The sequence below is a fragment of the Agelaius tricolor genome, unplaced genomic scaffold (genome assembly GCF_023055355.1).
Source record: "Agelaius tricolor isolate 1412-34295 unplaced genomic scaffold, bAgeTri1.0.p SCAF_2, whole genome shotgun sequence".
In the NCBI taxonomy this organism is placed as follows: Eukaryota; Metazoa; Chordata; class Aves; order Passeriformes; family Icteridae; genus Agelaius; species Agelaius tricolor.
Window position 1 is genome coordinate 38,420,889 of NW_027269262.1, and position 72,089 is coordinate 38,492,977.

A 72,089-nucleotide genomic window follows, 5' to 3' on the forward strand; every position below is an offset into this window, starting at 1 on the left:
AGGGGAGACCTCAGCCTGAGGATCTAATTTCTGAGCTCTGGGAAAAATTTTCAAGGAAGTAAGATGAAAAGTAACCATATGCATGATTGTCAGGAGCATATGATGGAAGGATATGTTGGGGTAGAAGGTGAAGTCTCAGATTATTATGGGAATGGAGAAGTAAAGGAGAAGTGTATTAATCTGCATTTCAGATGGAATGCTAAGGAAACTGTGGGAAGCACTTGAAACAGCAGCCATCTAGATGGAGGAGGTAGAAAGTGAATAAACTGACAGACAAATAAAGTCCCAAAGTATACAGCTCTTAATTGAAGACTTTTTGGAGGAAAGCTTTAGAAATACTAAACCGGTGCGAAATGACTACCTGAAAAAAGCAACTTTTGTGTACTCAGGCACTGAGTCTGGAAAAGCAGCTTAATCCCTGTAGACTATTTACAGTGCTTAGAGTCTTAAAAGAGGAACACATGTTAAGACAATCAGTATTAGTGTGATATAATCCTGCTAGCCATTCTCTAGGTAGCCTTGTGAGGATTGTCATGTTTTATTCAGAGTATAACAAGTCAATGTGTATAAAACCTGATGCTTAAAAATACATGTTGGAACAGTTTTGATACCTTGAACAAGAATTTGTGGATTATGATAGATTAGGCAGAAGAAATGCAACAAAATGCTGTGAACCTTCAGGAACAATGGATTTGCTCTAATAGGAAAATACCTTAGCTGCCTGCAAGACAAATTCAGTGTGTCCAAAGAAAGGTCTTTTATCCACCTTTCAGCTATGATTTGCAATAAGGCCAAATTACATCATTTGATCAAGTGAACTGTTTAACTCTCCTTCAACATATGCAGCTGTTTTCAGTAATCACAACACGGAGTGAAGCTAAAAGTACAGCAGGTATTACTTGGATGTTCACTTAGGTCTGAAGAATAAGAGCTGAGTCAGTGAAAAGCTACTGAAAACCACACAACCCACACTACCTCTAATAAGGTTGGATGTTTATTGTTTTCACTATAGGAAAAGGGTAATTTAAAATAATAAAGAAACTATTATTAGATTCTAGGAAGAAAAAGACGGTATTAATGAAAATAGTGAGTTAAGTCACTGGTAATTAAATCAGAAAAGGGTTTTGCAGTCAAAGCAAACAAGATGTTGGAGAGTATAGAGAAGCAACTCAATAACAGATATAAATTCTCTAAAAGTGCTATGTTGAACACTCACCCCTACTGCCAAACTAATTCTACTACTTGCTACTCCTAGGAATACACACTAGGGATTGAAGATCTGCTTTTCATTTCTGCTGGCAAGTGATATACTTTTCCTGTTAAGAGTGAATGGATAATACTGAAATCTCTAGAATACACTCATTCTGGGTGGCTGGTTTGGTTTGGGTTTTTTTTTCCCTCTTCCTTTATTTTCAATTTTATTCACTGTTCTTTTAAAGGCAGAAGTGACTTGTCAGATGGATCTCTTGGTGAAAGGAGAAGTCAGCCTCAGAGCTGATGAAAAGAGCTCTCTGAGGGACAGCAGTGGATACAGAATCGTTCAGTTCAGCTCAGAAGGTAACACATGTATGTAAAACCAAACTGACAAGCAAGGATCTGCCTTGTAAGGACAGAGGGGGAGGTGTAAGCTTTCTGTACCTCTATTCCGGCAGACTTCTAATTAAAACTTATCTAGGGTGATTTTTTTGACATTTTTTTCCCTTTGTTTATATAGTTATTTGTCTGTTTTGGGGTTTTTTGTTTGTTAGGTTGGTTCTTCTGATTTTTTTTATGTTGTTGTTGTTGTTGTTGTTGTGGGTGTTTGGTGTTTTTTTTTAGAAGCATTTCAACATTATTTAAAGAATACAGAATTAAGAAAGTCTAGACAGATTTAGCTTAAAGTTTTAGCTGACTCAGGATCCCATTCACTTGGGTTAATAGCCTCTGATTAACACAATTTTCCTGGCAGCCAGCTCTGCTCAGCATGAATATCAGTCTCCACTGAAATGCTGGTGGGCGATTGATGTGGGCACTTCAGCCCAGGAACAAAAGTGCACAGCACCAAGGGCCTTCACAGCAGGAGACTGACACTGCAGGGGGACTGATTAAAATATTACCCTGATAAGACTGAATTAGTGACAAATTAGACCAATGGCATCAAAAAAATACATAAGAAGTTTGTAAGTGACTTCCAGCTTCCACAACTTGCCATGTGTGGGTTTGTATGGGGTAGAGTCAAGGAGTTTGATTTTGAAGAAGCAGATTTCTTTCTCAGATGTGGTATCTGCAAGATCCTGTGAATAAAGGTGACTTCATATACAGAATTTATGATTATATTAAAAAAACCCTCTAATCTTTTAATAGGCCCCAGCCTAATTTCCTGCTTTGCCACAAACTTCCTTCCTTTTATTAAGGGACATCAAGCAAATGTATTGAAAGATATCTGGATGCATGCCTGTTATCAAATTCATTAAGGATGTACTCAACTAATTTTGCATTTCAACCTTTTCTTCTAAGTGCTTAGGATTTATGTCTTGTCTTTGAAAGCTAATGATTCTTTTTCTGGATTATTTCTAAAAGTTACAGTCTGTTTTCAAATGAGTATTCAAAACTCAAAAGCATCCATTCAAACAAAACAACACAGAGTATCATAGAAATTTGTAGTTGCTTTTCATTTTGTACAGTCATTTGACCAATGATTATTTGTACAGACTGAGCATAGGATTAGAAGGAATTCTATAGCTGCCTTTTGTTATTCCCAGGTGGAAAAAAATATTCAAAATTATCCAGGCTTTTAAAAACAAATAAGTAGACCTGCAAATTTATATATATTTGCATATAATTGGAAAGCAGAATATTACCAAAATATTGCAAGCCCACTGACTCTATAAAAGACCTTGGGAAAAGCAAAAATTTTATTTGATGCATTTTTTTTCCAAAATTTTTATGAGTTTTGTCTCTTTCCATTTTAAAATTTATTTTCAAAATAAACCATTAAACTTCACCCTTTTTTCTTAAAAAAAAAAAAATCTTCATCTGGTAAATTTTGTTGTGCAATTGAACATCTATTTTTGATGCACTCATACTGAAGTATTTTTTCTCCATTGGATTCACTGTTTGGTAATAATTTAGAATTATCTTGATTTTTTTCACTGCAGCTGATTCTCAACAATAAAAATAAGATAAACTGAGAGATTATTATTCATAAAATTTTAATAGTCATAATTTTGACAACTTTTTTGCGTGTGTTATTAAGCCATTTTTTTGACACGACTGATATAGCATTACTTATCTCTTTCAGCATTAAAAAAGTATGTTATCTTGAAATTATGTCTGCAGGAGGGAGAAGACTGCAACTCAAGGTGATTAGAAGCTTATTTTATTTTACCATTGAGTCTCAGTTATACTGAAAGACAAAAATATTGTCTTTCCCTTTGTATTCCTGTGCTTTAAACTGAAGTAGGAGCTTGATTTATTTTTTCCACTGTGTTGTACTGTCACCTTTAGGTGAATAGTTTAGGATTTTGTTTATCTGAAGGAACTTTTAATTTCTTAGACAAGTACACCAGCTACATATGTTTGAAGGGGAAAGGTTTTGAGATATATTTTTATAAAGGACACAGCATTATATTTATTAGAAATTACATTTTCTACTTTTAAATAGTAACAGAACATTTTGAAGCTAGCATTGCTCTTCTTAAATTTTAATAATTGGGCTTTGAAATCTTTGGATTTTTTTTTGGATTGTCAATGAGTGAGATTGTAACACACTGAAGTACTACATTATGATCCAGAATTATATAGAGTTACTCTATACAAAATTATATAGAGTAAAAGATATTACTAATAGTGGGCACTGAAGCATAGGCCAAAGAGACAATATTGCTGTTATGGTCAGCAATTTCTCATAACATTTTCCACATTTTGTATCTATTCATTTCTCTCCTTTCTGGTAACAGCAAGTCAATGTTTCTTGCTTTTGTGATCTTTGTCTAACTCTAGAAGAAGCGATGATACTCAGGAGACAGCTAGTTTAGTACCTGAACAACTAGGGCTAAAAGCCTAGTCCAACTATCAAAACATTAATCTGATACAAATCCTCAACACTCTATGGATAGCAATATATAGCTACTATTGTAAAGAATAAACTGAGTTCTAAGGTGTATATATGTGTATGGTTTTTTCTAAAAAATCTCAAATAAGATAATGGAGTGAGTATTATTGCCTTGAGTAGACTGTCATTTTCATATCATAAAATTTCTTGACCGGGTTAGATTACGTCCATGTTGTGGCCTAGAACTAAGATATTTTAAATAATTTAACCTATTTTTTCTTCCTTTTTTTTTTCTGTAAAATGTCTACTGCAGAGTCCATTCAGGAATAATATATTTTTTTCTGTGTTCTTCATCTTGTAACTTTCTTTTAAATATCCTCAATAAATATTATCCCCACCTTCTTCTGTTCCTGACTGCTATTTTTCATTTTACTTGATCTTTAAAGCTGCCTTGACATTATTGTCCTTTATGAAAAAACTCATGCTAGTTGATTCCTTCTTGAACATGTCTAATTTAATACATGAATGACATTATCCCAGTAAATTCAATGCCTTATGTTAACAAATTTAAATTATAGAACAATGCCATCTCTAAAAACTGTAGGTAGAATTTCATCACCTTCTGGGAAACCACTGAGACAGGTCAGCCTAAAAGTGATACTGCTATTTCATGCACAACATTGAAAAGAGTTCTTGAGTAGATATTCTTACAATCATCATGACCAAGCTGAGTAGAATGATTAATTTTGTAGACACTTCATTTAGATTTTAATTTGCAAAATAAATAAATAGGCTTTTTTATTTTTTTTTTAATGTTACCTAATGCATATTCTTCAGGTTACTGTTAACACTTATGATTCCAGAGGTAATTACTGTGCAGTTTTTATAGACTTTAGGTTTTAATTTTTTGCTCTTCTTTCCCATTTCTGAAAAGCCAACATTTGTTTCTTCTGTGTTTGTCTGTGATGTATTTTTTGATATGGTACTTCATTTTGCCAGCCAACAATATATGTACCTCGAGCACAAGATTTTTTGCACTAACCAACAAGTCTCAAAAATATAGATGCTTTATTCACCCAAGAATGTGTAACACTGAACCTATATTGTAAGCAATAACTGTAGTGTTGACATCCGTGCTTCAATTTGTCATCATTTGTCCACTGTCATTTTGAGCTCTTGGGGTGACTAAAGTAACAAATGAGTTGTCTCTTCTCAACCTGATTTGACCCCTTAGGGACGAACTTGTCCTTTAGCCCCATTTAAAACATCCTGATCTGGTGCCAAGCTAAGGCTTATGTACCCAGTTTTGCTCTTGCCAGATTCATTTTGCTCTTTTGTTCAATGGCTAACACAGATATATATAACTAAATTTTAACTGATGTGCCTGAGATGCATTTTTCACTGAATCCCATAAATTCGTCCCATTGATGTTCTGTTGGACGCTTCATTCCGAATGAAAGAAATTATTCCCACAGCAGAAGAAAAACTTAAAATGAAGAGCAAAACCATGAAACAGTTTTGTCAGATAGTCAGTAAAACTGCTCATCTGTAAGAAAGGATGACCCCTCTTTTGCTGCTTTTGGAAAGGCATGGCTTTTGGCAGAACTGCATAACACCAAGTCTGGCTGGTACTCTTTGGTTCTAAGAAAAATTGGTTGTCTAGTTCATGCTGCATCCAGCTTGGAGATGAAAGAACAGGCTCATATCCTTTCAAGACTATCATGCTTGGAAGGTTCAGGAGACCAGGAGATGTCTGCAATGCCTGAAGACAGGTCAATGAATTATGCATCTTCAGAAGCAGAAAAAGAATGCAGGTTGGAAAGATTTAGTTTGGATCCTGGAAAAACCATGGTGTGAGTTCTGAAACATTTCTAGGCATGTGGAAGAGAAGGCAGCTGCTGGAAATAACCAGCATGTGTTTACAAAGAGCAAGTCATATTTGACAAACCTGTCTTCTAAATGTTCTTGTATCCATCCTAGAACATCATGGTCTGGAGGGATGGGCAATTGGTAAAAAGTTGAATGGGACATGGTTAATGGGTGCTGTTCTACCTAGAGGTCCATGCAATGGGAGGACCGTAAGGGTCTATCCTGGGACTGTCTTTTTAATGCTTTTATCCTTTAACACATGACCTGGAAGGGTAATGGAGAACACACTTATCATGTGTGCTGATGAAACTAAAGTGAGGAGACAGCTCCATGACAGGGGAGTGGGACCTGGATGGGCTAGAAAAATGGACCAACAGGAACATTGTGAAACTGAGCAAGGGCAAATGCCTGCTGCTCCTGGGACAGAGAAGCTCCTAAAGTGGCACTGGCTAAGGACTGGGACAAGCCCTGTGGTTTGCTGGGCACTGAGATAAGCCTCAGTCATCACAGGTAGCCAACAGATTTGGCTTGAAAAAGAGCATGGCCAGGTGACAAAGGCAGTGATTCTCTCCCTCCCCTCAGCACACATTAGACCACACCTGCAGTATTGTCTGCACCACAGGGAGAGGCTGAGGGACAGAGGCAGCTGCAGCCTGGAAGAGGGGACGTCTTTCAACAGCCCAACAGTGCCTGTGGGGAAGTTACCAAGGGGGCAGAGACAGGCTCTGCACAGGTCAGAGTGATGACAAAATGTGAGGCAACTTGAAAGAAGTTGAAATGAGGGGTTCAGGCTGCATTATGAGGAAAAATTTGCACTGCAAGGGCAGCCCAACAGTGAGACAAGTTGACTAGAGAGACTGTGCAGTCCCTCTCCTTAGAGATCTGAGTGGATTAAATTCTGGGTAACCAGGGTCAGAAATGGGGCTGCTGGTCTTCAGTTGTGTTCTTGTACCCCAGCTGCCCATGGTTATATGTAAGTACACCAGCAACATATGTAATTCATTGCTATTGATTATCTTAGTCACAAACAAGAACAGATCCCTATTACCATGTTTGTAGATCATTTTGTCTTGACTACTTACAAATATTTAACTTCTGAATAGCATGACCATTTCAGCAGTCTGAAGCACTTGGGGAGACTGCTCACTCCATCCAGAATGTCAGTCAATACATTTAAGCTGACAAATCAGATGAGACAGAGTGGGACCTGCCTTGAGGAATTTCAAGAACTGTACAAAATTCCCATCTGGAGGGATCCTGTCAAATATCAGTCAAATACTTGATACTGAAGGTTCAATCAATCACCTTGCTTCCAACAGATCTCAAACCTGCTCCATGTTTCATCTGTGCAGTTCTCAGATTGTCTGAGTGACTTGAGTGACTCTACTGGAGTGAAAACACTGGGTGTGTTAACTAGCCCAGCTCTGATACCCAGCACAAAGCTGTAGCTAAACAACAAATATGATTGGTATACTTATAATTTAAACCTGATTACTGTTGCCACACCTACCATATAAAGATATAAGATGGATGAGATACTGAGGATACAGTGCCACGGGAAAGAGGACTGTTTTGCCTTGAAAATTTGTTGCCTATTACATTATGGAGTCTGCAGATTTTGAAGTGAGGTGAGTGGGTTGTCTTTCCACTCCTCTCCTTTCTGATGCCAGGATATAAATAAGAGATGCTGTCCCAGCTTCGCCGTTACATTTGCATGCTTTGCTAAATGAGTTTGTAACAATTTCTATTTTATGGTACAAAAGTACTTAGCATCCTTTTTGAAAGAATGAATGTTCTTTCAACTGATTTCAAAGATGTACCACATCATTTCTCAAACCCCCACATTTCCTTCTGAAAAAAGATAGAGATTATCATTTTAAAAGATCTAATTAGACAGAAAGACTGCAGCATAAATAATGATCGTTTGCTTTTGAGATCATAAACTTTCCCCATATTTTGATGTTATACCTCTTTAGCTGTAATATACCAAGTGATGGTCTACTCTAGCTTTTGATTACTGTAATTCCATAGAAACACCCATCTGGACATATTTCTTTAGGTTTTTTAATCTTATATATTCCATGTGGCAGATACATACTAATTTTCCCAGAAGTAGGATTACTTTAATGTTATAAAATTTGTATAAAGTTTAATTTAAAGCTGTACAGGTAAATATTTAATTAGAATTTTATAATACTTTTAGGATTTGCTCTAATATCTTTATCTATGAAACACCAACTTAACTCAAAAGCCCTCTCCTAACTGTAACTGGCTCTGCATCTTTAGAAATGCAGCTATGTCCCTAGAACTATTTTCCATTTTCCTTTCATGCAATATGTGCATTCTGCTTTTGGTAGCTTTTAGATGTTCAGCACTAAGCATACGTTTGAAGAAAAGTTGTACAAGACTAAAAGGAAAAGAAGCCTACACTACAGTTTTGTGAATCCTTTCTGGTTCCCTTTCTTTTTGATCTGCACCATCACTCCAATACCACAGACTGCATGTTCAAATTCTTCACAGACCACAAGGGTATAGCTAATTTCTGCTGCTTAATTTGCATTTTAAAAATTTTCCTTTCTTTTCCTCTTTTTGAAATGTAGGTCAGGAATTCATCATATTTTGTCATTTTTGTTAACTGTTTTACCTCTAAATTCAGGTTTTTATATGTATATAATACATATGCTGCTTTTGTTGCTTTTCTGCCATATTTTCTAACCTGTCATTGTGGCAGGTTGTTTGATTCACTAACATTACATATAATACCTGAAAAATCTTAGGATATCTAGAACCTAGATAGCCAATGACTGAGGAATTTGAAGTAGAATTACAGGTTGAAGAGGTATTTATTAGTCATGACTGCTCCCTCTCCGGGTGCACAAAACTTTTACACAACTGATTTCTATTGTACTGTGTTTTTTTCTCCTTGTTTGCAATTTTGGTGCAATCACAGTGGTTCTACTATTTTATATTTTCCTAAAAGCTTTGTCACAAATGTTACTGTTTTTATGTATATTTGGGAGGCTCGTTTAATTATTGTGGGCCAAATTCTGTAACTTGTGTGGAAGAACATTTACTACTTAGGTAATTTTGCTGACTCAGAAAAAGGTGATGTCAATAAATAAGGAAGATGCAGAACTTAAATCCCCTAGCCCTTATTGCACAGATGAGCATATATGCTTTATTTTCAGTGCTCACAGATGATCTGGGATGCTTGATGAAATAGTTTTACTATGGTCTTAATCTCTAGAGGTAAAATATGAAATAATAAATCAACTTTTTAGAATGGATTTAGGGGATGGTGGGTGTTCTTCTGTTCCCATTCCCATGATGAATGTATGGAGCACAGAAGAGAGCAAGTTCTGGCATATTGTGGATTTCAGGGACTGCTTCTGTCAGAGTATCTCTTGTGAGACAGTTCCTCAGGACTGTACTAATATTAGTTCAAAGAAACTAGCTTTATTGTCTTGACTTAATGGGATGATGGGAAAATGTTTGAAAAGAAGAAAGCAGTAATAGAACAAAGGCAAACTGGCAGTGAGAGGGAGTCTATGAAAACAATGAGCACTCCAAACCTAAATATAATTAGCTAAATGCTCTCTTTGTGAAAATGCACACTTTCAGTCCCACATATTTCTTTTTATTTTTTTACAGGTGAGTCAGAGTATGCAGTCTATGCATAATTCATGAAGAAGAATATCCACATTCCTTTTTTTGTATCTGATTATTCAAGGTGTTTCATTGCCCTCTGGACATGGAGGTACCAGCTGCCATAAACTATGTGAGCTCATAATCAAAAGAGCCTGAGAAATTACCAGGTTGAGTGAGATGCAAGCCACAGTGCTGTGAGGCAAATACTTCCCTTCTGTTACTCTAAGCATGCCTGAATTCTTGTAGTGTCAGGAATATTGTTATGATGAAAGGTGAACACAGTTTCAATCCATGCCACTTACAATTTTTTTTCACTACAACAATTTTATTTTTTTTTAATTTTAACGTGTCAGAAAGAATCTAATAATTATAAAACAGCACTCCTCTAGCCAATCACTCACTACAAAAATGTATGAAACTAAGTTTAAAAATTATTTTTGAAATCAAAAAAAACGAACATACCATTATGGCCAGTTCCTTTCAAGATACCACACAGTATGGTGGTGCTCATTTCCTACTATGAGTAGTTCATTCTGGCTGCCTTTTGTTGGAAGGAAATAACCTGAATTTCAGACACCTTGGTAGAAAATCTTAACTCATGAAACCAGCTGGCTTGCAGCCACACAGATTCATTCCTGCTCAATCAGGGCAGGGCAAAGGAAGCTGAGGAAGGAGGTCCTGTGAGAGCTAGGAAAATCTGCTGAGGCCTATTTTTGGCTTAGGTTTGCACTTGGGAAGTGGAGCAATCTTTGCATCAGGTTTTCCCTCAGTGAAGCTGGAGGTGTTGAATGCTATGAGGACCACAGTGGAGATGAAAAGTGATGAATTCAGGTAATTGAAGCCAAACTAATAGCAGACAGATAGATGAACCCAGTGCTGGGGAGTAATTGACAATGCAAGATCTTCTCTGTTGCTTATGTTTTTCCCTGCTTTAATACGATCTTTCAGAATTGCTATACTGATTACTGTTCCCTTTCACTGTCTCTGGAGATAAGTTTATTTCTGGCATATCTTTACAGGAAAATTATTTCCTCAGGTCCAATAGATAGATTTCAACTTTGATATTCCATTAGCATTAGATTCCCTGTGGTGAAAGGGAGGAGGGTTTAGCTTTTATCTCTTCTGCTGTTAGAATTCCTTTCTTTCCCAAAAGAATATGTCCAGCACATGAAAAAATTAAAAATGAATGTCATAGAAGATATTCTATGTTATTGAGATACCTCTTAGTTGTTATATAAACTTTCAAGTCCTAAAGTATCATAATAAATCCATCAATATATGTTTATATTATTTTAACAGAACTGTTTTGACACTTCTACTTTAGTCTAATTCTTGCTAAATTTATTTGCCACATTTATATATTCAAAAATACTTACCACCCGGATTTTATACACCTGCAGGCAGATGAAAAAGATTCTTGAGTTTTTATCTCTTGGGGTTTTTTTCTCAGTTTAAGCATAGGATTGGAAATCCTCTAAAGCAGCTATTTCTGTTCTACTCCTTGCATACTTTAACTAATTTAATTTAACAGTAAAAAATCCTGACCATCAGCCTCTAATTAAATTGTGACAGTCCTGTGGAACCAAGAATAACTTAAAATTATTGGTTTTGGAATTTGACTAAACTTGCAAGTAATCCTTGTTCTTTTTGTTCAATTTTACAGTTAGAAAAGTCAGGAAAGATAGGGGCTTGCCAAAATAAATGTGTCAGAAGATAAAGGCTAGTCTCAAGCTTGAGCTAGCAAGGTATAGTAACTTATTCAATTAAATTATGCTGTAGGAGTACTCATGGTCTGCAAAAAAAGCTGTAATTTTGAGTCGTTCTGCAGTTTTAGACGTCCAGTGTGAAAATGATGCTCCTCCGATGGAAGAATGCAATGTATTCACAGCACACAAAGCCTTATAATGAGTTAATAAGAACCCAGGATTGCATGCCCAGTATTGTGTCAAATAATTGCTTTATTATTGGTACACTATATTTTCCTTGGACTTCATGGAGCTGAAAGACTTAATAACTGTAACAAACCTTAACAGCTACATAAAAAATGTTATTGCTACTACTGTTTGTATTTCAAAGAAGCTGTTTTCCTTGTTCAAAGTTACTGGAATGTTCCTTGGGGAATGAGATTAGTGTGGTCCAATCTGCCATAGCTCTATACCTTCTTCCAGACATGCACTTCAGGTCTCTGGAGGTTTGGGGTTTGCATGCACTTGACTTCTTTCTTTGTGTATGTCTCAAAAACCTGACTGGATTCTAACACTGCACAGTGGACATAAGCCCTGTCTGTATGTAAGCATGTACAATGTTATCAGCAATCTGACATAGCACCAGTGAATAACTAGAGTTTTCAAAGCAAGAAGAAATATATTCCTTTAATCTCTTTAATTAATTCCTTTAATCATGAGTTTAGTCTCATGATAGTAACTTTCTCATTATTGTAAAAACAGTAGTCTTTTAGTTGCACACTTCAGTGATTCTGAGAATAGAAAACAATTCATGGCCAAGCTAGAGGTGAGCAAAGTAAAACTCATAAAGAGTCTATGTGAGAGTACTTGAAAAATTGTGCATCTAGCTATTTCTACTCTGCCAGTTAGATCACTACTTAGATGATAATAATCACTGTGGTAATCAGTATTAATTATCCCAAGTACTGCCAAGTTAGGAAACTCTTGGTGTTATTGCAAAGAAAGATGAAACATGAAAACAAATTTGAAAAGAAAAAAGTCCTTAGAACCCAACTTTTTTTTCTTCCTTCCGCTCCTTTTTTACTTCTCACATGTACAAGTCACTAATTAGAATATCTCATTAATGGAAGACTCCTGCTCAGTAAATCTTTAAGTATTGCATAGAGGCTTGAAAAACATCCATATCAGATAAAAGCTTGCCTGCTTTTGCAAAAGGTGTTAATCTGTTCAATCTGCTTTATTTAAAGTCCTTCTCGCAGGTAGCAAAAATTACTTCAACTTCTAAGATTGAAACTACATGTATATTTAAGAATTGTTTAGAAAAAGTATAGCCATAAAAAACCTTTAGGCAAAGCTACCTGCAAAATCTTTAAAAATAGGAAGATAGGTGGCCTATGACAAGAAGGTTGTTCTGCTGCTCTATTTAGAGGTAGAATTTGATGGAAAACTCTGGGTGCTCTTGGATTCTCCAAAAATGTTCTTGCCCAGCACAGTTTTTTCCCCCATGTTTAGCCACTGTTTAGGGAATAGATTGTCCCTTTACAAGTTAGTTAAAAATAATCAAAAAGGACAACATTGAAAACTAGTTACAACTTCCTGTTTGCGAACTGATTACCATTTTGCAGATTTTTGGTACATACCTACTTTAATGTCATATTTTAGGTCACCATTTGTGACCTCAACACTCACAGGTTGATGCCACTCAGGACTTCAGATCATTTTTCAGCAGATTCTGTGCAGCTGATACAGGACTTTTCCCCAGTCCAAAGCTGGCAACTCATATGATGGTTGTAGAAAATTTTTTCAAAACAAGTCAACAGAGAAAGGATGTGGGATGGGATGAAAAAGACACATTTGTGAAAATGTCTCCTCTGGCAGCATTTGCCTCTCAGTCTCTCTGCTCTCCAGCTCAGGGTTCCCCATTACTCCTGCTATGGATGTTGATGTCTTATTTTAGGGAGCAGATGCCCTGCACAGACCTCTGCTCCCAAGCCCAGCACACATGCCTGGGAAAGGTGCCAGCACATCACAGCAGATACAGCAGCTCAGCATCTGTGGAGGACAGGAGCATGGTGAAAGCAAGAGTAATTGCTACAAAGGGGATATTATACATGTCTGTAAGAGGTCATATGCCCAGATTTTGGGCAAGATCCACACCAAATTTGCCACTAAAATCTCTTAATTTTTAACTCTATCCACTAAGGTTGTACTTATTACTTAAAAAAAAGCAAACAAAAAAAAAAAAAAAAAAACCAAAAAAACAAAACAAAAAAAATAAAACCCCAAACCAAAACACCCAGGCCCCAAACTTTCATATTTAAAAACCCAGGGAAATTATGAGCAGCAGACAGTGTAGGACACTGGAGGGAATATTTTGTTATAGATGGAGTTGCTCTTCCATTTGACTGCTAGACTAAATCTCTTTCATCTGGGACAAGGGTTCCTGCAGTGACAAAAACTGAAGTCCAGATATTGCATTTTGATCCTAGTGGTCTGAAAATCAAAAGAAGGTAGTATATAAATTATTTTTAGCATCCTCTTTCATTCTTTAGAGAGGTAATACATTTAGCTTTTTTTTTAATGTGAGGGTGGGATACATTTTCAGTTTTTTTCTTATTTTCTTGCTACTTTTGTGTATTATAAAAGCTGTTCCACAGCTCATATTCCTCAAATAAGTATCAAAAACAAATTATGAAAGAGAAACAGCCATTGAAGTGACCTAATGTGCTGCAGTCACATAAATAGATGGCAGGTTTTAAATCTGAAAAATGCAGTCTGTTATTTTTCTTTCTAGTCCAGTATTTTGTTGTCTGACTTAGTTCTAAGTGTTTATTTCTGAAACATAATTATTGTTCTGAAGGGTTTTTTCTGCTCTGTGTTTTGTTCTGAAACAGTAATTATCACTTCAGGGACGATGGTGAGAAATGCACCACTCCTTCTCAAGAATAATTCTCACCCACTGTAAACCGCACTAAGCAGTTTCTATCAACTATTAAAAATTTAAAAGAGACACATTTCTAGCTCAGTGGTTTATATTTTGGAAACTTTTTACCTTTGTACTCTAATAATGCTCCTCTTGATTCATTTTACAAGATTAGCTTCATTTTATGACCTTTGACTTCCAGCTAATAAAGCAAGAAGTCTTTTAGGGGTCCCTTTGACTCCAAGTTAATTTGATTTCATGTCATCTGAGAATTTTAAAGCATACTAGTTTTTAGAATATATTTCAGAATTCAGAAGTTATATGATCTGTGGTCTGGTGTCTGTGCTCATAGATTTTCAGAAAAACTTCTCTGGAATAATGCATGGAGGAAGGGTTCTCTGCTAATCTGAAAATTCTCCACTAAAGTACCCTGCTCTGCAATAAACTGTTGAACTAATTGAAGGATAAAATCCATAATTAATCCTTTTTATTTTATTAAGTTTTTTTATAATCCCTTTCACAGCCAAGTACTAGTTAGCTCTAAGCTTATGTTACACTGAGTACAGAGGCAAATCCTATCCTAGGATAATGGTTCTGCATTAATAAGAAACTACTTACTCCACATAAGAATCAATTCTATAATTGCATTAAAATGCAGTTAAAGAGAAACCAGAAAAATACCAAGCAAAACAATTTGCCTGTGCTTGTTAAGTTTCCCTTATGTTATGCTGATGTGTCATCCTACTGGTCAACACAGAGCTGGATGCTTGTGAGCATGTTTTACACATTGGGAGATAAGGGATTAATTCTGGAATTGCACCTATTCACTATTAATGAATTTTTCAATTTTTATTTTTGTTTGATTATATTCCTGAAAAATTCTTTGTTGTGGATGTAGAACCCCGAGGATAATATTTATTTCCTGAAAATTAACACAAGATAACAGGCAAATGTCCCAGGTATTTCCCCATTTGGTTGACAGCTATCAAGGAACAATACAAGTGTGTAACCACACACAAAGATGAGCTGGATTTCCCTTGGGAGGTTCTTCAATGCAATATGCTAGCTATGAAAACCCCACAGATGCATGGTTCTCTCTTCTTCTTATATTAATCTTTTAGTCATCTCTGTGAATCCTTACAATGGAGTTTTGCATTATAGAGTTAAGCACTAGGACACCAAAGCATTCAGTATGAAGCTGTACCACTGAGGCTTCTAAGTAAAAGCATTTGATTCTAACTTTTCTTTAAGTCTGTGTTATTAAATATGTACTCTTTGCTCAATACTTTTTAGTGCTTTAACTCCTCTAGGCTTCTGTGTTCCTCCCTGCACTTAATTACCAACGCCTGAGTTTCTCAAAGAAACCTGTCTCCATGTAAATAATTCACCAAAACATTTATGAGCCAAATTTTCTATGCTACATCTTAAATAATCACTGAAATAGGGTAGTGCTTTATATAGCTGGCTGAATAATTTGGCTTTTTAGCTATCATTTTATTGATTTCTTTTTTAAAAAGTAATGTAGATAGACATAACTTGATATGTTAGAGCAATTTTGGCTAAAAAAGGGAAGCAGAAGTAGTTTGAAATGAAGTGGTAATTCAATGCACAAGTTCTATACATATTTAAGTAATTTTAATATGATTAGAAATTTCAGCTTTATTATAAAAAATAATATAACTGCTTACCCCACAAGCATTTTCTTTTTAATTATTCATGCATCCTCTCTCTTTACTCTTTTCTATTTGTGTGGGAAGTTGGGGGCGCTTTTTGGATTATCTTAGAATAGCTTTCTGGATTCCTGTAGCATATATTATGCATTAGCTGAAAATGTAGCTTCTGTGGCTAGTCACGGTCTCTTAAGAATAAGTTAAACCACTCCTAAGACTCAAGATAAGCAGTCTGGATATGTATTGTCAGAAATTCTTGGGATGCTTTGATTTTGGTTAGATCCATCCCCATTTTGAAACTCTGAGTACTGAAGGTGTTGATACAGTAAAGTTTGGCTTGTGCCAGTTTTATCATTGCTTTATGCTACATTGCCATCTCTTAGATGGGGAGAAGCTCCTCTTAACATTCTGTCCAATGTGACTGAAGGAGTATTCTGAATACTCCAAGGTGTTCATCAGTTTCTTTACTGTGATAAATAACCTGTTGTGTTCTAAAAACACTTGCAAGTGAAATCACTTTCAGCTCTTTCATGTGCCATGTTATATCAAAAGATTTCAAATAAATAAGATCAACATTTATAGATGTTTTAAAGATTTAAATTGATATCTAATTTTGTTCCCTAGTAAGTCCTACTAGTATATTTTTCCCTTTTATTTTTAATCTTATCCATAACAGGCAAGTTTCTATTCCTTCAGAGAAAGGAAACGTATACCTGAGAGGTAAAATTATGCTTGAAGGTAACATAATTTTTCAAGTTCTGTGGAGTGTCAAGGTTCCATTTTGGTCCATTCAAATCAGCAAACAAAAGCTCTGAAGTCTGTGGTTAGTGCAGTATAAATAAGAAGCTAAAAAAAAAAAAAAGAAAAAGAGTATTTAAATTGTGTATCTTAAAAAACTGGAGACTGGAGACACTGTGATGCAGTTTTTGGTTGTAAGGTAAGGACTAAGAAATCCATAGCTCTCATTCCAGGCTTAATCTAGCACTATGCCAGTGTACTTCATTTATTTAAGGGCAGAAAATCAGTGCTTCTAGCAAAGCATAGATGCTTGTACACCTGCACCTTCCTGGCTAAACTTGAAGGCATTTTTGATTGTCGAAGGAGAGAAGGGAAGGCATAAGGAAAATGCTTTTATTGGGATCTTTCAATGCTTAGAAACTAAATACAGATGAAGCTTAGATTTTACTACATTTCCTGTAAATCATCCAGCATAGTAAAATTAGTGTTTGAATATAAATGTATGTCTGTATATGTGTGGGTCTAAATAATTTTTCCATGCAGCATAAATAAGACGTAATTATCAGAAAAGATGATAGTTGCAATTTGATCTTTCATGTATGAAAATCTTTATAATAACTTCATATTCCAAATTTTTTCATTATAGAAAAAAGAAGAAATTGAATATCTGCCTCAGCATTTCATTATTTCATAATTGTTTTTGCTTACCTAGTAACTAATAGTATTAGAAATTTCTAGTGTTAGAGAAATCCTCTTTTGAGAACAGATTTTTTTTTGTATAAACAAGTTATTTAGTTTCATCCCCTTAAATATTTCAGCAAATCAAATGTCACTATAAATATATGTTCTATATGTCACTTCCCATTTTAAGATTTATTTGAGTTTGAGTACAAGGGCTTTATCCTCAATGGGGGGCTGCTCACAAAAACTTCTGCATGGATTATTGGTTCCTGAAGAAGGCTGAAACAAAAGTGGCCCTTGGCTAATCTGGACCAAATACATCACGTAAAAACAGCATCACATTCTCATGTCTGAACACACAGCAGATATTCTAGATGGCCTATGGAAACCATTCTGAAGGGGTAGGAAAAACATGACAGGCACTGATGCAGATCCATGTTATTCAGTTGCATAAAACATGAATATGACATGATTTTGCTGATTGGTACAAAAGACAGGAGCAGAGGAGACTTTAATTTATTTTTCAAATACTGCTTTCTTGATATATTGGACAATTGGATCTGTAAACTCTCCACTTTGTCCACTGTGGCATTCACATTTTCTGAAAATCCCTCCCTTTGCCCAGGATTTTCTCCTGGGAAGCTGAGAAGCCTCAGAGAAAAAAGAAAACAATTTTTATCTCATTTGCTCCTCCTGTGTTTTGCTCATCTGGAATGTGCTTGGAGATTGTTTACCCACAGATGATTCATTGGATTCTGGTGAGTTGTTTTCACCCACTGGCCAATCAGTGCCAAGCTGTGTTGAGACTCTGGAAAGAGTCACGAGTTTTCATTATTATCCTTTTAGCATTGTGTAAGTATCTTTTCTGTATTCTTTAGTATAGTATAGTGTAGTATTCTTTAATATAAAATAGTATCATAAAATAATAAATTAGCCTTCTGAGAACATGGAGTCAGATGCATCATTCCTTCCTTCGTCAGGGCACCTCGCAAATACAATAGTCTACCAAGACATCCTTGCCTTTATTTCCCCAAAGATATGTGCCAATGTCTCTTTAGAGTGCCGTAAAATGGCTCCAAGCTCCAGGCAGGGTCCAGGGAGTTCCCAAGGTGTCCTGCAATGGCTGGGGTTCATGCCGCCATGGGACTTGAAAATCCTCAAAGACAAACTCACTTTTGATTTCCTAGTTCTTTGTGCAATTCTTTGGGGTTTTATGATACTGAAAGAGGTAGACTCTTTCTCCTTTTTTAAAGGAGAGAAAGAGAGGATTGTAAAGGAGCAAAGACAACACTTTTTTCCGCATGGAAAATGGCAAGTTTTTTATGATTTTAGCTAGTGTAACTGAATAGGAAGTTGCAGAGAAATTTGGACCTTTTTTGAGACTCCAAAATATATTCTGGACAAGCCTAAAAATGAATAACTATGTAAAACAGAGATATGTACTTCTTTTATTTTTTCCGAGTAATGAATTACTGAGAGAGAGAAATCCAAGGCCTGAACTATTCTAAAGCTGAGCATCATTGAGAACTCACTCATGGTTTGCAATAATGTCACTAGGCAAGAGGATTTTCTCTGCAGAAGATCTGTGATTTCCTTTCTTTATAAGATACAGGACTTGCGTGAATTCACTATAGCTCTGCTGAAGCCATATGCTGAGTTCTTGGCAAATTAATAGATTATATTAGCTTTTATAAAGATTATCCACAGTAGTGGTGGGAGCCTGCCAAGATACCTCTCTGACACGATGGTCTTTGTCTACCAGCTTCTTACTATGACTTAAGTCATGGTTGTTGAGCTTCTGGAAACAATATTTTCTATTTTTAAAAATTTCAGAAAAAAGGATATTAAACTCCAGTCACTATTCACTGAGTGCTATATGGTTGTTGCTGCATGTTACCCCATAATGATTAAGGGAATGAATAGAGTGTCATTCCCAAATCCATATCAACTTTTTCAATCAACTTTTATATGTTGACTGTACTTGATTCATTACAGCAATGCAATGATTAATGTTCTTACAGCAAAAGGGAAAAAAAAAACCCCCAAACATGCTGGTGACCACAGCTGCCATGTATCAAGTGACACACCATCTGGTAAACAGGTCATTGAAAGATTTTATATGCCCAGTGTATCCATGATACAAGCTAACTTGACAACATTGACTGAATAATTTAATCTTGCCACTTTATAAAGTAGTTTCTAAAATAATAAATTGCTAGAGCTTAGCAAGTTACTGAGTTCTCTTTCCCTAAGATATCTGTGCATTTGAAACAACATCCTATTTTCCTATCCCTCAGCAGTGACAGATGCTAGTGTGTTCATTAAAGCCTGCCACTCTGTGTAGACGTGCACAATTTTCTGCTTTACCCATTATACATAGAGGCTATTAATATAATCCTACCTTTCAAAATCCATAAGCATATAGCAAAAAGAATTATTCTTTTATAGAGTCTATTAACACCACATTACCTAGTTGCTCTTAGGGCTCTTTGTGACATTTCTTAAATACTTGTAAGTAGTCTGACTTTGGCTTTGAGCAAAAAGATTTGGTGCTGTAAATGATGATACTTGTGGAAACTGCTCAAGGAAAATTGCAAGGACAGCTCAGCTGTGGGAAGGAACAAGACTGTGTTCTTAACAGGCAAGGATTTTCCAACACATACTTGAAGCTGTTGTGTTCTGCTTGGTATTGACTTCCACTGTGTTGCTGTGCTGCTCTTGGTGAAAACAGCCCTGCTCTTGGTTATAAGTGATTATGTAAAAAATATGAGCAACAGTTAGCTAAAGGCAACAGGCTAACTCCTTCTGGAAGTCTATTTCTTCCAATTTGAAAGAGGCAACAAAAGGGATAAGTGTTGCATTAATTATTTTCATAATTCAGACATTCCATAAATATTCATTTTGAACATTGATTGAGGAAAAATGGCAACATTTCATCCAGCATGCAGAATTGGAAGCAGGCTGAAACAGAGGTTCTCACTAAGTCTTCCTTTCAGCATATCCTCCTGCCTGCAGTTGTGGGCTGTGGCAGTAACCAACGTGCCTAAAGCATTCTCTGTGCACTGTTGGAACAACTAAGGCAGTATAACCTCCTTGGCATGGAGCTTGAAAGGACTGCCACATTAAATTGAATCTGACGTGACCCAGTCCATTTTAGCTGGAGAAACTGAAGTCCTCCTTCTTCCCTTCCTGTTCCCAAACAGTGAAAAATCCCAAAATTCAAAGGGAACACGTTATATTAGTGAAAGCTTATTATAGTTTTTGTTTTGCTTAAAGATGCTGTGGTAGTTTGGCAAGGTCTATAGTCAGGTTTAGAAAAAATTGTTAGAGAATATGATTAGCAGAATACAGGAAATGTCTCATACAATGGCAATTTTCCAAGTAAGGTAAATGAGTCAATGCTGTTTTCTAGCTATTTATTTTATTTTAAATTTTTTCCTTGGAAACAGGAAAGCTGCAGCTTAACTAAGGAAGAATTTCCTAAGTGGTCAGGAGAGATGGTGTGGTTTTTTGGTTTTTTTTGTCCACAAGGAAAAGTCTGCTAGAAAATAGATCAACACAACCTGATAGGTTTTATTTTCTCATTTGAATAGTCTTTTCTAGATTCTTTATAGACTATCAGAGATTCCTGGGAGATGTTTTAGTTATTCAAGCTTGAAGCTGTGTTAGTAAGACATGACTATAAAGGACCAAGAAGATTAACAAAAGAAATCTGGGTAGTAAAGTTTGACTGCAAGAAAATCTTTACCATGAAGACTTGGATTTGACTAGACTGGCCTAGGGTCACTGTCAGCAGGAGCTCTAATAAGCAAGTTTGCTCCAGAAGAAGCCAGAAAACTATGGATTAATATCTATTCTTGCCCAGAACCAGCCATTAAAAGAAATGAACCTTACACTCTGCAAACATGGTGAGCCTTCACCACAAATTGAAATGGATGCTAAATGGAGTTTGCAGAGCTTATTATTTATTTAGTGCTGGAGGTGTTCACAGTACATTACAGACATGTAAGAAGACAAGGTCCTTGCCCTAAGGAACTTGCAATCTAAGTTAGATAGCAACAGATAATAAATATAGACTCTGTAGTGAATGAGAGAAAAGAAAAGACAGGATCACAGATAAAAAATAAAAAAAGGGTAGTGTCCTCAGGAGAACACTTTTTATGGAAGAATTTTTTTTTTTTTTTGGTCAGGGCTATGTGTGTGTGTTGGAGTCTTTCACATATATCTTGCCAGTTTATTTGGTGATTTTTTTACCTTATTATTTTAGGCTTTTAAAATATCCATATCTGAGTAACAAATAGATAATAATGCCAGTATGAAGTAGAGCAAAATCATTTTAGTGGTATGTACATATTCAGGGCCAGAAATATAAGACAAAATTTGAAGACGCTTAGGAGGAAAACAAAATCTTTTAATCATATACCTAAATCCCTTTTCTCCCCTTGAAAATACAGAAATATCAGATTATTTTTCCATTTCAGTTATTCCATAAATTCTTTAAGCTACAGAGTATTTGGGGTCTTACTTGTAATGAGATTCCTCTCCCTAATCCCATTTTGGTTATCTGGCATTTTTTGTGTGCAGCTTTTAAAAAAGTAGAAAATAAAATGAAATGCAAATTTTTATTAGCTTGTGGAACAACAGGCTAGATCACTTATAATCAAATTTGTTGCTAAAATTAAGATAGGCTGTTAAGGGAAAGAATGTGAAGATAATGTCTAACACCAGGTGGTCAAAGGTATGGACGGGTGAAGAGCATGCTGAGCCCTGGGTCAGAGGGAGGGTCTGGCACTGCTGTCTCTACCTGATGAAGAGTTTTTGTTCCCTTCAGTAGCTCTGCATGGTCACAGAGCACATTTGCATTAATCTGCTTGATATTACTGGCTGAGGCAATGCAGACCTTTTCAGGAAAAAAAACCATCACTATTTTGCAGGTTTCAAAGTTATTATTGCAAGAATCCATTATGCATTTTCGTTATTATTCCTATTTTTTATTATACCGTAGCAGGTCATTAACCAATATTTTTCTATGTAATTTTTCTGATGACTATCCTCCACTCTGCAGGCCCAGGAGACAGCCACACCTTGTTAAATATTAGGAAAGCTGTATTTGTCGGCATAGAATTAAAGAATTTAGGCCAAAGACATATGGTTTGACTTCTGGAATTATTCAAGCTCTAGAATTAATCTTTGCCTGAAGTAAATTGTAGTACTTAAAAAAAAAAATCTCCCCCACCTTCCACTCTTAATTTTCAAATTTTCAGAGATAGAAAGAGTCCAACAGTAGCTTTAATGATTCTTTGTGATGGTGAATTTCCCACAATTTTGGTTAAATTACTTCTTGCTTTAAATTCCAACTAATTTCAAATATAAATTTATTTAGTTTCAACTTCCAGTGTAAATGAACCACTGAATGAATCACACACTCTTCAACAAAAAATTTGTCTGATGCATTTAGCAAATACATTTCAAGACATATACAGGAATTTTCTCTACTGAACAGATTCAGAGTCATGAAATAGGTAAGTTGGAAAAGTTGCTATATTCTGTGATATTGACTAATAGCAGTAAATACTAAAACTGACTGGTAAACCTTACAGTCAAGGCTCAGTCTCTGGAATCATCAAACAAAGAGAATGCAAAACAATGTACATGAGACAGCAGGGGGGGGAAAGTACCAACCCTTCACACATAAATACAGACTTGAAAGAGATCTTGAAGTGACCAGGAAAATCCTCAGAAAATATTTATTTAGTTTGGCAAATAAAAATCTAATGTCAAATTTTCCTAAGAGATTGGAACAAAATGTAATTATTATGCCACTATATCTATAGTGTTTCACATCTTGAAACTGCACAATTTCTGTCACCATTCTCAAAAGGATATAGCAGCAAGAGGAAAGGGAAAAGAGTGATTCATTTCATAAAAACAGCAACTGGCTTTCTTAAAAGCAGAGGTTACAAAGCTCAGCACTCTTTATTCTGTAAAAAGGTGATAAAGGTCTTTAAAACATGGCCATCACACCAAACCTGGAAAAAGTAACAGACACTACTTCTCAGAGCAAGTGAACTATCAGCAGCCAATAGTTTGAAGCATTAAGTTTAGAACAAGCTGTACTGTTCAACTTTCCCAAAGGCTGGTGAACTACAGGGAATATGATATAGCCACTCAATATCCTGCTCTCTGGCCCAGCTGTCATAAGGCTGTTTTTGAGATTGTACCCTTGTCTCACTCAATTCTTTCTGCCGTGTCACCACAGGACCAGGGGTGCAGTGTCCATTGTTTAGTCCAACCCTCAAGCATGAGTCCATCTATATGTTTCATCTCTTCCCTGGTGACCTGAGGTATCATGGGCCCACTGAGACAGAAACAGTTCACCCTTGTGCAGCCAGTCTTTAATTTCCTCTTGTCATTTCTGGAGATCCTTGGTCAGTCTTTTCACAGACAAGAGGCAGGCCCATATCAGGGTGGAAGTAATTTCTTCACAAAATAGCTGGAGTTTGGTCCCTACAAACATTTGTCCCAACTCTAAAAGAGTGGTAGGCTGCACAGGGGAGAGATAGCAAGCACATCAACCAGGGCATGCTTTCTTTAACATCCAAAGGGAATTCAAAATTGTCAAACGCTGTTGCAGCAGACCTGAAGAAGGAGCAGGAGGTGAAAGGCTAGCAGAAGTTATCCTGTCATGTTCCCCCCACAGCTTGGGCATGAATGAATCCCCAGATTAAGTGACCAAGGCCAGGAAAGGGGAGCAACACTGAATACACATTGCAAACAGCCCTCATTTGTTGGAATTTGAAACGTAAGGAACTCTCAGAACTTTAGGCTTGTAAGCTAAAGCTTAGAATGAAACATAAAATTTGATCTGAGACTTTGGAAAAGGTTTCTAAATTTAGGTGTTAGAAGTGCGAATGCGGATTTATAGTTTAAAGCAGAGACATGTTAAGTAAAGGAAATTTTAAAGTTTTAGAGTTTAAGATATAAAAATAAAAGTAGTTATAAGAAGTAAACAAGGACCTTAGAATGCAATGCTATAGGTTTATATTTCATTACATGATTGGCTAAGAAAGCTTACACTGTAGCATGAGTCCATAAGACAAAATATTTAAAGATTAGGTCAAAAACATAAATATCCTTGTTAGCAGTGTTTTATTAATCAATAACTCCTTAAAAGGTCTTGTAACTAATGGTCTTGTGACCTTCTGAACCATTGTTGTAACAATGTGAGCCAAACTCACCCTTCCTGCCTATGTAGAAAATAAGAAAATAAACTTCATCATAAAAAAATCAGAGTCCCCTCTCTAAATCATTCAGAATTCCTTCCAAAATTCCCCAGAAGTGAATTATCACACTCATTGTCCTTGATGTTATCATGTCATAAACTGATGTCACACAGTACATCAACAAAGCGATTGTGATCCCTCTCCCTATTTTCCTGAACATTACCACAAGAAGAATACACAGGAATATGTACCACATCCACATGAACAGATTGAGTCTAGTCTTTGGCAGAGGGGGAAGCAGAGAGGGAAAGGGAGTTTATTTTTTCATGGCATCTGGGGAGTGAGGCATCTGCAATCACTGCAGAATGATTTGGGCTGACTGCAGCTCAGAGGGACCTAGCAGGAGGAAGGGGAAGAAAGAGTTTTCTGCTGTAACAGGAATAAACTCAATCTAGTTCTGCTTTACCTGAGGTCATATCACCTGCTGCTGAATGTTCCACCCATACTGGATAATGAGAGTGAAAATAATATATTTACTGTGGAAGAGTGCCACAGTCTGTTTTGAATGCTCATATATATACAAATATATATAGATAAACATACACATGCATGCAATCTATACACACACACATAAATATATGCATATAATTTATTTTTTGTTTCTGTGAGGCACGCTTTCATCTCACAGTTTTCCTGTGAGTGGAAGCTGGATCTGGATTTTTTTCCCAAGGTAGAAAATATAGAAACCCAACTTTAGAAGTGATACCTCCTCAGTCTGATGTTGTTAAACTACACAAAAGTGATTTGATGATGTCTTCAAGCTGCCTACGTGGACAAAGTGACACACAAGGTAAAATCAATTGGTTTTATATTCAAAGGCGTGGTTTTGGAAATCAAGGTCAAGGTCAAAAGTTCCTCCTTTTTTTTGGGAGAGAGAAGAGAATAAGTGGATTTGGAAAGTGTTGCAGAAGGGATTACCAGCAGGATTTACACAGTGTCAAAATGAAGGGATAAGAAGAGAAGAAAAAAAAAAGACTCATGCTTACCCTCTTATCTGACATACCCTGCAATCTCAGTCTGCTCTAAGGGGTGTGCACTTCCTCCTGATAAATTCTCTTTCAAAGGACAAATCCTAACATCTGATTATAGGTTAGGTCTAAAGTAATTAACTTAATTGAACCAACCTACAGGCAGAAAAACAGAGCTGATGTTCATGGGATTCTTTCACATCTCTGATATGATTTGGGATGAGAATTGTTCCCTGTAGCAGGAAGGATGTGTGACAATACATAGGACTCTCTAAGGTAATATAAATCCAAACAATCCCAGATGTTTTCATAAAAAATACTTAAATTATGGAATCAGTTTTTAAGGGTAGTTATTGGTACACTTGCACTACACAAGATTATACAAAATTATTTTCTTATATTTATCAATTCACTGTTGACGTAGGAGAATTCACTTAGGAGAATTACTTAATTACTTAATTACTAAATTAATAGGAGAATTAATTTTGAGAGAAAAATCAAGAAACTATTATATTAAAATACCAGTTCTTCATTTTATTATTATTTTTTGTTATTCTTACATGTTTATATCACCTGATAAATAGAGAGAGATTGGATCCTTAGGCTTGCCATTCTGACAAAACTTATTGTTCCAAGTGTTCTGGTATTTCTTAATCATTGATACAGACTAAAAGGAAAAGATTTTTACAGCGCAAACTTAGGAATTAAATATTATGGAAAATCTTTTGACATTTTCATTTGGTTTTGGGTATTTTTGTTTGGTTTTGGTTATTTTTTTCTCTATTTTAAGTATTCTTTTGGGGGTGGTGGAAGGGTTTTCTTTGTTTTGTTTAGTATATTCTTTGAAACATTAATACTCCTCTAAATTGCATACATTCACTATTTGCTGCACTGTGATGTGGAAGAGGGCAGCTCTTGCTAGGCTGTTCTTTGATGAATCATGGGACCAGGACAAGAACCTCAGCAGCTTTATTTCAGTTTATGGATAAAGTTGCAGAGATCTTGTTTGGTTGGTAGTTTTTATTTGTTTGTTTATGGGGCTTTTTTGTTTGCTTGAGTTTTTTGGATTTTTTTTTTGTTTAAATTAGGATATTCATTATGTTGAGCAATTATTTTTTGAAAAAAAAATTGCGATGGGTGAGAGTTTTTCCTTTAAGCTTATCAATATTATTGCTTTTATTAACCTTGTCACTTGGCTTCTTATAATTAACCTCACTCATATCAGTACAAAGGAAGAACAGTGATCTGGAGGACATTTTTACTCCATATATTCCTCTTTTCATTGCTGTTCCCAGTTTAATTTTTAAAGGCAATTTTATTCTAAGGAAGTCCACTTCTCTACTAAAGCACTGCTGTATTTCTTGGAACAGAAAAAAGGAGCCACTGATATTTTTTCCTGTACATGCCCCTCATTATACCTGCTCTGTGAATACTTTTGAGACATTGTTTGGTACTGTGTAATTTCTACTATGCAGTTAAAATTGTTAATGCTGAAATTATTATCCCTAAAAAATCACTATGGGCTAACAGGTCCAGACATTATTGCACTATTGTGTATGCAAATTTAGGCTTAGTTTTATAGCTGGCATTATGTCTAGTGTCTGCAAAAAAAAACCCCACCAAAAGAAGATGCCACCAAAAAAACCCAAAAAATTCATCCCAAAAAACTATTAAAAATAAGGCTTGCAATAAGCATCTGAGGTTATTTCAATAAGAGAAGATTTGTAAGAAATTATATCTTACAATATCTTTCTGCTGCTTAAGGTATGTTGTTGCTCAGCAACAGCATCTATTTGGACTATGGAATTAAACAGTAAATTAAAGGATTCAAAGGTATTAAACTGCTTTTTTCATGCCAATAACTGACTAATCTTTAAGATTATTCCAAAGAATGCTGTCTGCAAGTGCTCCTTCAAAAGCCGATTGAACCACAGCAACAAACTTTGCAGTAAAAAATAAGAGAAAGATAATTCCAGTGATTAGTCTATAAATCTTGTCTTATTGTGGCAGACCTGACTGACAGAAGACACAAGTATAGAGCTCCATACTGTCTTGTAAAACTCTTTTGAAATATTCCTCTAAATAAGGGTTACTATGTCTCATCTTAATACTTTTAGAAATTATTGCACTATGAATAGCATAATAATAGTTATAGAGACCATGAGAAATTCTTTTGTATTTTAAGGATTATGAATTGAATAGTTTAAAGGGTACTTACTGATATCTGCCACCTTAAAAAAACCCTGGCAAAGTAAACTAGTGGCTATTGATAAATTAATTTACTTGAATATTCAGAATATTAAGTGTTACTAATAAGGGTGCTTCCTATGCACAAGGAAGCTTTCTACTTATTTTTTTCTAAGCACATACAAGACTGAAAATAAGATTCAAACCCCAAAAGACTTGCAATTTAAGCTCATTTCAGAACTGGACAAGCTGGATGAAACGTAAAAATATCTTTGGCATTTATTTTTCAGTGATCCATCGCTGAGTTCTAAAAGCTGAAATAACACTAAAATAACACAATGTGAGTACCCTTCCCTGCCTTTCTTCACATAAGTTAGCTGCAATATTTGGATGTCTGCTCATTCAAAAAATTCCCAATAATGTGAAATATCTGGTTAAGATTGTCTCCAAGTATTGCATAAAGGTGTACCTCTCATATTTCACAGACTAATAAGTTCAGTAAAGTTTTTTCCTTTTTTTTTAAGAACAGAATGCATTTTGTTTCAAACCCCTAGGGAAGGATTATTTGTTTAATATCTTAATTGTGTTTTGGGGTCAGAGGAGAAGTGACTCGTTTCATTATACTAGAATCACTTGTGGAGTTACTGGTGGAGATGCAGTAGATGCATGACATTTGAGTCAGATTGTCATGATTGGAAATCTAGTAACTTTCAATCATTTATACAGCTGAATTTTTATGTGAATATCTAAAATAAATATTCCCTTCCCTATTAACAATTTTAGCATGGATGAGATTTTATTAGCTTAAGTTATTGGCATGAAAACAGCGTTAAAAAACAGTGTTGACCATTATATAAAAACCGTAAAAACTCTAGTAATCATTGTAAGAGGAGGAAAATTCTGAAAAATATTTGCTCTTTGTTTGGAATCAAAAACGACTATATAGTCGTAGAAAACACTTCAAACTTTAAAATTATTTCCAAAGAGTTTTTAGTATCCAATACTTAGGATATTTGTGCTTTATTATACAGGCTCCAGTAATATGCAGTGAGGTGATAACTAGCATTTCTTAAAGACAATCTCATAATTTAGGTACATACAACACTAAAGAAACACAAAAGAAAAAGCAACAAAAACAATAATAATGTTGGATGCTAAATTACATACTAAAGAGGATGTTGTTATTAATACCAATCATCAAGGCTTTATGAAAAATATAGTGTGTCAAAATATCTTGATATTGGTTTTTTTAGGTGATTATTCTGCTTGACAAAAGTAATATTGATATATTAGTCTTAGGCATGTATGAGTAATTGACCTTGTGCTACAATGTATTTTGCTTAAGGAAGCTGATTGATTCCAATTCAACCTGGCTCATGATCAGTGGATTAAAGGCTGGCTGACTGACAGGTCATAAACCAAAAATGTTAATGGGATATTAAGACAGTGGATTGTTCCTGAGATCATGCAGATAGAGCTTTCTGTCATTATATTATAACACATTCTTATTAGTTATGCTAAGCTGCCAAAAAACCAAAAAAAGTAGCATGTATGTAAAAGATGTCATAGTCATAAATCTGATCAGTTTTATTTGTAAAGAGGACTATAGGCAGGCAATCAGCACTTAAAATTGCTGAGCAAACCCATGTCTCAGAGAACAAAATATTGAGGCCATTAATAGAAGAGGAGGCTGTTCTGGGACATAGTGGCTCTGTGGGGTTCTGGCACCCATGGTTGATGAGCACCTTTGTAGCCTGTGGCTAGCAAAACCTACAGATTTACAGGTATCCATGATATTGGGACCCTTGGTGTTCACATCCCTTGCATATTTGGAGAGAACATTATGAATGTGTTTCATCAGAACACAGAATTTAATGTAAAGTGTGGAAAAGCTCCAAAGATCTGTGGAAAATACATCAGTTCAGAAGCACAATAATCATGATTTCAAAACTATATAGCCCATGGACAGTTCTGTGGACTACATTGGCACAGTCCTCGTACAGCAGCACCATCAAATTTGACCACTTTGTGGCCTTAAAACCACGAAGGTGAATATTGTTTGTTAAGTTTTTTACTTGTATTTAAAATGTGTTGTTACGGAATGTAATTTTTATTGCAATAAGTAGAGGGTAGATTTAAATATGCATTTTAAAAAGTGTTCACCAGATGCAGCTGAAGCCTTTTTTTTAGGAAAGGAATTTACATGGAGCAATGCTTGTTGAAACTCAGCCGCTGTGTGAAGTAGGCTCCATCTGAACTCCTTCCCCCTTAGTTTCTACTGAAGGCACTTTGACAATGGTCTCTTCAAAAACATTATTTATAATCTCTGTCTTTAGCTTTGCTCTTGGATGATATTTTGATTTTAAAAAAATAATTTACTATGTTTTGGTTTATAACTACATCTTTACTAATGCAGCCAGACATTTTGTCTTTTAATTTTGGAGTAGAAATTAAAACCTAAATAATTTCTTATAGGGTATTGGCTGTAATCAACACATTAGACTTGACATGATGACTATGACTACAGAACATTAGGGAGACAATTAAATGAGGAGTGAGGGCATTACAGTAATTTACTTGGATCAGGAAACAACAAATTTGTTTAAGAGTGTCTTCACTTTTGATTTCCTTAGAGCATAAGCACACTTCCTCTACTTGCTCTATTTGCATGAGCACATGCTAAAGCCTTCTTGTTTCTCCATTGAAGTCTAAACATACTTTAATAATTTTTCTAGATTATAGAGCTTAATTTGCACAGAGCATGTCAGTGTCACTTTGAGAGACATATTTTCAGCACTGATATTATTTTGACTAGACCAAGGAAAAACATATAGATTAGAAATAAACAGCTTTTTTTTTTTCTCTTGAAATAGTCATAAAAATCTTAGAGTTCTCTTGAAACACTTCTAGATCATAGTGCCAGGAAACCCACTTGCTTCCCTGAGGTTAAAAAAAACAAACAAACAAACAAATCCAAAACTTTTCTCTACAGATCCAGGCTGTATCTCTTCCCATTTGAACAGACAGCAGAGAGACAGTTTCACCTTGATTTGGTAGATACCATTTCAGGTTTTAATCTTTTGATAGTTCTGATATCATTGCAGGTTTTGACCATTTGATAGTTCCTAGTGGTCATGACCACCATGGAACCCATATAATATCTTTGTGATAGAGAATTATTTTTTTTTTGAGCTTGTTGTAGATTGCAGTAACAGTCATGAGAGAAACTATTCAATAACGAATGGAACTGTGTTACTTAATACCAACATTGTGGGTAATGCTTACATATTGTGGAAGAATAGCTTCAATTTCATTTCAAAGCATCCTGTATTTTTTCTGTAGACAGCCTATGGAGCTCAGACGGTTAATTTCTGAATCCATCTGTTGAAAGAGGAAAGACAACATTACTTCTTTTCATATTTGACACTGTGTTTTAAGCAGTCTTTAACATTTTTTTCAACACTGTGTTGCTGTAACCAGACAGAAGACCTTCCAAGGTACCACCACATTATGTTATGTGTTTATACACACAGGTCCAAATATATGCAAACAAATCTTCTTCCAGTATCGCAGTTTTTATGTTAAGAGAATAAGTTAATCTTGTGCAAAAAATTCTTTCTCACATGTCTGTTGATTAAAATAACCACTAGTAAACTTAACCCATCACTTCTTATTTAAGCAAGCCACAGAGCTAGGGAGCCAGTATGGAATGAAAGTGACACTTTGGGTTTAAAAGGTTGATGTATTCATTGTAGTGGTGTCCTACATAGACAACAGAGTAAATTAATCTCAGGTGTAACTCAGATAGGATGACACTGGAGGTAAAATCTGGCCTGTTGTATCGAACTGGCTGACCTCTGGTCTTCAGTAGTCTACAGTCTTTTTTCTATAAAATGTCTTTTAGCCAGATTGAATTTGGAAAGGTGACTTTTCTTTGGCAAAGTGCTGGAACTTTTAAATTGAATTGTTCTGCAACAGTGAGAATTTAGTCTATTAACTTAACCTCCATTTTCATATAACAAATCTTTGTGAAATGATTTCTGTAAGCATCATAATTAAGCATCCCCTGAGGAATTTGTATGCTCAAGTTCATGTTTGCAAAGTGTTTGCCTTTTTGCTCTATTTCTTAACTTGTGTTATGTGATTGACAGACATGTCTGAGTGGTTCAGATGCCATCCGCTGACTGAGCAGTTTCGGTGTTCATTTTTTTGATGGAAAAGTGAGTGAAAAGTTAGCTCTGACTATCACTGTGCATGAATGCCACATTTCACTTGCAAATAGGCATTTTCATGGCTACCTGCCATGCCCAGATACTTTTCCAGAAAAGCTGTTTTTGCTGGTTTGACTCCCTTCACTAAATATCTGTTGATGCAGTGTTTTACTACAGATGGAGACAATGAAGATTTTCCAATACTAGTTTTTACCACTGGTTACAGGAATATATTGAATTTTAGAATCAATGCTTCATGAAATTCTCTTTTACCTAATTGTGTGTGTATGTGCCTATATATATGGTATGAGGACAGATCACAGTTGTAAATATTGGCTGAAAACAGAAGAACCTCTCTTTTATTCTCAGTGGTTGGGGCAAAATGTGAAGAATTTGTGCTTCCATTATTGAGCTACCTACTTTCTACTTATTTTTTTCTGCTGCACCAAAGAGTTGTTACATTGCCAACCAATAAATATAGCAAAGTGTAATACAAGCACAAACTCCTAAGTGTTTTTCTCAATTGGTTCTTTTACCTGTGGTTGTCTAAAAATAATATATTTCATCTTTTAATTATTAACCTTTTAAATATTGATCATACGATGTAGTTCTGTGGTAAACATACATCCATCTTGCCTAAAATTTAAGTTTTTTCTTTCTGTTTCCCAGCCTTTCTCATATTGAAAACAACCAACAAAGAGCTGGTGTGGTGTTTCTTTCAAATGCATTTGTCCTTAAAGAGATATGCTACTTCCTCCCCTTTCCCTATCCCTACTTTTACTATCCAGAGTTCTTGCAGCTCCACCTGAGAGCTTCTGAAGGTTGTTATCAAGTGATATCCAGCTAAAGGATCCAGATAGCCACACTGGAAGTATTCAGATATATAGATATATTCAGATTTGAAGGCTTATATACAGATATAAGCCTTCAAATTTTCAGTGTATAAGTATCTGTTGGTTAGCTTTGGACTATTCACTCCCACCAAGACCTTGCTGCAGCCCAGGCTGGCAGCGTGGCAGCTGCAGCCCCCAGGCTCCCCAGCAGCAGCTGCAGAGGAGAGCTCTGAGCTGCCTCAGTTGCACCCTCAACAGCTGCTGAACCTTACTCCAAGTAGGAGTAAATCCAAAAGCTGTATCAGGATGAAACACGATTTTAACTTGCATATTTGTGATCCATAGTGTTAATGTTTCAAGATATTAACACTAAAAAATGGAGGCTCTTCACTGAATGAAATTAGCCACGGGAAGAACGCTGCTGGTATCTTGCTTAAATCTTCTGGGAGCAGCATCTCTGTGCAGCCCTTTAACTTTCCTTTGAAGTAAAGGTCAGGTATACAGCTTGCTTTAAGCTAGCCAGAAGACTGCACATACACATGTGCTTATTTGTTAGAAGCACTTGTAAAGTCCTTTGAAATTGAAGTACTGCATAAATGATTTTTAAAATATTTACTGGCTTTAAGGATCTCTCTTCAGAGGTGGTGGCTCCTTTCATGTCATGCATAACTACTAATGTGGTTGTTTATACCATAAGTGACCACAAGTGAAGCATCTGAAGATGAAATTTCCTTTCAGTGAAGCACTTTAATCTTTCTGGATGTGCCAGTAGTTACTTGAAAGCCAATTTTATGGGAGAAGGTGAAAGAGACTGTAGCAAAAATCAATCAGGATCATGGCCTAGAGATCTTCCTTCTCCCCCCAGGTTACAGACACTTTTTACATTTGCTCTTGAGCTATCACCTAATGATTAAACACTAAATGGATAGATATAATTTTTACTTTACTAATAAATTAGGAGAAAAATTCAGTATGCCTTTTCTGAAAACAAGAACAAGGACAGTGATAAATCTATAATGGACTGATCTTTTACACTTTGTTCCTCAGTCAGGGTTTGATTTCATATGACTCTTTGAACTCCATTACACTCAGTTTGTGCCTGTTTACAAAATGTAAAATTCATTGCAAAATCTTCCTTGGCTGGGTAGATATTAGCTAGATATCACATTAAAACTGGTTTTCATGCTCAAGTTGTCCAGAGAAGAAAAATCTATTTATCTGTTTATACACATGAAACAGAAGTAAACACTTGTAAAGTTTAAGCACAGATCTGAACTTTTGCTCAGTGGGAATAAAGAGCATCAGTATTTAAAGCAGAGGTTGCAAGTCAGGCTAACTGGAGTGGTGTAGAGATGGGTCTAAACCAGAAGTTCTCATTCTCTTACGATTAAGCTACATGAAATGTGAAGTTTGAAAAGCAGTAACTACGTGATGAAAGAGACTCAAGGGATACACAGAATTGTCTTTTGGGTTCTGCTTGAATTATGACTTTTACTGACTGTATGATCATATCTCTTTTTCCCTCTGACAGAAGTCCTTCCTCTTTCATTGCACAAAATTTCCCTGCTACTCACTTTGAAGGAAGCTGTAAGACTCTTATCACAGTTCAAAATGTGGCCAAGTGCTTTGTTTCCTGTAAATCCTGTTCTGATATCAGGATGAATTAATTTTCTTGTGGTCTTTATTATCATACTGATCATGGTTGTATCTGAGTGATCCACAAAACTCAATAATTCCCCTTGCAGAAGTGGACTCTGCTGGGAAAAAAAAGACAGATAAAGGACTAAAAATTCTTTTCTAAGATGGTCAAACCCTGATTTTTCCACATACAAGCTATAATTAGATGGACATGGTTTCAACTGTGAGTAGAACTGAATGAAATTTACTGTCCATGTCAAGGAAAGCACTGATATTAAAAAAAAATACTGTTCCAGTTTAGAATGGAGCACAGTTATTAAAAAAAAATAAAAATCTTACTTTCAAGGAAAATTTGTATTAGCAAAGCATTCTGGAAAACTGTCCTGTTGGATTTTTCCAAAGTTAAAGGGATCAGACAACTGCCCCAACTGCAGGAAGCTCCTTGAATTGCCTTTCCTCTGGACACTCAATTTGGAGAGCCAGCTGTTGGAGCTCCTGCTGCAGCTGGGGGTCCTGCCTTCTCCAGCCTGGTTTGGCACTAGAGCCCTGAGCTCGTGGGGGTCTCCCTGCCCCAGTCCTGCCTTCAGTCAGGCACCACCCTTCCCTCAGGAGCCAGCATCTCCCTGGTTATTCAGGCTTGAAGCTTGTTGAAATTTTACTCTGCTCTTGCCCTGCCCTTTCACTAGGACTTCTCTTTTTTTAGAAAGCAAGATACTGAGGAGGTGTGGAAAGGAGCTCCAGACCTCTGCCTGATCTGATGTCTCCATCTCCTGATCCCCATAGTGAGATGTAACTTGAGGATTTTTTACCAGGTTCCACTGTCTCTGGAGGTGCACATAATGGTGGGCTGAAAATTTCCATGTACAGGGATGTTTTCTGGAAATTACAGTTCTCAGACAATGCATAAAATGATATGACAGAAATATTCTAGTGTAATGCTAATTTTCTTTACAGAATAAATTTGGTGAAAATTTAGACAAATATTTTAGCAGTTCAGATATCAATATTTCCACAGCCTTCATTAAGATGTCTCTTATTGTCTGAGACGAGAGGTAGTGATTGCTTCAAAGTTTGGGCCTTCCATCTGTGATTAAAATTCCTGCTGTGAAAAGGAACAAAGAAACAACTGCACCTTCCCAGTTCTGCAGGAGGCAAATGCAATGGGACAACTAGTGGTGGAAACTAATGGGCACTTCTGATAGCTGCAAACTGTTTTTCAAGTACTGATACAAGAAATCAAATTTGGTGTCTGTTGAGGGGAACAATCACCACTGAAGAGCTCTTATAAAATATTTAAATACCCTTACTTTTTATCTGCAGCTTTAATTTCCTATAAAATACATTCTATAGGTACTTACCCATCAAATATTGAGATGCCTCTAGCTTTGTGTTTTATATTAAGTTTTTATTTCCATCAATTTGTATATTAGATTGAAAATCAAGAACCTTTCAAGATAGTTTGATTAATTTCAGGCACAACTTGGCTTCATTTATTTTTTATGTTTTGATGGTAATTTACCATGGCATAAAATTGTTTTGCATTAAACTACACTCATGAATCAAGAGTCTTTTCCATTAACAAGATCCATTTAAAGAATAAGCCCACCTACAAATCAAGTATTTTGTGTCAGTTTCTGTAATTATTGTTTGGAAAAAACTGGTACAATGGTGCTGTGAATTATTTCAGTGCATAGATGATTCAGACAAATAGAACAGAAATATTAATATAACTGGTACTGTGCTAAATTACCTGGCAGAGGCCATGGTTTAAGGTCTGTTTCTCACTCACATGGAAAAAGAGGGCTTTACTTTATGCTGTTGGGATTGTAAAAGTTTTTTTTTAATGAGACTTCTACTCATTAGGAAATTATTCAGAGCTACCTTAGCTCTCTAGCTGAGAAACAGAGTCATATCTAGTGACTGGAGCCCCTAGGTTAACACCAATCTATTTTGTAATATATATGCACACACAGACACACACACACACACACACACACACACACACACATATATATAACTATTTTTTAAACATGTATGTATGTATATGTTTAAAAACATATATATAGATGCATGTAGAAAAATGTTCAGAAAATAATTACCTTGTTCATAAAGTTGTTTAGAAAGGCTGGCATATTAGAAGGAGATCAGGTAGCACTCATGATGTTTATGACAACTGTAGATAATTTATTTGTAACTCATTTGCTCTGACCAGCCTTGTTGAGCTCAATTTATGTGATTTAAATATTGACAATATTTTTGCACTATATTCAATATTTGTGCATTATTGACAGGAGGTCTCTATGTCACATAATTATAAATAACAAAAATTACCACCTTAGTTCTCTTGTAATATTTTTGGTTCTCTTGTAATTTTATTTTAAAAATAAAAATTTTTTATTTTTAAAATAAATTTTAAACAAATTTAAAATTTGTTTCTGTCTTGTCTTTGTCCCCATGATTTCAGCAGATGTAGTTAATGTAGCAGGAAGGATGGGTGAAAATCAGATTTCACATTTTTGGCTTTCATCAAACACTTGAAAATGAGTAGCTGAGGCACTGGAAATTCTAATTTTATTCCTCTCCTTGGAATCTTTCCAGTTTTTTACTATCTGTCTTTTAACTTGCTCTAATAGATTAATGACTGCACTTATGAAACATTTAAAATTTGATTGTTCAGAGCATATATGGCAAAATTCTGACAACAGAACACCTTATGCCATAATAATAATAATAATAATAATAATAATAATAATAACAAGACTACTTATTCTAAAAGTAAATATCTAAGTTTAAACAAGGATATTTTTGATGTTATGATGAAATGCAATAAGTCTTCTGTAGATTACATGGTTTCAGTGGCTGATAGTCAAAGCCCATTTGGTTTCAGAATGCTAATATTTTTTAATTTTGTCATCAACTCTCACCAGTCAAGATTTAACTAGAGATGCCTGGTGTCCTCAGAGTTGTCTGAGGCAATCGATATCTCTTTCTCTTTACAATTAGTTTTAGTTTTCAGTGGTGAGGCAGAAGGCAGTCTTATCCTCAATGCAAGTGAAGCGACCCTTCCTTATACCTGCAGACTGACATCAAAGCTCTCAGAAATGAGAACAAGCCCATTTATCTCAGTAGGTGTTAACTCACATGCCCCAAAACGATTGCTTTACATCAAGTTTCTCAACATGCCTTAACATTTCAGTGCAGTCGAAGTATATAAGGCCGTAACTGCTGGTTAGCTGGTAGTATAATGGAGGGCTAGCTTAGGCCACAGAGGGTGTGGGATCAGCCTCTTTCATCTTGGGATCCATCCAACCTGAGCTACTTTTTCCCAGTTGGATACTTTAGGAGAGTGGGAGCAAGAATCGCACTATTCATTGCTCGGTTCGTTTCAAAGCTCTTATGTGGAAGAAGAGTGAGAAGTATTTTTTCTTCTCTTTGCTTCACTTCAATTCTTGTGTGGCTTCTGATGTTTCCATTCTTGGAGTGAATGCCCAGACCTTAAAATGTGCTGTTCTCTGGCCTGGCTAGAACTGTGTCCTAATCACTAGATCAGAACTCCCAAGACAAAGAAACACAAAGGCCACATGTCATGGCTGTTGCTCAACATGTTTTTTTTAATTGCATCTCATGACACTTTGGAGCAACCTGATCTGAGACCTGTCAGCACACACAACAGCATGAAAATCCAGTTCTCAAAGGCCAGCACCAATATGAAAAACTGATTCTGACGTTAGGGCTCCTGCTGTCTGTGGTGCACTTGAACCAGAAATTGAAATAATTGAAAAGAATAATTTATGTTTTTATTGCATTAAATTTGAAAATAAAATATACCTCTTCTTTTATTGTATGTGAATATGCAAAGATAGCCAACTTTCCTTTCAAAGAGGCACCTTCAAAAAGACATTCAAGACATGAAAATTTGTGAGACATGAATTTTCAAGATATGAAAATTTCACCCTTACTTTGAAATCTTTGTGAAATTAAAGACCCCTCTTGTGCCTTTTTTATTAACTCCTGGGGAGGGTCTTAGATTGATGTCTTTGCAAATGTCTCTTAATGCTGAGAGAACACATTTCCTTTCATTGTTTTTTTTTTCAAGTTGGTCTCTTTGATGGTTATAATAATTTCCTGTTAGGAGGAGCACATTGGTTTACTATATATCTCAACTGGGCAACCCTTCCTGCTCTCAGAGGATTCATTGGAGGTCTCCTACCCCTTTGAGTGGTTAATAAAACATGTATCTGACAAGCAAATCAATTCACCTGATTCCCCCTGCCAGGGTAAAAGCTGTTAAGCACAAATTCTAGAAATTTGAGAAAACACAAAAAACAAGCAATCTCTCTGCCACTTCACTGTAAAATGAGATTCCTGAAATATATGACAATTAGCTGTAATGGATGTTCTGCCAAAGCCTAATACAGAGCTGTGGGGTTTTTTCCCTGATGATGTTTAACTGCAGCTAAATATGCCAAGTTGACATTTGCCTGCAATTACCATGGAACCATATTGAGATCTTCACTCTCTGAAGAGATTTTGAATGACTACAACATCTTCTAGGATAACATCTTGTTTTCATTAATCTTTCCAGTGACTCTTGCTGCTGGCAACCCATGACTTAAACACAGCTTCTCTCTCGCTTTGGGAATTTGCATAACTTTTTCTGTTAAATAAATTTGAAAAAAATTAAAATAAAATATATATCTATATAAAGGAACTCCTGAATGTAATTTCAAACATGAAGCATTAATAAATAATAAGGTAATCTGAGGTCCTCACAGAGTAGGCCTTTCAAAGATTTATTCTATGTCTTTTGTTGCAGTGTGACCTAACAAATTGTGTGTATCTAAATATAAGTAATATAAACCACCTGAAAATTCCAAGTTTGTACATATTTTGACACAGATGAACTCAAGACTATGTTCTACTCTCAAATTATGAGAATGATGTGGAGAGAAAGGCACATAGAAATTTTATGTTTTCTTTTCTGTCCAGGCATACTCAGTGTTTCGAAATATGGAAATAAATTTACTGGAAAGTTAAACTATGTCTGTGACAAAATTTGCTGCTAAGCCCTTGTAATGTCTGACAATTGGTGTTCCATCTGAAAGCACAACTAATAATGTCACTGTCTGAAGAAACCATTAACACTGGATTTTTATTAAAATTTTTAAAAAATTCAAAAAAGGAAAGAAAGTGTTAGACTTTCCTAACAGATGACTGCACATAGTGCTTGTCCACTGTTTTACAATTGTCTTGAAAGGGGGAAATATAGGACAGCTGTTTCTGAATATTAATCAGAAATCTAGCAAGTCTGCTAACAGCAGACAAAGACGTGATCTAGGTAATAGGAAGATACTTGAGTAGGCATGGGATTACACTTTTAGAAAGGAAGGAAAACACAGTGTAGTTATACTATCTGTGTTATATACTGCAGGAACAATTTTAGGAAGGATACATCTATTCTGCGGTCACATTGGCTGATTTGGGAATACTAACTATTTCCTTCCCCTTGTCCTGATTCATTAATATAATCAGGAGAAGCTGGTTTGTTTATTTCTACTTCGGAGAAAACTCAGGCTTAAGAAAAGTAACCTGTTATGTGATAGAATTTGCTGGTTTACATACTATAGATTACTCATTATTTGTATTTCTCATTTTAATTAGAAGTATGCTTTGCCTTGCTCCAGAAGGTTTTAGATAATATATTAAAGATAGAAAACTGCTTAGGTAGGGTTGTAGAAGCTGTAGAAGTAACAGAGAGATGCTCCTCACTTTGGAGCAGTAGTTTCAACACAGCCATCACACACGGAGATGTTGACTTTTTTACTAATAAGTTGTGACAAAACCTGCTCTGGCCAGATCCTTGAAGTGGAACTGTCTGCAAATTTTCCTTAAAGTGATATTACCAAAAATCACTAATGACTTTCCAATTACTAAAAACCAATCTTATTACAGCACAGGAACAAGGAAACTTTTGAAATGTTGAGAAGTCAGATTTCCTGGCTAAGACATTAAAAGTTCTGACCAAAAAATAAAAAATATCCACAACCCCTATTCTTTCACTTTTCTGGCATGACTTTTCAATTACTTTATTTTTCCTTTTTTTAATTCTGCGCCATACAGTTGGTTATGTTATTGTAGTCTTATCATATTGTCACTGTCTTAGTGGTACTTTGCATCTCTCTTTGTCCATATGATCCATCTCCTGCAATCCAGAAGTTTCCCCCCAGCTGATCATTCTCAGTGGCTTCCAAGGACAGCTCCATATTTGATTCATTTAGCTATGCAGTTTTCATTGCTCTAGAACAAAACAGCAAGCAGATAGCCCCCCTCACTGATGGCAAGCACCTTTTAAAACAAAATATACAGTAAACTTTAATCAAGCCCAACATTGATACTATGCCTGTCAGAGAAGCTTTCATGGAGTTTATTTTTTTATCTTGATATTTTATCTTGACTCAGCTGCGAATAGCAGCACCAAGCTTCTTATAAGTGGGAGTGGTTCACAGAAAAACTGCTGGAGTTACACATGGCCTGAAATGGATGTAGCACATCAGGCAATGCAAATTTAGTGTATGTAGAGAATATTTGTTAAGTATTCAATCTGAAAACCTTAGACCTTTCTATTTTTATTCAACTAACAGAAAAAGATATTTTATGATCTAGTCATCCTCTGTTTTGGTAGATATTGGATCTCCTGGAAGAGACTTTGTATGACCTTATGTTATACTGAAATATGTTTAAGATTTTGAGGCTTCTGGCACTACATAAGTGGATCAAGAAACACTGGTGTGTGAAGAGTTGAAATATGAGTTTGGAAGAAAGGAGGTATTGAAAGGCAAAGTGAGCTGTCTAGAGTGGCACGTGAGAGGGAAGACAACAGGTAGAATAAGAATCAATATCTTAAGTTATACACAATGAAGTTATTTCAGGATAAAAAAGTCTACCTGGGTCTTATTAGAAGCCTAGCTATTTCAGGCATGTTTTTTTTAATTACCTGAATCCCAAAGGAACATGAAATTTGAAAAATACCAGTATTGATACAGTTTATCCTTTTAGAGACATGCCTTTGCTGCTGAAATCACCCTCTTGGTCAGGCTGTATAACTTCAATGGCCAAATGGGTGGGAATCTTGCAGATACACCCCCACTGGTGGGGCCAGTTAAAGACCTTTATATTAGTCTATCCAACAAATAAATTGGATAATGGCTCTTGGAGCAAGACCTGTCTAGGCATTGTTTATCAGTCATAATGGGCTCTAGGACACTGTGTGCAGTCTGCAGAAAGAGATATAATTGAAGTGGGGGAATACAGAAACAAAAGTCATCTTGTTTATGTGCTTTCATGGCAAGGGAAATAGAGGGGTGGCTTATGTGGTGTGGTGTGCTGTTTGTCTGCCTGTTTTCAAAGCAGAGATCGTTCTAACTCAAAGAATGCAATATTTTTTGGTCCCAAAAATGAGGGCTGTTTCTTAGCTGTGGCAGAAAAGACAGTGAGAAATGGAGGGAAAACAGACAGAACTAAGATCAAGATCTACTGGGAGGAAGCCCCACAGAGCAGGCTTTCTCTCTTGATTGTCCAGAGAAGGGATAGGTTTCTGTCTTACATTTCTGTAAGAAATGCTGCTTCCTTACCCACACTATGTGAGGGCAGCCGTGGGAATCTATTTTTATTTTCTTTTTTTTTTTTGTATCCCAACACCATGATATCAACAAAGCAAGAAAGAAAAATAGTAATTCTCCTAGCAGCTGTCTGATTTTTCTGTACTTAAAGGTAATCTTTAAGCCACATTAACTTGAACGCAGAACAGCAGAAGTTTAAAATGATGGTGTGTCATAAACTTAGTATGTTTATGTGTTATATATATACAAAGACATATACATATGCTGAATCTGCTTCCCTTTCAGATTTTTAAAGTTTTAATTTAGCATGTGAAGCAATGTTGTGATAAATTCATTCTCTATAGATAGATATATATCAGCTGAAGAAACAGCAGGTCCCCAACCCAGGCTCAGAATTGGCCTTTCTCAATTTATACAACAAATTCTTCATTCCCTCCTTGCTCTAAAGAGAACGCTGAACACGAAAAGAGAACTTTGGCATATGTATTAGGCACATGATTCATTATCATATTCTAAATGGGGAGTGAGATAAATGTGGGAGACTCTGGGCTCAGTCCCTGTTCTCTCCTCCCTACTGTTCTGCATTTACTCTATTGAAGGAGTACATCATAGGGAGGATACATCATTAGGTAGTGTTGTTCTGCATGTATTTAAAAACATATTTGATTACCCACCAACTTAAAACCCCTCACATATCAATGCACAACTTTAGAATTCAAACACCTCCTCAGTCTTTCAGACTTAAATGCAGAATGGCTAAAATAAAACAACTAAAAATAATTTATTACCTGAATTTCTTTTTGGACACAGGCAAATACAACATGATCTCAGATACTGGAAAACTTACACAGTTTGAGCTCTCTTTAGTCCACTGATTCAGGACATAAAAGCTGCATAACTGAAAATAATTTTTTAAATTTTTTGAGTGTGCAATGTGTTGCATTGCGTTCAGTGTGTTGGGAGTCCTGGAATGTGATAGGAATGCATTCAAAAATCCACTATAAATTAAAATCATAAAAATGGGGAAATGTCATGGTTTTCAAATAAACTGCAATTACAAATAATAACTACCCCACCGTTTTATGATGCTATTTTATAGACTCTGTAATATTTCCTTGTGTGGGATGACTTTTTGATTAGAGACCATGTTGATAAAATCTTTGCTGGAGGATGAGTGCAGCTCTGGGGCCTCAGTAGGGAGGAAGTGTAGGTCTCAGGCCGTCCAGGGTTGTGGCTCCCCAGCTGGCAATCTCAGCAGGGACACCAAGTACAGAATCAACCTCTCACCCCTAGAGGTCTCCCCAGGTCAGAATTAAGAAACGACTGCAGAATAATGTATAAAAGTTTATTTTTGTCATTAACTATTTTTGTGTGTTTTACAGAGAAATGAATCATTAGCCACTTTCAGATATTTGATGTAAACAAACTTTTTTCAAAGATAGTTTAAGCTTAATTATATACTCGTTTTTATAACTTTATGACCATCAGATACGGTAACAGTTTTTCAGAAAATCTTACATTTTAAGCATCTCAGGATACTTGCCTTTCTGTGGCAACATAATTAGTTGTTCTTTATCTGTTGGGGTTTTGTTTTCAGAGAATCATTAGGATCACTCTTTTCAAATCTAAATGTGAATGAAGCATATTTCAACTTTCTTCCCTGTCAAAGGTACATATAGCTTGATAGCTCATTAAAATAAAACAAAAATACCACTGAGAGCCTTAAAATTAATATTTTATTTCTTTTCAGTGTTTGTGAAGAATGTTAAGTATTTACATTGGATCAGAAACCAAACGAGGAGACAAATGTTTAAGCCTGGAAAGGGCTCATTTGTTGTCATCAATGTTGGAACGTGAAGATAATAGAAGATCTGTCACCATTTCAAAACAGTAGGGGAGACACAATTTATATTTGTTACTAGAAAGATCAATTTTTTGGTGGTACATTGCAGAAGAATTAAGTATAAGAATAGTGCAAGCATTTTAAAAGCAAACCAATAATACTGATGACTGTTTACTTTTCCTGTCTAATTAAGTCCAAACCCACAGCTGTCAGAAACATATCAGTTAAGTCTATGGCCAAATTTAAAATTTTTCTTTCATGTTCTGTATGGTTCTCCAGGTTGCTGCAAGGTTAAATATATGGTTCTGCTCAGTTAGGTGGGACCCCTCATCTAGCTAATTTATTTGAATTTTCTTCATGTGTAGTATAAATGGTCATGGTGGTAGATATAGGAAAAGACTGATGTCTTGAATTTCTCAAGGTTTAAAAAACAGCTGGGAGAGGAGAGACTCTCAGTGTTTGTGAACCTTGGTATTTTAGTCCTATTTTCCAATCAATAGCTTAATAGCAACTACTGCAGCCTTGAGATCCCAAAGTGAGAGTTGGCATTTAACTAATCTAATCAGTTGAGAACATTTATATCCATGGAGTCAGAGCTATTACACTTACTGAAAAACAGAATATAGAGTTGGAGCAAGGGACACATCCATCATCAAGAGCTCTGTCTGAAGAAGGGCTTTGGATCTCACAAATGCATTATTGCTTTACATGGCAAACTTTATTGCTAAATAAAGGCAAGTTTATTATATCATGGATTTTACTTACCAAGTGTTCTTCATAAGGTAATGGATTTTTTTTTTTTTTTGGTGGGGGTGTAGTGAGGGAGAGGGCCTTTTACTTAGTTTTTCAGAGTTTTCCTGACAAAGAAGCAAGTTCATCATTACTGTTGTCTGAAACACCACTGGGGTTTAGGGCCTCATAGGTAAAGTGTCACTTCCCACACTTTTTCTTGATTAATTTTGATTTTATGCAGTGTGCAGAAAAAGGTAATATTTTATTTTATATCATTCAGCTCCCTTTCATCTCAGGGTGGAGGGGGGCCAGAAAGACTGGGAAAAGAAGGAAACAAGATGTAGTTTAGCCAGCCTTCTTTCCCAACGACCTGAAAAGTTCAGAGGAAAAGTAAAAAACTTCATTTAATAAAATGAAGGCACAGATCTTTTGAATTTTAATCTGGCTCTAGAAAGAAAAATTTAAGGATGTCAGCATTAGTCTTCTGTTAATATTGTACTGAAAGAAACTCTTTTTATGTTCTACAGTACACCATTCTACTTATTGCTTTTTGGGCAGGGAGGGACACACGAAACTTTGTCTAGGCCATCTCTGCGTGTGTGTGTGCATTTGTTTTGGTAGAGGCTTTGTATTTATTTGGATTTTTGTAGGTATTTTTAGGTTACTCATAAAGAAATCCTGGCAGGCATCAGGTTGCCTCATCTATCATTAATCCAATAGTATTAATACTTCATTTTTGTGTTCCTCACTCTATAATTTACCAAGCTACAGATGCAAAAGTATTTTAGAACCTTATTATCTAGATAGACCTGTGAGGCTCACTATACCTCCCTCTTTCAGGTAACCTCACGGGACAAAATATTAACAGAGACAACAAAAAAGAGTATGAGCACTAAAACATACAAACAATGTTTCAGTCAAATTATATCTATTGTGCAGATGTACATAAGATGTACCCACTTATGAAATATTCTAATTTACTTAGCTGAAACAGGCTTGATTTCTGAGCAAACAGAGCTCAGAAAAGCTCACTTTTAAGCTAGACCTAAGAAAGAGAAGGGATACAAATTTTAAATGAGTTAATACTATGTAGAACAAGAAAGAGTCCTTCTGACAAATTCTCAAAACTTTTTACTTGCGTGTATTTCATATCCACTTGCTGATAAAATTTTTATTGCAAAAATAAATATATATAAAGATGCATAGACATGGATTCATCTAATTCAAAATCAAATAGCATTTTACATACTCGCATTATATTTTGTTGCTCTGAGGCAATAATTACATCACTGTTCCTAGCTACTTAGGAAAATATTATAATCCAAGAATTAACAGACTACATGTTGATTATAATTTCCTGGTTAGTAATGCCCATGCTGGTAAGAAGAGTGCAATATAATAAAATTCTCCTTCTCCAGTTGCAGCATACCAATTGGAGGCCTCATTTTCCAATTCTCAGAGATAGATTTAGACTGCTTTTGCCTTTTGTGTCCTGTGGAGAACAGGACATAGTCTTTGTCTCATTTATAAGCTTTCCCATTCTATGCTACTTTATTTGCAGGGATTTTTGTTCAGTATTCTTTACTAGTGGTCCACAATGTTAAAGGGTCAACAGATAGCATCAAATGAGGAAACCTGGTAGTTTAGCCAGTTCTGAGGAATGTTAACATTTTAATTGCCAGCAGCAAAGCCTTCTCTTTACCAGCTATTCTCCCACATCATTTTATGTCAGAGAGTGCATAAGTCCTAAATAATCCTTTTCCCCTATCTCTCCAACATTTCTTGTGTCATGTGAATGATCCAAAAACATTTCCTTCTTTCAACATTTCCTGGAAGATTTATCAGAAAATATCCTGTCCTAGGTCCTTTTGCCAACATTGTTCTGTTTACCACTGCTTTCTGGAGATATATGCCACCCAAAAGGTTTCACTGGGATTTTCAAAAGGTTTTTTGCTGTTGTAACTGTGTTTGTCTAAAGTATAGTTTTTATGAATAAGAAGATTTTGTATTCATCTTGCAAGCATAGTCATTGAAAATGAATAAATGAAAATTCATTTGCCTATGTAATCATAGCTACTGAATGTTTCTACAACATGTTCTTGTTCATGGGCCATTTAACCCATCAGAATCTTTCCTCATTTTCTTGGTTATGTGAGGTGATGCTTGTGAATTTTTTTGCTTTTTTTTAATGTTATGATTGCTTTATGTATTTTTTTCTTTTTGAATTTTGTCATATAAGGTTTGTTTGGTTCATTTAAGGAAACTTCAATGCCTCTGTTAGATGTGAGGAACTCATTTTGGTTCACTGATTACTCCAAATAGTTAATTTTTAATTTGAAATAATCTATGTTATTTATTAGCCTTTGATCATTAGATGATCTCACAATCCCCAAACCAAATTTATCCTGTAAGTTCTGATATGTGTTTAGGACCATGCAGAGTTTAGAGCCATGATATAGCTTTTCCACAGCAATTATTCAGAAATACTGCAACCTGTTGACTTTTTCTTCACAGTCCCAAGCCATGTATTGACTTTTTCTGCTTCTTCCTGTGTGACTGCATGAATCTGGAGTCTGAGACCTGAAAATTTTCCATTACTTCCTGCTGCTCTATCTACTGAAAGTGTGTTTAATAGGAACAATATTAACAACTATAAAATAAAAATTGTTAGAGAAAAAGTGTTCCAAAATCAACCAACAAGAACATATTTTAAAGTGCAAGCCACTTCTAGATTAAAGCTTGGAATCTGTTTGCCAATCATCCTATGACTGTCTTACCTCTCTGTGAAGGGCACCAGTATAGGTTTCCTACTGCTCGTGCTGAAGCATGGCACTTGCCAACATTAAACCATTACTTTAAGCTTATATAAAACACACCTGGAACATCATCCATTGCTCTAGAGTCTTTGCACACCTGTGTGAAGTGAAAAGCAGAAAGAGGGCAGAGGGGGTCAAAAATGCTGGCTGATTTCCAAGGATCACCTCCTCCAAGCTCAGGAGCAAGGCACCCCAACAAGGAAGTAATTCAGCAAAAATGCCATGAGACCTTTACGAATGGATAAGAAGATGCTGAGAAAACTCAGAGCATAGAAGTTTTCAGGAGATGGAAGTGAGGACAGGTGCCCTGGGAGGGGTACTTAAAGTATATGGGAATGTAGGGACAAGGTTAAGGAAGACAAGGTCCAGATAGAACTGAACATTGCAAGGGATATTAAGGATAAAAAGAAGGTTTTCTTATAGAACTGTTGAAATCAAAAGAAAGACAAGGGATATGTGGGGCCTCTCCAGAAGGAAACAGGAAACCTGTTTCCTCCTCCTGGACAAAGAGGAGGCTGAGGTTCTGAACAACATTTCTGCCTCAGTTTTGACAGACCTAAATGGTGGGCCAATGAAAACCTCATGAGTTTCAACAAAGCAAAGTGCAAGATCCTACACCTGGGTCATGGAAATCCCAGACATACCCACAGGCTGGGCAGAGAAGTGATTGAGAGCATCCCTGCAGAACAAGACTTGGGGGTGATGGTCGATGAAAAACTCACCATGAGCTGGCAGAGTGTGCTCACAACCCAGAAAGCCAATGGAATTCTGGGCTGCATGCAAAGCAGCACAGGCAACAGGTTGAAGGAGATTCTCCTCCCTCTACTTTGCTCTGGTGAGACCCCACCTGGAGTACTGGGTACAGTTCTGGTGCTCCCAACATAAGAAGGACTTGGAACTATGGGAGCAAGTCCAGAGCATGGTCACCAAGTTGATAAGAGCTCTGGAGCACTTCCCATATGAAGACAGGCTGACAAAGTTGGGGCTGTTCAGAGTGGAAAAGAGGAGGTTATGTGGAGACCTCATTGCAGTCTTCCAGTATGTGAAGTAGGCCTACAGGGAAGCCAGTGAGGGACACTTCATCAGGAACTGTAGTGATAGGATAAGGAGCAATGGGTACATATTGAAAGAGGGGAAATGTAAGTTAGATATGTGGAAAAAATTCTTTACTGTGAGAGTGATGGGGCACAGGAACAGCTTGCCCAGGGAGGTTGGGGATGCCTCAAACCCAACTGTGTTCACAGCCAGTTTAGATGATGCCTTGAGTGGCCTGGTCTAGTGGGAGGTGGTCCTGTCCATAGCACTGGGGGCTGGAACTAGATGATCATCATGGTCCATTCCCACCCTATGCATTCTCTGATTCCAAACTTAAAGACCATGACAGAGTAGTGGAATGAAATGAGAAAGGAAGAAAAGAGGAATTGGCCCTAGCTCTATAACAGCACCTTAATATGAGGAAAAGGAGGGAACACAGGGTCCATGTCTGTGTCCCAGTTGCTACTGCAGGGAAACTCATGTGCTGTGGGACTGCAGCAGGTGTTTGTGCTGGTGTTTGGAGCATGGGGCCTGTAGCACCCTGCTCTGCAAAGGAGCTTCATCCTGTGTGCCATGATAAAAAATGTACTACACCTAACAGATGTTTTCAGAATGCGTACGATTTTTTTCCTTGGGAGAGAGATAGTAAAGATCATGAAAATGGGTATTCGAAGTCTTTTTATAAATATTTACAAAATTTCATTGAAAAGAAATTAAGAAAGACCAACAAAAAATGGCATAGTTAGGGCAAACTTTGTGATGGTGTTTTTCTGTGGTGAGGTAAAGAACACTGTCAGTAATTTGAAAATATGCATGTGTTTTGAAACCCCTAAAAGAAGGGGGATAACAATAACTATACTAGAATGATACCTGAACTATGCCAGAATAGGTTGATACATGTTTTGATGTGTAAGTGAATTCAAAATGATTTTAAAATCCATTTGTATTAGGATTTCAAAACCAAAAAGGAGGAAAAAAAAGGAAAAAAGTATAAATGTGTTGCAGGAAAGTACAGCTCATTTGTAGTTCTTATCCATTGCTTCTTTGAAAGGAATGACCTAAGAATTATGTTGAGCCTGAAAGTGAAAGCTACAGTATTTTATATCCCTTTCAGTGATAAGAACATCAGTCTATGAGCAGATGCCCATCATGCTTTGCCTATCGCCATAAATATTTATCACTTAAATGTTGCCTGTATAATTTAAAAGACCAGTATAAAAGAGAGCAAGGCAGCAAATGAATGTGCACGGCTTCAGCAGGAGGGTTAGTAAATAACATCATCCTCAATTTACAGATATCAAAACTGAGATGTTACAATCTTTCTCAAGTCATGGTCAGATTAAAGGAAGATGCTGGAGCTAAAGCTGTTAATTTATATATATTTATCCAGGAAACTTAATGCACACATAAAAATATCATCAGATTTTACAAAGTAGGGATTTAATGTCTTTCCCATTTCAAATGCTGGGCTGCAGTGCAGTCAGGGATGCATTTTATGCATGGTGTGAAGGAGGTGCATACATCTATTATGAAGTGATTTGGATGATCCATATGTAAAAATATATTTATTCAGGAGTTGGTCCCTACATGACAGTGTTTTTTCTGAAATTTAACATTTAGTGGGGAGAAGTGCTTCCTGACAGCTGTGATCCTCAACAGATTGGGAGGGGCTGTTTGCTTTTGGGAGCTTTGTCTTTGTTTGGGTTTTGTTTGTTTGTAATGAAATAGGACTGCTGAACTGAAATTCTTAACTTCTTGGAGATCTTTATTTCCACATTTAGAAGTATTTTAACAAAGTGCTTCCTATTTAATATATTTATCATGAAGAAATAATGAAAAACAGTCATAAGTCACCCTTCCTTATTTCATCTTTTTTATTTTGCCTTAATAGTTTAAGTGTCATTTCAAATGACGTATAATAAAAAAGGCTGCTATAGTTGATGGATTAATTTTTTAGCCAGTGAAAAAGAATGAAATTACTTTATACCTTAAAACTTGCTGTAAAATGTATAAATAATGAAATTTATTTAATTGAGAGCTAAATAATTAATACGTTCTTATTGTTCATCTTCACATGCATTTATAATATTGCAGAAATTTATAGTGTGGAAATTCTACTCTTGTCTTCTAATTTTTTTCTCCTCTCTCCTTATTTGACTAGATTCTTTTAACTGAAAGACAGTCCCTTCAACAATAAATTATGAAAACTTTAGTAAAGAGAAATGCTTTTTAGATATTTAAATGTATAAATCTCACTCATCTGACATCCATTGTCTCATTTTGTTTGTGACATCAGGTTTGCTTGTTTGGAATTTCATATTTCCAAACAGAAGAGAATGTAAGAGCTCTAATTCAAAGCATCAATCACAGAGAATGAATGTAACTTAATGTCACTGCTGAATCAGGCTACCAATTTATTGCTTTGTAAAAGCAATCAGCAAGCTATCAGGCAATAAAGTGTATGGGAGAAGTGCTTCTTTTGAGGTAGCACAGCCATTGACAATGATATACTGATGGAGAATAGCAACTATTTTACAGTGTAGTGTGTCTATTACTTGGTAAAAGCTCTGAGCTGTTCAACAGATGTGAAATATGTTTCTTATTATTATGGATCAATCTAGTTTGTTTAATAGCCTTGTATGGCACTTAGATTTGCTGTCTTATTTAATGAGGTTATATTTGCACTCTCTGGTTCTTTTGTTTTAGTTGAAGGTATGACTTCAGTTTTCCACTCTGTTTTCCAAGAAACAATGGATGCTCAGACAATGTTGTTTTTTTTCCTGCTTATTATGGCAAGTGCTACAGAGCAAACTGCAGAGCCATTCAAACCCTGTTATTGTACCAAAATAACAAATATTTTTTACACTGTGCTAAAAAGATGTAATGGAGTTTTTCATAGATGCCAAAAATGCATGCCTTTAGCTTTTTATTGTTGTGAGTTGCTTTTTTTTTCTTCCTTACTTCTATATCCCATGTTCCATGTTTTCTTGTGATAAAAAAGAGCTAGAAGGAATAGGATAGCACAAATCCAACTCACCTGATTTGTGCTCATGAGCTTCATATGTTATATTGGTGTAGTGAACCCTGCAACTGTTATCTGCTCTAGACAGGAGGTCTAAAACTAACAATCTCATCTGTGTCATTGATGCTGGGAAAAGCTGATGTGGCCTCAGGGACAATGAACTGTTAGAAATAAAGCATTAAAAGTCTTTGCTACTCTTGATGTGTCCTAAAGGATTGCTGTGGTAGTTGATACCACACAGTTAAATTTACTAGCCTGCTACCAGAAGTTTTGATGAGATTTCCAGCAGAATTTTTAATCACTTAACCTTTCCAATTGCATTAGGATGAGCTGTCAGGGGTCTCCTTTCTTAATGCTTAATAAAAACCTCCTCTGTCTCCACACTTTTTTTACCTTTTAAACTCCAATAAATTCCTGGAACTCTTTTGTTGCCCGGGGAATTTGTAGCCCCATGTTCAGACCATACCTTATTTGCCTAAATGCACAATTTAAAAAAATTAAATTACTGTGGATTAACACACTGTTCTGTGCTATCTTTTCATAGGATTTTGGCATTTCTATATTAATTAAAAAATTCACAATTACATATAAATCAAGTATTTTCCTGTATAGCCACTTAATATATGAGTTTGTTGTCTTTTTTAATCCAACTCAGTTCTAAAAGAGTGTATATTCAACTCTCATTTACAAAAAATGAAGTAAATAAGCATCACAAAGTTACTTCGAAGATAAACAGTGTGCTTATTAAATTAATGAAGGAATGAAAACTGAAGAATTAACATGGTAACACCCTCTTATGGTAATGTAGTGATGGGTGAAAGACTAGGAGTAGGAGCCACCAATCCTCATGATAAGCCCTTTTCCTCAGTAACAAACAGTTTTTAAATACATTCTTTATCATTCAAGCTCTTTCTTATGGTACATGATGTGGCTTGGCCAACAGTTTTGACATATTGTTCTGTCTCTCTCAAGAAGTTTCTGAAATTTTCCATTGAAATGTGCTCTGTTCAAATTGTTATTTTTTTCTTATTTAAAGAAATTTGCATAATACCATATATCTATATTAGGGAAAGTACAATCAAATAGATGCATTTCAATTTTGCTGCTTAAAATGATGGTTGTCTTTAATTTCCATGCAATGTCACTCATCATGTTCTTGCCATTTCTGTAAGAAATTTGATGTCTTGTACAAGTTACTTTCTTCATGGCTGTTGCCCACTTCTCTAATCCTTCAGTATGGAATCTCTTATTTTGGGTTTTTTTACCATCCTGTAAAAAAATTTCCAATGAACTCAGGACTAGAAAATACCTCTATTGTTATAACATGGAAGTTCCAGAAATAAAGGCAGTGAAAATTAAATTTCCTACATCCTTCTCTTATACATGTGAAATTGCATAACATTACACTACTTGAACATCTGCTTTATAAAACTCTAATCAAGACACTGAGAAAATTAGCCAAAAACTAGGCAATTTTAAAAGCAAGGGGTTTTTTTCTTTTCTTATGCAATTTAATTGAAAGTACCTCCTTCTCTCACCATTGCCTTTTTTTAGGGAAGAACTTACTCCTGAAATATAAAGAAGTGCATCATTTCATGGGTGACTATGAGCTGGCAAAAAAGAAATTTTAGAAAATAGTTCTCATTGAATAGGTTCTTTGTTTTCACAATACCTCCAGTTTGTATTAAAATTTCTAATTGTTAGATAGGTAACAAATTAAGGTAAATAACAGCTCCAAAAAGTTTCAATACAGGACACTTTGTGGTCTTGAACAGATGACTCTGATTTTGAAAACAATTCAGGCATTTTTTAAAAGTTATTGCTCAATTTGGTCATGACTTTCTGGAATGAAATGGTTTTATCAAGAAGTTTGCTGGCTGAAACAAGTGCATTAAATACTGTGGCTTAATGTCAGTAAACCTCCTGCAATGAAGGGGAAGTTATACAGGAAAGTCTTTAAGAAATATGTTTCAAGATGCTCTTTCTAAACCTCTCAATACAATTATGAGATGTGATTCTTTGACCCTCCATAGACTTGGCATTCAATTAAATTTTAATCCATTTGTTTAAAAAAAACCCCAAAAATTTTAATTGGCCTCTACGGGATATCAATAGTTTTGTTCCTCTGATGTTTAACTGCAACACTTATGTTTCTGCTTGATAGCACAAGGTCAGCTAAATTCACACTGAACATCTTTTTAGCTTCTTATGTGTTCAAAAATCTTATTAAAAACTCAAGCATTCTTTTAATATAGTGTTGTTTGAAACTTCCATAATGAACATGCTTTACAGAAAAGGACTAAGAAGCAGATTTTTTGAGAAATAAAGAGGGACATGTATTGTTCATCTCTGGTGTTATCCTTTTAAAATCTTAATTTTCCAGGTTTTTTCTATTTTCAAGAGTATGACATACAAAAGTGATTGTGTTTCAAGAATAACAATGCCCACAAAACACTCTAACATGAGGATTTTGTACCAATGACAATTTAATATTTGTGTACATTTATTCTGTAAATACATACTGACCCTACTTGTCTGTTCATCTTTACTAAACACTAAAATTTAACAGGATATGCATTTTTAGTGTCAGAATTTGGGAATCTTTGCCTTTTTAATGTTTTATTGACCATAAGCCACACTATAAGAAAAGCAGTGAGCATAGAAGTGGTTCTCTGTTTTGATAAAGTTATCTAGACCACTTTTAACTAGTGGATTCATTTAAAAAATAGTTTTACTCAACACCTGCACTTTCCCAAGGAGAAGCTAGGAAAGTTTAAATGCTTGTCCAAATATTCTTTTGCTTGTCACACTTGTGTCATAAGGCTCAAGATTGTAGCTTCTTTTCTTGTGTGTTCAATTCATAATTGTTGTAGAAAACTTAATCATCTCTTTATTAAAATTAGATAAGAGGTTTGTAGCTTGGAGTATTTGTTCAATTTAGAAATCTCTTTTTAAAGAGGGACTAACTTCCTGTTATCATGGATACTCCTCAGCAAATGCTTGATACTCTCTTTACTTTGTATCTTTTTGAAAAAAGTAGATAAAAGTAGATAAAAGTAGATTTGTTTGCTCCAAAATGCACTACCATTATTATACCTGATACCCCTGCAACTGGAACAAAAAAAAAAAAGAAAACTTTAAATAACTATTTTCTGCTCTGAAAAAAAAAAAATTCCATGAACAAACTTGAAACAAAAACAAACTTGAAACAAAACAAAAACATGCTCTATGTACTTTCAGCACAATCAGAGGGAGATTGTGTGTAACACTTAAATTGTTGGAGAATCATTTGCTGATACAGGTCAGCAGAGAAAAAGTTGTACAGTATTTATATTTTTTTACTCAACTTTTAACAGTTTCACGAGGTTTATTTTGCAGCACTAAGACATGCTAAGCATTAAGACACTTCACTCATCAACTATATGAGCAAGTGATTTTTGTAATGCTTTATAGAACTTGTGGCTGGATCACAGTGAAATTTTCTTTATGCCTCTGTGATTTGTGTTTTGCTTACTCTTTTTCCATGACTGAAATTTCTGAGATGTGTTATTGTCCATTAGATTCATGTACCTTACACATGTTGTACTTTCACATAAAATTTTTCAGATTTCTGGATAGAAACCCCTCTTTGAAGATAATTTATATTTGAAGTATACTGTTGTATAACAGCAGACTTGAGTGACTTAGAAAAATGTGATGTGATGCCACAGTTGTCACAACTCTAAGCAGCTTCTATGCCTCATAATAAATGACTACTATATTTAAAGTCAAAATAATTATACGCCTGAGAAAATGGCCTGTGGTAAACAAACTTCTATGGCACACAGAGAAAAGCAGATGTCTAGTTAGAAAATTAAAATTTCATACCTAGTATGCTAGATAGTCACAAGTCTGTCTTTACCACTTTGCCACAAAATTATAATGTACTCACCTTAAGATCGTTTTTCACAGGCTTGGGAGTCAATGCATTTTTCCTAGGGAGGTTTATATATGGGAAAATTATTTTTCACATTTTCCTTAATAATTTGTAATTACAATTCACTTGTGAACAAAATGTCTGCATCTTCTATCTCTATTTTACTAAATCACGCGTATATGATGTAGATGACATTAAAATGTATGGTGGTTGCTTCTAGATTGATGTTTAAGTTCATCTTCCTTAAGAGCACCTCTGTAACAGAGTATTAGAAGTGATATTTTAGTTCTTTGGCTTTTCATTCCTCACATCTGCTTTCCTGAGTAAGTCACTTTTCTCAGAATAACTGCTTTTTAACAATTAAGTTACCAATTATTTGATTGGGACTGACAGAGGCAGGTAAACCAAGACTAGATCTATTTGTGAGTTCTTCATTTGCTAGATAGGGGTGTAATTGTAATTGAAGATAGACACAGCTTTAGTAGTTACAGGGGTTTGTAACATTTCAAAGGTAATTACTTCTTTGAAAAAAATGTTCATGAGTGAAATTTGTGTTACTGCAAGGTCCCTCTTAATTAATGTATCTACTTTATTCTACAAGGATTTCTTCTCTGTCCACAAGATTGATTTGAAGACCAACATCTGCTTAAACAATTTGCTCAAGAGAGAAGACCAGCAGTCACTCAAAGCTATTCTGAGAACTAGCAGAAGTTTAGCAAATATATATAAATGTTGCTGGAAGTAAACTTGGGGTGTTTTTGTCGGGTTTCTTTTGTTTGTTTGTTTTGCAGGTTTTTTGTTTGTTTTGGTTTTGTTTCTTGGGTTTTTTTACAAAATGCAATTACAAAGAATCTAAGAAAGTCTTGTTGGAGAAGGCTTTTTGTGTTTAGAGCAGGAATGTTACCTTCTTGAAATGGGGGTCCATATTTACCTAACCCTTAAAGCACTCTGAGATGAGGATTTTATTATTTAGTGGAAGCCAGATTCTTTTGATAGATTTAGCTTCCTCTTAGTTGTGTTGTGTACAGAATTCCTCATTCTCACAAGACACCACAGAATTGTGGATCTCTGTTCTTCTACTGAGGTATCATGAGTTGAGGGTGTACAAGCCAACAACTCTGTATCATACACAACTGGACTAGCTGATTTTAAAAGATCTGATGAAATGTGTTAGAGCTTTTTTAACAGATTTGTAAAATAACATATTTTTCCCTTGCCCAAAATGTCAAAACTATCACAGGCTGATAGAGTGATGGAGTTTAAAAGTACTTTTAATTTTCTAAATCTGTTTTGTTTGAAATTATTTTAGATTAAGTTCTCATGTGGGTGTGGTAGAGCAGTACTCCAATGGCAGTTAGTCCCAATGATGCAGAACTCTAATGCAAGGACAAGCAGCTGGATCTTGACATGGGAAAAGCTAAAATGACGTTTAGTCATTGGGGTAGCCAGTGGAACCATAGTTCCCACTTGACTTGATGGCTCTGTTCCTGTTCGAGGCCAATTCCATTAGAAATCAATCTTAAATTCACAGTGCTTATAAAATAATTAAGAGTTCAAAAGGTTCACAGTATTATGGCTTTTGTTCTTAATGCTTAAATTCAAATCAACAGTGACACTAGTGAGGCTTGACTATATAAAAAATTGCATGTAATCTATCTTCCCCCATTTCCCAGCCTTCATCAGGAAAAATATTAAGCATTTAATATGTGTGTTTGTGAACATTAATTTATTACAGTAACATCAAAACTTGCATTTCATTAGTGAGTAGAGTGAGTATTTCCTTAGTTTTTTGACCATCCATTCTCTCATCATATGGGGAACATCTCAATCTTTTTATAATCACAGACAACCACACAGGTTTTGTTAGTTTTTTCAGGAAATGAAAGTGCTTGTATTTGCTGAACCAATGATATTTATCTTACATCAATGAAACCCATTCAAAATTTCCTGTACCATTAGTTCTGCAGCTTTGTGTATAGACAGAGAAATCCTTATACACAATAAAACTGTATTTTAGAGCTTTTGAAGAGTAAACATTAACAGTAGACAATATTTGTGTTTTTAGACTTCACCCCACAATGAATGCCTAAGAGTACTTCTAAATCATGAGCATGCCACAGTATTTTAAATAAATAAATAATGCACACAAAAAAAAATTAAGGAAAGTGTTTGAGCCTTATTTTTACCTAATGTCTTTGGGTTAAAGAAGATACCTCCTTTTTCTAGGTTGTTGTAGGAGACATCCATCACAGCCCTGTATAAACCACAGAATTGTTGGGAATTAAGTGCTAACAGTTTTCTCTTCATGGGTCCTTGTCTACTTTGTGACTGTCTGTGGTAGCACAGCTAAGATGTGTTATGATATTATGAAATGCATAATTGTGATGTAAGATTAGATAATGATCGTTAAAGACTAGAAACATTGTTACAACTGCTTGTATCTACATGATTTTCATGGTTCCTTGAGGTTGTTATTTTTTTGGTTTTGGGGAATATTTTTGTGTTGGTTTTCTTTTTTTTTTGTTTTTATCTTTTAAATTCTGTATCCTTACAGCATTGAAAATGTTCACTGCACACTGATGAAATATTTTGTAGTTATATTCTGAGTTACACGAGGGAAATCTAAATCTAACTAACTTAAAGTCTTGTTTCATTTCTATCTGGTATGGTAAGAAAGGATATTACATCACCATCACCCCCTTAGTTTGCAGGAAGCCAAACTCATGTTTTCTTGTTGCTCAAACTTTTGAGACTGTCATCCTGACTTCAAACTGGTGTTAGGCATTGCAGAAGATCTTCCAGAAAGGCTGCTGTCATGTTGTATTCTGCTCTCCATTCTTCTCACACTGTAAGACTGTGTGTTTACTATCATGGACTTTTTTTATGTTCCTCTACCATGCATGTTCTGTGTGTGGACATTAATTTATCAATAGTTCATGTAGGACCTACCAAATGAATCACTGAACTTTTGGTCTCTATTAAACTGTAAATAACTCAACACCTTAACAAAGTTTGTAGTGCAGCATTGTGTAAAATGAAATGAAATTCAACAGCATAGACTTCTTCATGCTGTCTTTTTTACCTAAAGGATTCCTTCTTATGGTCAGTCACTCTCCAACAAATTGCAAGCTAGAGAAGGAGAACTCGCACTAGATTTTTAGATGCCAACACAGTTTACTTTGATGACTGTTTCTCTTCTTCTCTTAGCTCTTGAGTTTAAATTGCTCACTGTGAAAAACATCTCAGTCATTGACTGCAAGACAACGATACAATTTCCTGGCCTTTGTGTCCATCATTTCCCATTCAGGGGAATCAGATCTATTAATTACTGCTCTGGTTCTTTGACATTCAACTGTAAAATCACACTATTTTTTTTTCTCTTGACTTCATTATAACTGAGCTTTGGAAGACTGTGTTAAAAATTATTAAGGTGTATTAGCATGTAGAGCTTATTTGGTGAACAATGACAAAGATAAATCTGATTCTGTTGCATATGAGCTAGCACAAATCATAAACTTAAGAGTAAATATATTCAAGAGACTATATTCCTTTCTTTCTCATATTGAGGTCATCTGCCATCTGTGACTGCCTTTCTTCAGGGACCCTTTATAGTCTGAATTCTGGTAGTGTGCACTTTGGGATGCAGAACAAACAGTATATACATTTACCTTTAAAAGCATTGGATATAAACAAGTCATTTCTCCTACTTGGTATCTTGAGCATATTATAATACACTCAAGAGGAAGTGTTTTTAAAATTTGCTGTCTGCAGTGCAATATTCTCAAAGCTGTAGAAGTAAAAGACACTGACTGGAATTTCTAGTGAGCCATTAACTTCCTCACTTACCGCTGCCTAAAAGTAGAAGAGATCTTAAGGATTATAAATTCTCTTGTTAATGGAAGATTCTACATCATATAATAGAAATATCCTGTCTTAAGAATGATGTCTATAATCAATTTCCCTCAAAAAACATTGAAATTGCAAGTGCTGCTGGAGACCTCAGAATCTAAATGGTGTTAAGGACAAAGTTGGTCAAAGTTTGCACTTCACATAACAATTTCAAAATATTACTAAAATTCTATTTTGTATTTTTAACTGCCTTACTATATTTTCAAACCGCAGCAAAGCAGAAATATTTTTTTTGTCTGCTTACAGATTTGGGGAAATTTTAAGGAATGCGTAACATTGTTTTATTGTTTTATCACACTTTCCCCATTATATTTCAGTCTTCACATTTAATATTATGTCCCTCCCTTCTGGGTTGCATGCCCTTGGGTACTTTTCTTCTTTTACAGTACAACACCTCCATGGAACTTTCTTTGGCCCGGTTAATTCAGATCTGGTCTGGGGATGCTCACACTTTGAATCTTGCAGTGTGGTTTTTCCCTCTTTCTTCTTTGGAAGAGGTGTTTGTAGATTTTACATTTCTCTTTTGACCCTCATTAATTGCAGTACTCACATCCAGTCCTTTGCTGCAACCCTCAGCTCTATTATTATAGTCCTTACTGTTATATCCTTATAACCTAACTGTTTGGACTATGATAGATTTGAGGACTTTAACTTAACCTGAATTTGACTGAAGAAGGGACAGCTGTTCTGTTTGTTGTAACTTCTGTCACACTAAATATCTGCTCTGATAAGATTACCAGCAATATTACTTATGGAAACTGTGAGTGATGGAAAATGCTGTCATGTTCGTGGCACTGCATCCTCTTGAAAGGGGATCCCAATGCAGTTAAGACAAAACAAGTATTAGTGGAATAAAAATTTGTGGTGTAGTGTAAAATGGTCATGTTAGTCATCTGATAATGACGTTTGTATTTCATATCTGACACTTCCAATTCTTTCTTCAAGACAGAGGGAAAACGCATCATAATTGCATCTAAGCATAAACAAGTTAAGGACTTACACATATATTTGAGAAATTAATAACTCATTAGTCAGAAAATGTCTTAAATCCCCAAATTTTTTATGCTTTGTCAATACTTTTAGCAAGAGGAAAACAATCCTAACTGTGTTCCAGTTAAAGATATTTTCAATTGTTTGTTGGTATCCCCTGAATAACAAAAAAGTTTGCAAGCACTACTTCATTAACAGAATTCAAATTAGTTGTCAGAAACTGCAAACAAATCTATAATCACATAGTTTATTCTACGGTTAATTTCAGTCAATTTGCTCTTCATATGTTTCATCATATAAAGCTTTTTAACCTTATTTAACCTTGTTATAACTGGAGGAATTTCCTCTTCTCCTAATTAAGTAAATGAAGAATGAAGATGGAAATCTTCACCTGAAATTATCTGATCAAGTTGTCTGAGTGTCAAAATGGAGATATTTTATGGAGTTTTCTCCCTGTGTCAAGTAGATATTTTTAATTAAATTGGAATATTTCTGTAATAATCAGAGGATGGCTGTCCACCATTCTGATGTTGCATTGCCATTACTCTCAAGGAAATAAATGCTAGATGAGTATTCAAATGTTTCAGATAAAGCAAATTAATTTGTAGATTAAACTGTGAGGAATGTGCCCTGTAAAAAGGTAGCTGTGACACTGGTTTTAGGTGATCTTCTTCCTCATAAAAAGCATCAATAATTAATAATTATTAATTAATCATTAAAGTAATAGCATTGAATAGTCTGTAGTATGGCCTATGTTTCAGAATATTTTTTTACATAATTCAAATTTATATATTTACATAATTCAATTTTCTGGTGTTATGACAATGTGAGAGAAAAGGGTATGCTCAAAAATAGCTTAGCTCTAATCCTGTAGAGTTAAAGCTTGGAGAACTGAATGCTTTGATTTTATTGATCTGACTGATAAACTTTACATGCATCTCTTTTGTTGTTGTGATGAAGATATTTATATTGTTAGTGCCTCTATTTCTAGTTCACAAAATAAATCTCTAGGGATTCTCTTCCCCCTACTGTGCATTGCTCATTGTTGAGATATTGCCTGTACTCTGGCAAAAAAAAAAAACATGCATAGTTGCATCTCAGTAGTCTTGCTATGCTGTAAGGGATTTTTAATGAAAGAAAAAAAAAGCCAATTTTTTCTTGTCCTTGCTTTCTACAAGGAGAGTAGCCATAATACAGTTTCTTAGGCTGAAAGCATGAAGGAATGTGATACAGATAAATTAGGAGACAGAAAGTCTATGCTTAAGAATGTTTTGGTGCCAACTTCTTAATTGGTGTTGGGTAGCCTCTCTGACATCCTAGGTGCTCCGTACTGTAACTGTTTGAGTGGAATAGCATCTGCAGTTTTGCCACACTATTGTTGGTACAACTTCACATTTACCGAAGCAAGATATAACTTTTCAAAGAAAAAATAATTACGACTAAATAAATACCTTTGGATGAAACAGTAATGAAATTGAAAAGGGCAGTGTTTCTCGCTCTAATTGCCTGTCTGTTTCAACTTAATATTTGTTTTAACATTGCTATTAGACTTCTCTAGGAAGTCAATTAGTTTTAAAATTGTAACTCTTTTCATTGTCTCATCGAGCCCCGTGACACCAAAGAAGAGAATTGCAGTAGGAGCTATATAACATTAAGTTACTAGACCAGCGTATGGTCCTTTAGGAAAGAAAGGCCTTAGAGGATGTTTGAAAAGGAAAGTGGTAGCTGAATAGCAATGTCCCCAAAGCAAATACTTTAATAGGAACTGCAGCATAAAAGATCTCCTCTGTCAAGGGCCATCTAAAGCAAATGTACTGTCTAGAAAATATTCAGCCTGACTATATTGATAAGATCACATATTTTATAAAAAATATTTTCATTACTTATGGCTTCCATACCAACAGAAAATAGCATCAAGTGTAACTTAAACATTTTATACCATTTGTGGGAACTCAATGAGTGTCTTTTTCTTATGTTGTCCTTCAATTCTATTTCTAGTTTTTATATGTTAATGTTTGTTATGTCTGCCCTAAACCACACTTTTTGAGGTGATATTGTCTCTGTTTTGGGCATGTATATTAAAGAAAGAAATAAAGAAAGAAAACATTAAGCTTTATATCCAAGATTATCTAATTAATTAGAAGCACAGTCACATGGGGAAAAAAAAAACCAAACCAAAACCAATCCTTCAAACAAGTTAAATTAATTCTCTGTCCAGAATACTCTTCATTCGGATTCATTGAACCTGATCTCCACCAGAGTTTGCTGCTTTGAGCCAAATCCATCACATTAAATTGGTGAGAAGGCCAAATGTGTAAGTAGAAATGTCACAGAAATTTTCAATACATGCTGCAAGGGTCCATTAAAGTCAGGCCTTTTTCTCAATTGTTTTGAGAAAAAGTAAGAGCTTGGCTTACACAAAAATCAAAACAAAAACGTAAGAGCTTGGCTTACACAAAAATCAGGCACATTAGGTCACAGAATTTTTTTGTTAAAGTACAGGTCTATGTATCAGGTATGAATAATGGCCATTTTGCCATTCCTCTCTTTAGGGCAATTTGCTTTCTGTCTTGTGCTTGTAGGCCACTGTGAGGAGAGAAAATGGAATTTTTTTGACAACTATTTATTCTGTCAGCTTCTTTCATGGTATCCTTAAAGTTACAGACATTTCTTTCTTTCTATATGAAGAGTTTCACAGAGTAATTTATGGAGAACCTATTGGCCACAACAATTAATAGTGGGGGTTCTTCTGCCTTCAGAAATATGCATTTGATTGCTAAAATATATAGTATAATCCTTTATAATAATATAATATAATGTAATCACTTTGGCTCTGAAATTCAGGAAGATTTCGGGGGTAAGGAAAGTTGTTAGGGCATGTGTGGGGAGAATTAATGAAATAACACTTTAGATTTATTTATTAAAAAAACATTGCGAAAGTACTAGAAGTTCTGTTCTGACTTGATATCATGCATTACCTTGTGTATTAATGTGATTTCATGTGACACTGTACAGTATAATTAATCATGTAGTAAGTTAATAAGCAAAGCAGTTGCCAAAGGAGACAATATCCATTCAAAAATATGTAAATGCAAAAGTGTGGCTGACACCTATAACAGATTTTAATATCTTGTTTTTCTTCCTTTTTCTGGCTAATGATGAACACTGGTTATTTAGAAATGAGCAATTTTCCCAGCCATTTTTAAAAAGAAGCAGATAGTTAATAATAGGTCTTGGGAGCAGGATGCATCTCTAGACAGTGAAGTTTCAAAAGAATAGATACACAACCATTATTAAGAAGAATAAAAGAAAAATGAAAGCCTTTCCCATGATCACTCTGTTTATGTGTTGTAAGAATAGAGCATAGATTCAATGTTGATAAACTCCAACGTGAATGGTTTCAAACCCAGACCATCTCAGTAAAATGAAAGGAATTACAGCAGCCCAATGCATCTCAGTATATTTTCTAGATGTGAAAATTAGTGGACCATTATCCATCAAAAGATATCAGTTTCAATGGCAGGAAAAAAAAGAATGCATTTGGTTCTATTTATGTTACTTAGAGAGCTCATGAGACAGCATTAACTAGGAAGGTGATGGAACACATCCCTTTTTCTCTATTAGGCTATATGTAACAGTCTAGTGCTAGAACCATCCTTATCATGTACTAAGTGCAGCTCTTAGGCAGCAGCATTATCCAACTCAAGTGTGCTTCTGCACACAAGCAGGACATCTGCCTTCACCCAGTAGTGGGTAGTTTTCAAGCAGTAAACAAGGGTATAACCATTCTCTGTTTTCACATTAGAGCAATGGCATGAAATTGCTCTTGTATAAGAATAATTAAAGAGTGCCCCAGTTGCTTTTTTTCTCAGATGTTTGTGTGTTTGCTATATTATTCCTTGTATTTAATATTATACTTTGTAGTTTCATTGTTCCTGTTTTACCTGTTGTTAGTCTTTTTCATGTTAGGCCATATAATTAATTGGGAGGACTGAATCTAATTAATCTGGTAACTTATTTTACAGACGTTTAAACTATCAAAGAACGGTTTTCACAGCAACAGAGTTCTATCTAACATTTAAGATGATGTTTCAAGTTGCCTTGTAAACTCTTTGTTACTAATCCTGTACTTGAACTCACATCCCTGTGAATCAGGTGTCTTAAGAGAAGTGTATGTAGTAAGGACAGCAAATAACATTCAGCTAAGGGAGGAATTTCAGGAATGATTTTGCTACTTTTTTTTCTTTTTTTAATTGCCTCTTTTGCTGAATGAGCAAGGAGGGAATTTCACGACATCCTACTAAAGAACATAAAGAGGCATATTTATCCTATCATAGATGTGGCTCCATTACTACAAACTCACTGGATCTGACTTGGTCAATCAAACTGCATAAGCTGCATTGCAAGTGTTTTTCTGAAACAGGCTGGTTCACTGACTTCAGTCAAGTTATCCTGGACTCCGGCTGGTCTTGGTGACTTCTGAGTGGCAAAGAAATTTCAAATAGCAGGCACATAGATGATGTTATGTGTTTACCCCTGTTGGCAAGTAAGCACCACACAGCCAATCATTCTCTCCTCCCACTAGTGGGATAGGGAGCAGAATGCACCCTGTAAATTTGAGAGTTAAGGAGTTAGTTCAATAAAGAAAAAAATAAGATGAAAAGATGAAAAAGAAAGAAACTGAAACAAAATAAGTGATGCAGAGACAGGACATCACCACCTCCCACAATCAGATTGCTGCCCAGCCAATCTCCAAGGAATGGTTACCTAACCAAACTTTTATCCCTCAGGTTAATTGTTGAACATGATGTTATATAATATTGAATATCCCTTTGGTCAGTTTGGTTCAGTTGTCCTGCTTGTGCCTCCTCTCAAATTACATATCCTCAATGAACTTGCTTCCAGTGGGAAAAAGAAAATCTTGATAATGTGTAAGTGCTGCTCAACAATAGTCAAAACAATCATGTTATCAACACTATTTTACTCACAAATCCAAACCACATTGCTATACAAGGTGCTATGAAAGAAATTAACTCCATCCCAGCTAGAGGCAGTACTGCCAAGAACACAAAATTGTATTTGCAATTGCAAATCTCTGTGCTTAGTGGAATGCTAATTAAGTTGGTGATCCGCAGAGAAATCAAAAAAGACTCAGCCTTTATACAGCTGCTAAATAGAGATGATTATTTTTTGCTCTGTGAATTTTATTTCACTCTTGCTCATTTTTAATATATGGTTTTTCTTGGGCCTGTTTCTCCTTCTCCCCCAGCCCTTTTCCAGGACTTCCTTTCTAGTCCTTGCATAATTTTCTTCCATTTTTCAATCTGAACCAAACCTTATTATTTATTCCTAACCTCTCCAATGAACCTAAGCTGTTGAAATGACCCTAATGAGCCATTTTCTCTATTCCTGGTCTTCTAAGATTCAATTACCTTATTTTGTGTCTGTATGCATTTCTTTCAGTCCATGTTCCAGACTAGTTATTTCAACCATTACATTAGAAATTCTCTTATTCTTTTGAAGAAACGATGAGAAAAGAGGTATATATATTGCACATTACATATGTACATGTAATATTACATACTGTAATATTATTCATAGTAAATAGTTCCTGATTGAAATATCTTCATTATAAGTACATATTTTAGGTTAATCTATAAGTGCTATCTATGTGAGGTGTTTTTTTACTTGAGGGTTTACATCAAAGTTTTTATTTCTTTTTTTTAAACCCTACTAACTTACCTGCAAATATTTTATGAACACTAACTTTTATGAATTTGTGAAATAGACGGATTTTTAACCATTTAGGTATGCATAGAATTTGTGAATCCTTTCAAAATTATTCAAAATTACTTTTGGATAAATCTGTATTTTGTGATTTTAGGTTCTAAGATTTTATGGGCTTCTACAGATAGAAATTAAAGCTGCTTTTCATTAAAAAAACTAGAATTCCAGCTGATCAATAGGATAAAGAAGGCAATATTTATTCTGATATATTTGACCTTCAATGAGGAGCAGTTCAATGACAAACTATAACAAAGTCTGGAATGCAGGCCATTTTAATTAGAGTTCCTTTTATTCCATGTTAAGGGGACAAAAAAAAGATTCCATTAGCCTAGAATAGGTTTCAAAATATGGTAATTTCTCAATATGACCAGAAGTTAACCTCTAGGTAATAGATTGTAGTGTGAGGAGTTCAGATTTCAAACAGATTAAACTATTCTATTCACCACGTATACACTCTGAAAAGACATTGAACAGGCAGATGGCATTCTCAGGTTGTCTTGAGTATCCATAGGCAGAAACAATGATTTGAAGTGCTGGTGTGGAAAAGCAGTATTAGGATTAAATCCTAAACTGTAAAGATTTTATGGTGTCTACAAACCTCAGACTCTTTCCTTTCCCTCTAACCCTCTTTAATTGGGCAGTAATAATTTTGAATCCAATCTTCTTTGGATGACTGACCTACACAGCCCATTGTGTCAGAATGGGCATTTTTGCTCCAGTGAAGTAGCAGATACTTTTTCTTTAGATGAGCATGAAATGTTACTGATGACTAAGCAGGAATTCAGGACTAAAGTTGTGATTGATGTTCAAATTCTGCTTCTGCACTCTTTCAGTCCAGAGTTGAAGCTGGATTTTGTCTTGTAAGAAAGATGGGGACAAATTTTTAGCAGTGCCCATTTTGATAGGACAAAGGGCAATGGTATTAAGCTAGAAGAGTGGGGATTTAAGTTAGGTATAATGAAGAAATTCTTTCATATGGGGATGGTATCTGGCACAGGTTGCCCTGAGTTGTGGTGCTTGCCCTATCCTCATAAACATTCAGGGTCAGGTTGGGTGGGGGTATGAGCAACATGATCTAGTTGAAAATGTCCCTGCTCATTGCAGGGGTCTTGGACTAGGTGGCCTTTCAAGATTGTACCAATGGCTTTCTAGCCCATACCAATCTATGACTCTGATTCTATGATTATATATGCCTACTGTCAGGTGAGATGCAGAAATTTTAGCACTAGGAAGTTCCCTGCCACGTATGCTGGTTGCCATGAACCAGGAAAAAAAAAAAAGAAAAAAAGAAATGCTAGAGCATAATAAAATAAAAAGGAAATCTATTTATTTATTTTAGGAGGCAAATCTTCCAGACATATCATGCTTCCTCAGAAATTTCATACATCAGTGAAAAATAAGTTATTATGCTTTTCTGCTCAAGAAAATAATTTGGAGCATAATTCACAGTTGTGTAAGACAATTACTGAGATCAATTGCATACTATAGATGTCTTGCTATAGTTTGCCCTAGTCTTTCCTACTGTGCTGATTCCAAGTAAATATGCTTAGCTGAAAGATACATGCAATACAGAAAGATTCATCTCATTATTAACAGCTTCATTCCTGATTTAATTTAACCATGATAATAATATATGTCTTGAACCTGCATACTAAAATTGTCTGTCATGAAAGAAGAGTGGGCTGAAAGAGAAGTCATAGTTGTGACAGTGAGAAGATAAGAAGCATAATGCCTCTGTTGGTGGATTTTATTTAATCAGTGTGAGGAGAGAGAATAGAGAGTTGTACAAGCCCTGGTTAGTGCTGACAAGAAAAGGGAAGGAGAGGGAATGGATCATCCAGCCAGAAAGCATAAAGAAGATTAGTGTGAGGCTGAGTTTTCAGAAAGAAAATTTCATAAAATCATAGGATCATTTGGGTTGGAAGGCAGCTTAAAAATCATCTCATTCTAATCCTCCTGCCTTGGTCAGGGACACCTTGCACTACACCAGGTTGCTCAGATCTCTGTACAGCCTTGTCCTGAACACTTTCAGGGTTGGGGCATCCACTACTTCTCTGGGCATTTCAATGCCTCACCACCATCACAGAAAAGAATTTCTTCCTAATATGTAATCTAAATATGTATAATATGTAATATTATGTAATGTATTACATATTATGTAATAATATGTATAATATGTAATCAATGACTCTTTTAGTTGAAGTCATTGCCCCTTATCCTGTCACTGCATGACTTTTTACAAAGTACCCCTTCAGCTGTCTTGTAGACCTCCTTCACATACTGGAAGGCTGCTGTAAGGTCTCCCCAGAGCCTTTTTCTCTCCAGGCTGAACAAACCCAACTCTCTCAGCCTGTCTTCACAGGAGAGGAGCTCCAGCCTTCTGATCAGCTTGATGTCCCTCTCCATTCAATCCATGTCCTTCTTGTGCTGGGGGCCCCAGAGCTGGATACATGTGGAGAGTGGAGTAGAGGGGCAGAATCACCTCCTTCATCCTGCCTAGCCACATTTCTTTTGATGCAGCCCAGGACACAGTTGACTTTTAGGCTGCAAGAACACATTCCTGCCTCATGTTGAACTCATCAACCATGGATGTCTCTATTCATGTGCAGAACCTTGCACTTGGCTTGATTAATCTTCATGAGATTCACGCAGGTCCATGTCTCAAGCCTGCCAATGTCCCTCTGGATGGCATCCCTTCCCGCTGGTGTGTCTGCTGCACTTTTCAACTTAGTGTTATTGGCAAATTTGCTGAGGATGCAATCAATCCTACCATCCCTGTCACTGACCAAGATTTCTAGCAGTGCCACTCCCAATACTGACACCTGAAGAATACCACTTGTCTGGAACTAGAGGGGCCATCCCCTGACCTCAGTTTGGACTGCAGGCAGGGAAAGAGAGATTGCTGTGTCAGGAGGCCCTGCTCCTTCTTTGGTACATTTACTGTGACACCTTTACCCCCTTCTCTTTTCCACATTTGGATGTCTGACATAAGATGGGAACACAAAAGGTCACTGAAATGGAACTTGGAATAGATGAGCAGGAAAGTTTGGAGAACCAGAGATGACCTGTGTCTGCAGAGAGGAAAAAGAGAGAGAGTGTGTATTGGAAAAGAAGTAGAGTGGATTTGGTGATGGGAGGGTAAAATATTTTAATATTTTAAAATTATTTCAAACTTACATTTCAGTGACTATTTCAGTGTTTGGTGGTGTACAATGATTTTAAGAATAGCTAATTCCTGTCTACTTCTCGATAATTCGTTGGGTGTTATGAGCCCTCCATTCCTTCCAGAAAAGAAAAGAAATTAGAACAGTGCTGAGTGTTCTCACATACTCTGTATGCTGGAATTTTGGAAACTATTCAGAAAAACAAAACAGAAAAAAGATCAACAGTCAACGCAGGCTAATATGGCAGAGGAATCTCACAAATATATGCAAGAGCTATTCAGAATCTTGAATTTCACCATAAAACAGCAATTCCAGCAACACAGAATAAATATTTCAGCCAAAGCAAAACCAGAAAATATTGAGATTAACCAATGGATTCTAAGCAATAGATTCCTCTTAACAGAGAACTTGCAGTCTGTTTTGTTCAGACTCCACTGACTCGAATTCCAGCTTGAATTCCAATACATCAACAGATTGTTGTGGTGACAATGTAGGCCAGAAATGATCATGGACCTCTGAACAGATTTAGATAATGTCTGTATTTAATAAAACAATGATATTTCAAGGAGAAATACCATACTCATGTAGACAGACATGAATTTGAATGCCTATATATGTTACTATTATACAGTATCATGTACAGCACAATAGCTAGAACATTTAAAATAAATAATATAAATAGATTTTCCACACCTATATAATAAACACATAAACTGTATTATACACTGCATTAATAAATAGAACACTGAGTTTATTTCTTTAGCTGTTTATGATTTTTTAGTAATTTTTTATTTTTCAAGATAGTTACTTGCAGGATCTTCAAACCATGTGTAACGAAGAATTTTTAAAGATTCTGTGAAGGAGTCTTCAAAGTAGTTATCAGCATATGTTGTGTCAGCAAACATTCTCATTTTCCTTCAAGGCACTTGGGTTGCTAGATATTTAAAAGGAAGAATAATATTACATATACAGAAAGTGAACAGTCCTCCTCTACTCTTGCACACATTGTCTGGGCATTATAATTTATATGCCTAATGCTGCATTACTGATATTCAAGATGAAGGAAACTATTATGCTTCAAAATAAGAACAAATTGTGGAATTGTTTCAGTTCAGACAGAATCTAAATTTTGTAATTTCATCTGTATCACAGGACACCTTCTTGCTACTTTCATATGCAAAGTATTTAATATTTTTCTATGTAAGCTTGCAGTAAGTTAGCACTCTCTCCATGGATTATAAACTGCGTGTATTATTTAACAAGGTCCAGTGTGAAATGTTTACTAAAATGTGTATGTGGAAGATGTTGTTTTGCTCAGTCAAATTAGATTTGAATGCTTATGTTGATTCATGCAAATAGTATGATAGGAATTGTGTCCTTTAAAAAAATTAGTATATTTTCCAGAGATTACTCTTCACACTGGAATGTCTTTGCTAATCTAAAGTCTATTTGCAAAGACATATTTGCATCCTTATGAGAATTGTGACTAGCAAAAAGTGTTTTAATTTATTGCGATTTACAAAAAAGCCTCAATTGTTATTACAAAAACGATGAAGTGTTCTGGAAATAAAAAAAATGTGTTTTATAAATTAAATTGATCAGTGCAGAACTTTAATTAGTTTTAATGTAGATTGCTTCAAGATGACAGAGTGATGGAAAACTTTGCTCTGACTAAAGTATGATGTTTAGACAGAGGATTTAAAAGACTTTATCATCTTAATGCAACTTTGGACATTCTCTTTGAATACATTACTTACATTAAAACAAATAATTTTTGATTGTAGACTTTTTTTTGTCATTATTGAAAAAAATTGAGATGTTTTTTCATTATATATAATTTACCTTTCTTTGAACCAAACTTGGCCTGATAAATAGTAGAAGAAATCAGTGATGTTATTGAAATAAAATGCTATTATTTAGCTGACTTTCTCTGACTCCTTTATGGAGCAATAGGCTTTTTACTCAACTACATTTAGCCATGCTGAAGATGAAAACATGTTTATCATTTGAATGTATCATTAAAACAATAAATAAATCAGCTGCATGAATTTTGATAACAATGGGCAGTAGTACAAGAATGCATCATGGGGTTTTGCAACTGTGTAGGGAAAACCATAACTAATTGCTAATTAGAAAATAAAGAACTGTACTTAACTGTACTGGGATCTCAATTATATGGTGCAGGGATGCAAAGAATGAGTCATTCTTCCCCAAAATGCTCATGCTCAGTTCTAATAGCTGTAATCATCTTTCCCTACATAAATACTTTTTTGCTCTGAGGCTATTCAGAGCTCAAACTGCCTTTTGCCCTACTCTAAACTCTAGGTGATAGCACTGAGCTTTCATCATTGAGACCAAACAGGACCAATGAGAAGAAAACCAGGGCTCCAGATATTATTTTTCATATAACTTTGATAATTAAGGTAATGTATCTTTGACAACACAATACAATGAGTATTCATCTTCACCAGAGATGCCTTGTTTCTCCTTGAGACTCCTGCCAACAAATTTTAAAGGAGTAAGTTTTATGATGCCCCTGCATATTTACTTCTACACAAAGACATTTTTACAGTTCAGGTGTGTGAAAATGCATAAGCTATCAACTAAATTATCACCCTCAAATTTCCTGAAAAAAAACCCCAAATAAAACAGGAAAACTTCTGCTACTATAACTAAGAATTAATATTCGTCTTTCTCACATTCGTCTTTCTCAATTATCACCCTCAAATTTCCTGAAAAAAAACCCAAATAAAACAGGAAAACTTCTGCTACTATAACTAAGAATTAATATTCGTCTTTCTCACATTGGGCTTTACATGTGATATATTCCAGTGGGATCAGTGGCTTCAGGAGGACTTAGTGTTATCCACTCATTGTTGAACATAACCA